At 43.9% G+C, this 56439-nt stretch overlaps 2 protein-coding genes across 4 annotated transcripts; one reads left to right on the top strand and one right to left on the bottom strand.

The window, feature by feature from the left end:
• The first annotated feature begins 819 nt into the window (after positions 1–819).
• Positions 820–17849, top strand: METAP2 (methionyl aminopeptidase 2). Its single transcript, XM_052667393.1, has 11 exons — positions 820–1051; positions 1599–1700; positions 5063–5128; positions 5434–5536; positions 10076–10237; positions 12288–12469; positions 12554–12648; positions 12735–12831; positions 13302–13405; positions 15867–15982; positions 17056–17849. The coding sequence occupies exons 1-11, from the start codon at positions 892–894 to the stop codon at positions 17306–17308; spliced, it is 1440 nt and encodes a 479-aa protein (XP_052523353.1). The 5' UTR covers positions 820–891; the 3' UTR covers positions 17309–17849.
• Positions 17850–22403: 4554 nt separating this feature from the next.
• On the bottom strand, positions 22404–38222 carry USP44 (ubiquitin specific peptidase 44). 3 transcript variants are annotated; one of them, XM_052667375.1, is made up of 6 exons: positions 38144–38222; positions 32829–34340; positions 25162–25360; positions 24575–24683; positions 23527–23732; positions 22404–23137 (listed from the first exon to the last, which is right to left on the bottom strand). In XM_052667375.1, exons 2-6 carry the CDS (start codon positions 34257–34259, stop codon positions 22941–22943), a joined length of 2142 nt encoding a protein of 713 aa, XP_052523335.1. In that variant the 5' UTR covers positions 34260–34340; positions 38144–38222; the 3' UTR covers positions 22404–22940. The 3 variants fall into 3 exon arrangements, with proteins under 3 accessions (XP_052523335.1, XP_052523334.1, XP_052523336.1); XM_052667374.1 differs by lacking the exon at positions 38144–38222 and adding an exon at positions 37380–37800; XM_052667376.1 differs by lacking the exon at positions 38144–38222 and adding an exon at positions 37380–37800 and having other exon boundaries at positions 24575–24653.
• Positions 38223–56439: the final 18217 nt, after the last annotated feature.

Below are 56439 nucleotides of genomic sequence, written 5' to 3'. Positions count from 1 at the left end.
GGTATGACAGTAAAGGTTGAACTTTCCACCAGTATTTCATTATATTTTGTTTTTGTAACATTGGCAGAAGGGCAGGGTGACAGAATAGTGTCTGACATGGAAGTGTGGATGAAGCAAAGGTATGTCACTGAATTCCTCCATGCAGAAAAGAATGGCACCCATTGACAGGTAAGTTCTTTACTCTGAGAGTGGTGAGGTGCTGGAACAGGCTGCCCAGAGAGGCTGTGGATGCCCTGTCCCTGGAGGTGTTCAAGGCCAGATTGGATGGAACTCTGGGCAGCCTGGTCTAGTATTAAATAGGGAGGTTGGTGGCCCTGCATGTGGCAGGGGGGTTGGAGATTCATGATCCTTAAGGTCCCTTCCAACCCTGGCCATTCTGTGACTCTGTGACATTGTGGATGCTTGCTGAACATTGATGGAGACCGATGAGGCACTGGATGGTGAACTTCTGCTGTGATGACAGCAACAGTGGGTCACCTCTGCCAGTACAGATTGTTAGGATTGTGGCACGCAGGCTCTTATTCACCACTGGAGAAAATGCACAGCTAACGGCGGTGACGGTGTTGAAACGGAGTGCTTTGTAGCCGATTATTTTCTGTACCCCGTAGCGTCGTTGTGCTCTTTGTACATGCCGCCGTTTAGCAGCATTGCTGCATTAATTCCAACGCAGCGCCCTCCAGCCCCCCCACAACCTCGGCCCTCCGCTCCCCGACCCCGCGCGGGGCGGGGAGAGGAGGCAGGCGGGAAGGCAGGCCTGCTCGTACGGCGCTCCTCCCCGCTCCCGGCGCGGTCCTCCAGCCTTCCCGGCGTGCCCCGCGCTCGCCATAGAGCCGAAGCCCGGCCCCGCCGCTCTGCTCGCCCCGTGCGTGGTGGCGGCGCGGCCGCGGCGACATGGCGGGCGTGGGGCAGGCGGACGGCGAGGCGGAGAAGCACCTGAACGGCGAGCTGCCGCCGGAGCCAGAGGACAGGGACGGCGCGGCGGGGCCGGGCGCGGAGGATGGCGCCAAGAAGAAGCGCAAGAAGAAGAAGAAGGGCAAAGCGGGCCCCGCGGGTAGGGGCCGTCCGCCGGCGGGCCGGGTGCTGCGGGCCGGGGGGACGCGGCGTGGGCTCGCGGCCGGAGGGACCGGGTGGAGGGAGCTGCGGCCGCTGTGCTCCCGAGACGGACGGGGGGAGGAAAGGAGGGTGCGGGTGCGCCTCGTCTCCTCGCGTGCCCTGAGGGGAAAGGCGTCAGCGTGCTGCTGGGAGAGCCGTCCGCGTGATGGTGGAGGCTGTGCGCGGGGAGCTGCGGCGGGTCTGGGCGCACGGCGCCGGGCAGGGCGGCGCGGCGGGGCGGTGTCTGCGCGGCCGCGTTATCGCTCAGCAGCAGCCCGGCCGCGTGGGGCTCGGCACCGAGGGAGAAGGGCTCGGGAGCGCCGGGCTGCGGATCTGCGCGGCCCTGCGATCTCACGCGTTGGATCTGCTTGAAAATAACCCGCGCGTCTCTGTTTTGGTGTCTGTAGGACGGCTGCAGCGCGGTATCTTAGTGAAGGTTTGGGGGATGTAGCTACTAACGTGTAGCTATACTTTTATTGTATGTCGTGCTTTAATTTGACCAACAGGACAAGAAACAGATAAAGAAGTGGAAGGTGCTCTCGATGATGTAGCAAAGCAGTTGGATAAACAAGTGCTGGAGGAGAAGGACAAAGATGACGATGATGAAGGCAAGTGTCACTTTATTCTTTCACTTGACACTTCAGTCTCAACCACAGAACCAGAGAATGGCCAGAGTTGGAAGGGACCTTAAGGATCATGAATCACCAACCTCCCTGCCACAAGCAGGGCCACCAACCTCCCCATTTCTTGCTAGACCAGGCTGCCCAGGGTTCCATCCAATCTGGCCTTGAACACCTCCAGGGATGGGGCATCCACAGCCTCTCTGGGCAGCCTGTTCCAGCACCTCACCACTCTCGTAGTAAAGAACTTGAACCCACTCCTGGACTCTGTCTTAACAAACCTACAGAGCCCAGTGGTTTATATTTGTATATTTCTTGTATGTGTGGGTTTTTATGTCTTTTGCTACAGTTGAGCTGTCAGGCAGCCATAAATGTATAAAAAAAACCCTAGGATAACAGCTTTGTTAAAGCTGCTTGTTTTCAAGGATCCTATTACTGCAGGGAAATGTTAAGGCGCACTGTAAGTCATTCTCTTTTGTATTATGTGGGCAATATGAAGCTATGTTCCAGTTTATATGTCTTATTCTTGGTTTAGAACAAAAAAACCCCAAAGAATGCGAGAGCTCATTAATTACTATCTTAGAGTCTTTACCAATGCACGCGCTGTGTGTAATGCTGATTTGTTGTTAGTGCTGACCCAGGGAGCGATGAATACGTAAGCAAGGTGAACACCTTGTGTGCTGCCAGTGCTGCACAGCTGTTCTGAGTACCCTTGGAGTGTCCTGTACTAAAATCTAGGTTGGATGCCTCTTTTTTGTAGTAACATAAGGTTAAAAAAAATACATGTATTTCATTTATTTTAACAAATGGCGTTAAATTAAAATAGACCCTTTAAAAATGCATTTGTCACGTTAGTTGTTTAGTTTCCTTCTTGTGAGTTAGCATTAAAAGTTGATTCAGCATCTTAAAATGTGCCTTATTGTTCTACTAAGGAAACTTCTTAGTAAACTGTTTTTGGGATTTGCCATTTAAAGGAAAAAATTAGGTGCAGAAATTTAATAATGTTCAGACTTCAGTTTAGTTTTAAACTGTTTATAGCATTCAGTTCTGTTACTAATTTGGCTTAGAAGTATATTCTAATGGATTATTTCTTTTAATGCTATATTTTAGGTTATGGAATTGAGAGATAATCCGACATATGCTTAGCCTTTATTGCCACCGAAGTAGGCAGTACTGAGGAGGCTAATGAACATTTTGTACCATTAAAAGAACTCCAGATGAGAATGAGCTCCATCTCAGGAGAAATAAGATTTCATCTGCAAGTAACAGTGCTGTTCTTTTATGCTTTTTATATTATCATTAGTTAGCAGTACAGTATTAGAAAGTATTCAAAAACAAAAAATGCAAAGTGATGCTGTCACTGCAGCAGTAATCTTCATATTTTCCTCATGTTAAATCCTGGTGTATTTTTGAAAAAGAACAATATATTTTCATGAAAAAAAATACGCTGTCTTACAAGACAGCTCTGTGTTGTGCCTGTACTGGTACTCACAATTTGCCATTGTAATGTGTAATTTTAGAGGTGTCCCTTAAAGTGTGGTGCTGCCTTTAGATTAAAACCAGTAATGTTCCCCTTCCCCTTTTTATCTTTATATTCTTTATAAGCCCAAAGCCCTGTGGCCTCAGAAATAAGTTTCTGCTTCTTGAAATCTGGGAGCAATTAGGAAGTGCTGTTCAGATTCCTGTGGCTGTGTTAATACATACTGAGAGATAACATTTATGCACGGTAGTGAGTTATTAATATCTATACCACAATAGCATAAGGATGGGCTTCAGTTTCTCTAATTTCTTCCGTTGCTTTCCTGGCTAGCATAAGAAAAACAAGCAGAAGAAAAACAGATATTGGTCAGATGCAGTAGTAATGTTCCTGGCAGCACAGTTAGTCTGCAGCAGTCTTCAAGGACATGAAGGCATAGGCCCCGTTAGTTTTGCTTACAAATGACAAATTCCTGTGCAGTGATGTACAAAAAAGCCACAATAAGCAAATGGCAATGATGATAACTTTTAAGAAAGGAATGCTGTATTTTTTTTTTTTTTTTAATCAGTTTAGGCCTAAGGATTGCAGGTGCAGGGGGAAATAAATCTAAAACTCACTCTTGGAATTAACTGGAGTCACATCTACTATGCGACTCAAGGTCAAAAGAACTGTGGCAAAGGTACCACATCATAAAGAATTAATATATGCTCTATTAAGTGTTGCCAGCTGCCTTTGAAATGCAGTGGGATGGAGGTTCTGGTCACCAGGACTGCATTGTGGTTAGAAAGTATTCATGCTTTCAGGTTTGGTTATTTATTTTTTAAGTTATTTTTTGGTTATTTACTTATTAAGTAAGAAAATATTTAATGATTAAAATGAGCTGGAGGTAGGCACATACCTGCAATTTGCCCCAAATGCAAGGTTACAACAATCACTGCCATGCAGGTACTTGAATGGCACTGACCATCACTTGACATCTAGTGACCAGGACAGCTGGTCTGTTTTGATGTGTTTATTTTAATCAATGAGCAAATAGGAGTTTCGATATGAATGTATTCAAATAGCAGTGCTAGGGCTAGATTGACTCCTGAAGTTCTCCTAATTTTAATTTTCAGTTCAATAAAGATAAATGTTGTATGTGCAGAAGAATAGAACTTTTCCCATGAGCTTATTTCAGAATGGTTATTTGTGAAGGTTTATTTCTCTACTGTGCTAGTAGATAAATACTGAGCGTTAGATGCAGCCATATGTGAAGTCCACAGGGTTATTGTTAGCACCCAAGTGTGAATGTGATGTGGCTTGGTTGATTCCTGGCATTGGCACGCTGTGTTGTGTGAAAGCCTCCAAGAGGTACATATCCCATAGCCAGTGCTTTCACTCAGTGCTTGTTGTGACTCTTATCTGCTGACTGACCTCCTTCTGACTTGTATGCTGTTATCTTTCCTTGTTAGTGGCTTTTTTTGGTAGCGTTTTACATCAGGTTCCTTCAGCTGAAGCATTGATGTGTTTGTAACAGTGTTGTTCCCAGCTTTTTGTTAGCTGCGTCTAACACAGTTTTCTCATGTCTTTCCTCAACTCCACACATCTTTTGAGGTGGATGAAGAGAAGAGATATTGGAAGTAGGAGTTCCCAGGAACTTTTTCCATGACTGGTGATAGGCTCAAGTCATCAGTTTTGGAAGAGTTTTCTTAGATCTGTGTTTTGTATAAGGGCTGAAAATGCTAATGATTTGGTTGCAGCTTCTAACTGTCTTTATTTAATCTGTTAAATTTTACTGTGAAAGAAATGTTTCCAGATTGTCCAGATGGTTTTGTTCATTGTTCAAAATTGGTTCTTTGTTTTACATTCGTCTGAATGCTTTGTTTCTCTGTAGATGGAGAGGGTGAAGGAGATGGAGCAGCAGGGAAAAAGAAAAAGAAGAAGAAAAAGAAGAAAGGACGTAGGTATCAAACAGAAAATGAAAGATCAGCTGTGCGTATTTTTTTTGCTAAGCCTGTATTCTTTTTGACAGTTTTGGGTCTGTAGGCTAAGTTTTCTTCTCTGTAGTATCCCTGAATGCCACCTTAAGTGTTGGCCAAATTAAGCAATATGAGGGCACCGTGATGTGATGTCCTCTGGGTAGAAGCCCAAGTTCTGAAAAGAAGATCTTAAGTAGTGTGTGTAATTTAACTTTCAAGTTTGAAATAAGATACTTAAAACTTCTGGTTTGCCATGTATAATGCTTTTAAAAATTGTACCCAACAGCTAAGGTTCAGACAGATCCACCTTCCATTCCAATATGTGATCTATTTCCCAGCAACGTATATCCAAAGGGAGAAGAATGTCAATATCCACCGACTCAAGATGGGTAAGTATTTCAAGTGTAGAATATTATGCAATTCAGCACATCCAGATAACAGTAAACTTTTGCTGTGCGACCAGATGGACAAATTCAAAAGTGAGCTGCAATGTGCTTTTTTTCTTCTTTAAACTGAATCATCTAACAGCTTGTTGAATAGAGGTCTTTAGGCTGGAACTTCAGGGTCTTCTATCTCTGTTCCTTTGGTTATGGTGTAGTCTTCTATGAACAGACTTGCCCTGAGGTGGGAATCCTTAAGACCAAGGGTCCAACAGGATGAGAAATAGACAGCTTGCAGAACTTAGTATGAATTAGGACTGGCTGAAGGTTTGAAATTTAGTGAGATGAGAGATAGTTATGTAGAATTTTATCTCTTGCATGAGAGATGGATTTTGTTTCATTCCTTTATTTCCCCTTTTCCTGCTTCTTGTTGAAGAAACAAAACATACCCTGAGGGAGGAGAAACTGTATAGAGAGTGTCATTAACTGGCTGGGAACATGGTTATGTAGCTGGGGTTTTTGTTGTTTGTTTGTTTCGAAGGCTTTTTTTTCCCCCCTCCCCTACATAATGCTTTCAGTGCCTGATTTGATCCAAGTGAAAGTCAATTCCCTGGTTAACAAGATTCTTCCCACATATTCATGTTTCCCCCAACCCCTCCCCAATTAAACGAGCTCCTTTGTATAAACCCTCCCAGATAATCTGAATAGTGCAATACTGAATAGTTTTCTTCTTAGCTGTGAGCTGTTACTGAGGCTTGTTTTGTTTTTTTTTTCTTTTTAATTACTCCTGCCTGTCTTTCCAAAAATCAAATTGCTAACTTTAGGTTTGGAGTAGTAGAGAGTTTAAGCAGAACTGAGACAGATAGTGAAAATGCTTCAAATCTTACTGTTTTGTAGCTCAGAAACAAAGACTGGACATAAAGCTGAATCTTAGATGGGGAAAAAATGCCTCTATAAAGAATATTGACATCTATTCAATGGTTTTCATAAAAATTTCCATGTGTAAAGCACTCTTGTCTTTGCTATGCGATATAAAGAAGGAAGCCCTGTATGCAAGTGTCCTTGTTGGCCTCTTTAGTTTCTGTTTTAAAGATTTTAAGGTGGTAACAGATACAGAGCAGTACACTTGCGTGCTGCAAGCTCCATGATTTCTTGTGGATTTCTATTCTTAGGTCACTAATTAGCATTTTGTCATTAATGTTGTGTATTCCTTTTACTCGTTACCTTTGTGTTGTACCTCTTACATTTTATTTTCAGAAATAGGAGGGAATAAAAGATCTTGAAATATCACTTTTTTTTTTCCCTGAAACTATTGGAGTGAGCAAAGGGGATGACTTATTACGGATGATTTTGTCCTGAGTTTGAATCTGGATGTTTGAGATATTAAAAAATAATAATAATTGTAGTTCCCAAATGGATCTGTGATCAGACTAAAGAGGAAAAGGTAGAAGTCCAACTGGCATCTTTTGCACTTTGCTTCTCATTGTTTGCATATATGTAGGTATTATTCTTAGTGACACAGGAATTACGTGCAATGTCATTAAACAGGCAATAAATTCCACTAGCTTACTATGTCAGAGATTTACATCCTTACGTAAGCTACTACCATTTCCTTATTTCCTTGTGCTTTGTTAGGTGCTAGAGTATAGCAGTTGAGTGAGTTTCCTAATTTTTCCTATGTAAAGCATTGTGGAAGGTCATTTCTTAACTTGTTTGTAGGGAGAAGGAATTAGCTTGAATTGCACAGAAGTCTGAATGAAAAGTCTGAATTACCAAGTGTAACTCTAGAAATTTTCCATGAAACTGAATCAGAACTGTGGAGAAAGAAGTTTAAACAAAGAGAGGGGAGTAGATGAGCAGCACTTTCAAAAATGTTTTCCAATGGTAATGTTTTCCAGTGCTTTGCATTGGTAGTTTAAAACCAAGGCCCATTTCTCACGGAGCTTATGCAGTATAGTGAGGAGTGCAGCGCCCTGCGTTCAGGTACTCACAGGAAGTATGGCTTCACTTCTTTGCAATTGAAGTCAATTTTTGAGGAAGCCTTCTCTTTAATGACTGCAATTTGATCACAAGGTGTGTTCCTGCTTATAAATGGCTGTCTTCTTAGCGTGCACAGCGTTAGCCTGCTCATGATGGGGCCTCACGTGGTTGTCCTGAAGGGCTGATTGAGGGACAGCCATTTCATGCTTAAGATGTCAGTGTCTCTATATACGTGTTATAAACCTCATTAGATTCTTGTGTGCCCATTTCTTGAGGGTGTACAGGTCCCTCTGGATGGCATCCATCCCTTCTGTTGTGTCAGCTTCACCACTCAGCTTGGTCTCATCAAATTTTCTAATTTAAATGTTTTAAATATATGAATCTTATGCTTCTGCAATTTAAATATTAAAATCTCATGGACCTTCTTCAGCATTTCCTAGCATAAGCAATTGTTTATATTAGTAGCTGACATGGCTATATTAGTGGCAGAACATTTCCTATTCTGAATAATAGTTTTGTTTTATAATATTGGTAAGGCATTTCTGTGCAGCTTCTGCTATTCTTGCTGAGATGGGAAAGGTTTTGTCTTTGCTTTCAAAAAGATTTGTGCTTCTACTCTGAACTCTTGATCAAAAAAATCATAGAACGGCTACTTTCTAAATTACTCATCAACCTAGAATTGCATATATTCTACAAGAAGTTGAACTAGAAATGGGTATCATTGAATTTTCAGGAAGAAGAATATTAGAAAATCAATTTTTATATGGACAGTGGGTTAAGCTTTGATATTTTTGTAGCTTGGATATTGAGCCCTGTTTAAAGGCTTGCGCTTTGTTTAAAAGCTGAGATGATTTCATGAAGGGCAGAAAAGCTATAAGCAGTGTTTCATGATGCACTGATTTTCATAAAGCTGGCAGAAGAAATTCTTGTCCCTGCTTGCTTGTTTCTGCCCCTGTGCTATTATCTGGGTTAAAATAATCTGAGGAAATTGGTTTCCAGGATTCGTGTCTTTGACCACTAACATTAATTTATAGCACAACCCTGTAAAGAGTTGCACTAGTGAGAACTGGAAACTGTGAACCCGAGTGAAAAGGTGGGAACAAATGGCTTGGAGCAGGAGGTGGTGTGATGCTGAGTTATGTGGCCGCCAGCACAGTGAGAAGCTCCTCGGAGAAGATTACGTACAGCTGTATCCATTAGAAGATGCAGTGTTTGGTGTGAGACCTTTGGTTGGTTGGTATTGGTTTATTTCTAGGTTTTCACCTCCCCCTTGCCATATGTCCTAAGGGCTTAGACCCAAGCATGACTTCTGGTAGCTGCCTTTCTTGAGCTCCCAGATGAAAGCTACGCAGCTCTGGCAGCAGAACACTTTGGGTCCGATGATATATTTTGCAATGTAAAGGCTGTTTCATCCCCTAGTTGTCTTGCACAAAGTGACTGTGCACCAAAGTAGAGTGAGAAGTTTTCCTGTCAGTTTGCTGGAGTTTGCAGCACTGCCCAGACTCCTAGCAGAGCGTGATCCTCGTTGCAGACAGGAGCACTGTGCAAGGGCCTGCGAGTCCCTTTCCCTACACTTTTCTGCAGCTTGCCTTTTCCATCTTGTTGTGCCATGACAGCTGTGCTGGCAGTAGTCCAGTTTCCAAGTGCAGTAAGCAGGCTGGTGTTTCAGACTCTTGCTTATCTTGCTGGGATTTCTCAGTTTTAAAGCAGATCCTGTGAGTTAAGAGCAGTATGTGGTGCTTGCTGTTAAATGAGAAAGAGAACAGTAATCGTGGAATTTCTCCCTTTACACTGCTTCAGATTCGTTTGAAGGTTATCTCTTGTTTTGTAGTCAAAAGAATGGTCTTTTACCAGGGTTCTGATGGGTGACAGAGTGCTGAAATTACCTTTTTTCTCTTGGAATTGTAGTTGTATGGTCTCTTGAAGAACAAAAAAGAGGAAACCCTTCAAACTAATGATATATTTAGTCTTTAGAATGATTCTTATATTTGATCTGTCAAACTATTAAAGAGCTCGAGTTCCAGGAGAGTAGTGTTCTCTTGGAGCAAACGTTAATTTGCTGTCCAGCAAATACAGAAGTGACTTCCTGGCGTGTCTCACACCAGCTCTGCTCTGCATCAAGTTGTTACCTAAGTATGATGAGGTTGGGTGGAAGTATCAAGCTCAAGGTAGAGCTGTGGGCTGATTGATGCTGATTTTATAGGTCTCCTCCATCTCTTTGAGGATGGTTTTGCACCCTTCAACAATACTTTGGGAGTTTTATAAGGTTTGAAGGTAAGGCTTTTAATAATGTAAAAGGGAGTAATTTGGCTCATGATATGAGTTCAGTTTCTGTGTATACTTTTTTTTTTTTCCTGTGAGGTTATCAGCTTTCACAGGTGCCAGAATGTGGTGCTGATGAATTCGTATAGGCTTCCTTTATTCTGAAGGTTTTATAAATGGGGATCTTTTCTGTTGCATGGGACTGTAGGCCTGACTGATCAACCAAATAGTTGCAGTTTAGACAGAAGTTGTAATTGCTGCTGTGGTTACACTTACAGTAACTTTTCATTATGTTTTGTTTTGAAGGCGGACTGCAGCTTGGAGAATAACTAGCGAAGAGAAGAAAGCACTGGACCAAGCTAGTGAGGAGATCTGGAATGATTTTCGGGAGGCTGCAGAGGCACACAGACAAGTGAGGAAATACGTTATGAGCTGGATAAAACCTGGGATGACAATGATAGAAATCTGGTGAGGACACAGATCTTCTCAAAGACCTGTGCTGTTGATGTTTCTTCTTTCTCCACCGCAGGGAGGGATTTGGTCTCAATTTTGTGTACTTAACTGACTGTGTTACGATTGTTGTGGGGGTTTACGTTTTGAAATAGGCAACCAGTATACCTTCTTACTTTCCTAAAATGTTCTCCTATATCATGTTCTTAGCCTACACAGCTTTACAGGACCTGGGATTGCACTGATTTTCAAATAGCTTTCAGATATATTTATTTGAGCATGAGCTTGATTTTAATCGTCTTTGGTCTTGCCACTCTTGTCATCTGAGGTAGGCAGCGGTGCTGAGAGAAGCATTGATAGCAGTAGCTATTCTGGAATTGTAAGCAAAATGCTATGTGGACAAGAAGTGAAGGTGCAGTCTGAGACGTGTCTCAGTGGGTTACAGAATCACAGAATCACAAGGTTGGAAACGACCTGCAAGATCATGTAGTCCAACCACCCTCCATTCCTATCAGTACCACAAGCACTAAACCATATCTCGTAGCTCCTCATCCAGGCGCCTCTTGAACACTGCCAGGGACGGCGACTCCACCACCTCCCTGGGCAGCCATTCCAGTGCCTGACCACCCTTTGAGAGAGAAAGTTTCTCCTAATATCCAACCTAAACCTCCTCTGGTACAACTTCTGGCCGTTTCCTCGGGTCCTACTATTTGCCTGGGAGAAGAGGCCAGACCCTTTTGCACCACAACCTCCCTTTAGGAAGTTGTAGAGTGCAGTGAGGTCTCCCCTGAGCCTCCTCTTCTGCAGAAGAAGAAGGGTTAACAGACATGAAAATTGTATGGGTGTACGTGGAGTCCAGAGCAGGTAGATTCAGTCTATATTTTGTCTTCCCTGACGAATGTTCTCAGCTGATAAGAAATAGCTGAATGAATTACTTAAAATAAATGTGGTCAAGGTCAAGTTCAAAGAAATAATTTGCCCAGACTGATTCTCTTTACACTTCCAACTGCTCCTTTCTCTGTTCCTCAGTTTATCTGGAGTGTTTGTCTACAGTCCCAAGTACTACACAGCTCCAGAGCAATTTAGCTACCAAAATCAGGTGCTTTCAGCCTGATATAACGGAGGACTGTGCTGACAAGAGTAAGATAGAAAGAAAGCTTATCAGTGCTGAGCCCCTAAGGTAGCTGTGAGGGTAAAGAAAAGAAATAATATGCCGTCAGGGAAAGTGAAAGACAAGCAGCTGCCTTAGTAATCATTATTCAGGCTGAGACAAATCTGTCATGTTGAGTTACATAGTTTGACTGTTTGAATTATAAGCAATGATTTTCTCAAAACATGATTTTTCTTGTGGAATACTTAGAGCTGTGGGGACTTACCTATTAAAATAAGCTCTTCTGTTTTTCCAGACTGCTCTGAGTGAATAGCATTCTTAAATGAAATCAGAATATGCTGCACTGATGTGAGTTGCAGTTTACATCATGCACTGCAACTACAGGGGTGGTATGCACTGATGGACGTGCATCTGTAGCCTTCCAGTGGCTAAAAACTTGAGAGTTGACAAAACCCAGGGATAAGTGCTGGTCTTGAAAGGTGGTGTTTTATTGTAGTTATTCCTTCAATTTAATATATATAATGTCCTTCTTTAAATTGATATATTTTTTTTAAGTAAATGAGAGAACTACACTATTTTAACAATTACCAGGGTATAACTTTAAGGAAGAAGAGCAAGGCGATTTAATTTGCCCAAACTTTAGTTATAACCTCTATTACCCTGGAAGTATGAGTTAAACATAACTTGTAGAAGAAGCATCTTTTCAGTTTAGATTAAAAACAACAGCGAAGTTTTGCCCACTAAAGAGTAGAAGAAACAACACAGACAACTGGGGATGGTTATGTTGTGCTTATTTTTCTAGTCTAGGGCCTCTTTCTAGTTAGCATATAAGTGCCTGAAGATGTACGTGGAAACTTTTTTTTTCTGAGATTTTGTTCTTGTTTAATTTATTTGAAGCTGTCATAAGAAATATTAATGAAAACTCTTATGTTCTTCTTCCTTCTCTTTGCCCTTCAGTGAAAAACTAGAAGACTGCTCGCGTAAGCTGATAAAGGAAAATGGTTTAAATGCAGGTCTTGCATTTCCTACTGGATGCTCTCTGAATAATTGTGCTGCCCACTACACTCCCAATGCCGGAGATCCAACAGTGCTGCGTTACGATGATATTTGCAAAATAGATTTTGGGACACATATTAGTGGTTAGTTTTGATTTATGACTTACAATTTTGAAAACAGGTTTCAGCGCAGAAACTTCAGAGCTAATTGACTTCTGCTGCTTTCAGGTCGTATTATTGACTGTGCTTTTACAGTCACGTTCAATCCGAAATATGACAGACTATTAGAAGCTGTAAAGGATGCCACTAATACGGGAATAAAGGTATGATCATTTTGCAAATCATTTACCAAATCTTTTACAGGAAGCTTTGCAAATATTTTCCATTTGTATTTGCGCTTGATTTTCAGTGTGCTGGAATAGATGTACGTCTCTGTGACGTGGGGGAGGCCATACAAGAAGTTATGGAGTCTTACGAAGTTGAAATTGATGGCAAAACATACCAAGGCAAGTTCTTCTCTTTATGTGAGAGCAAGGATTCTCAAAATAGGTATATTTGTATTGTACTGAAAAGAGTTCTGTAATAGAAGTGGGGCATGAGTAACAGAAATAAATATACTCTTGTCTGACTTGCTGCACTCTGTAGGAATGCTCTTTACTTGTCCTGCCAAGTAGTGCATTTTTAATAGATGAAAAGAAGGAGGAGAAGCTGTTTCAAAATTTGCAGATAATTTGGTACCTGCTGTTTGGCTCTATTAATGGCTTTTCTTGTTGTTGAATTGTTGGTCTTTGATAACATTGTATTTATAGCATACACAACTGTTTCACTTGGTTGGAATCTGTACAAAGTGAATGGATAATTCTATTTTGTCCCTGTGCAGCATGATGGATCTCTGCTGTGCTTTCTGTATAGACTAATAGAACCAATTGCCCTTGGTTAGGAGGTTGCCTGTAATGTTAATGTTTTCCTTCCAAAGTGAAACCAATTCGCAATTTGAACGGACACTCAATCGGGCCGTACAGGATACATGCTGGAAAAACTGTGCCCATTGTGAAAGGAGGAGAAGCCACGAGAATGGAGGTAAGTGGAGTTCTGAAGTCTTTTTTCTTTATTTCTCAACTGTCTCAGAAGGAATAACTGTCCTGTGTAGTCCTAATGTGTAGTGTTAATGATCCTAGTAAATAATGCCTAGAGAAAAACTTCATACTTACTGATAACTTTTGAGACTTCATCTTGGTGTCTATTAAGAAAAAAAATGAGAAGTACAGCCTTGTATGGTGCTTTTGCATATTTATTTCTCAGTGTATATTCATTGCTAAATGTTATGTTGGAGTGTTGTGCCTTAGAGCAGGGGAAGAGGACAGGAAGTGAGACTTTGGGGTGACCTTGAGGGACCACAAAGGCTCCACTGAATATGTTAGGATTTGTGGGTCCTTCATGTTTTCCTTGCTCAGTTAATTCTTGGGAGGTATTTCTGTCATGTTGTAGCTGTGGAAGACTTTTTGCACCTATGGTTAGATATGATAGAATCATAGAATGGTTTGGATTGGAAGGGACCCTTAAGAGCATCTAGTTCCAATCCCCTGCTATAGACAGGGACACATCCCTCTAGATCAGGTTGCTCAGAGCCCCATCCAGCCTGGCCTTGAATGCTTCCAGGGAGGAGGCATCCACAGTCTTTCTGGACAGCCTGTTCCAGTGTCTCACCACCCTCACAGTAAACAATTTCTTTCTTGTATCTAAGCTAAATCTACCCTCTTCCGGTTATCATGACACCTTTCTTGAAAAGCTTCCAGTGGTGTTCTTTGCAGATGCAAAATAACAGAGCATGTTTTTAATTAATGTGATAGGATAGATGGAAGGTGTTTGAATAGGATTTTGGGTCAATGGAAGAGGAAGAGAAATAGCTCTATGTGATGCAGCAAACTGTACCCATCACAAAGATAGTATTGAAATACATAACTCAGATTTATTCACCATTTTGATGTAAGTTTGCATTCTAACAAGATAAGAAGACTTAATTAATAGATTGGTAATACAGTAAGAAGCTTTCAGTTTAGTTCTAAGCCTGACTGGTGGTAAGCAGTAATCACAAGTAAGCCTGTCAGAAGGAACAAGACTTTTAAGAAATGAATAGGAAGAGATAAGGGCTGAACGGCGTTGTTTTTTGAGGTAAGTCTCACTCATCATCATCCTGAAGTTTTAGTTGTTGGTTGCCTTAATGATGTGAGTGGAAAAAATCCATAACTTTATCTTCTTGTCTCTAAGGATGTGCAGAGAGGATAGAGTATTGGGAAGGCAAGGTGGAAGTGGCTCTTGTCTGTGCTGTACCCTTCTCGTTATACTTTGTCAATGTACTGTTGACCCATCATCAGTGTATTACAGGTGTAGAACTTATTTAACGCGTTGAGAGCTTTGGGACTGTTGTAATTGAACATCCAGGCACTGGGGAGAAGGCTCTCTTAATATATTCAGCTTCTAGAGGTTACTTAGGACACAACCTTGCACCATTAAAGACAGTACATTTTGCCATGAAGAATGTGGAGCATAGCCAGGCTCTTACTGTACTGTGCTAAGTATAGCACCAAACTGCAACCTCGTGAGTTCTTTGTGACAGAGGAGTACAGCCTCTGACAAGCTTTATGCTGAAAAAGAGGATGGCAATTTTGGTGGTGGCATGTTGTATGTGGGTTGGTTTTTTGCCTTTTTTTCTCTTATTAGGGCAGCTGAATATTCAGTGGCACCTCTAGGAGTTTGTCCTTAGTTTGAGGCCTGTGTTACTGTTTTTCATGAGACTTCTTATTCTGAGTTGTGGTTTTTTTTCCAGGTAGTCTGATGAACTGAAAGACCCAGTTCCTGTTGTCAGTGTTTGATGCCCAATTCTATGTGAATGTACTTGGCAGAAGTCAGTTTCTAAAATGACATTTCAGGATGCTCTTGGCCACGATTTCAGTGATTTGTAGATAGAGATCACCTCCATTTCTTGAAGAAATTAACCTGGTGCAGTGCAGATGAGCAGGTGAAGGTTTTATACGAGCAGCTGTTAACAGAAAAGTCTTGCAGAAGTTGGGCAGCAAGTTCTTCAGTGCAGAAAGTGTTTGTGATAAGCATCTAAGTGGTCAGTCAAAACAGTACCTTTCCTAGAGGACTTCTTTGCAAATAAAAAAGGAGAATTAGTTTCACCCAGCAAACATTTCACAGTAGGATGTCCTTTCTTAGCTGTTTTAGATGCACGCTTTGAAAACATTCAACTGCAGTGACTTTGACAAACTGACTAGAAACATGCTGATGTTTATGCTTGAAAAAAACTAAAATCATAATAATTAAAAATCGTAATAAAAAAAAAGCAGCTGATGATTGAGATGTCAGTGAATTCACTGCGTGGAATCTCCATATTGAACTTTTTCTCTGATTTGATTTGTTTCCATTTGATAACTGCTATTCATAGGTTACCTTGAGATGATTACATCACAGTGGTTTGGGGTCTCTTACTTTCACATTGTAACACGTTACCTTTTTTTCCCTTGTCTGTCTTTCTTAGGAAGGTGAAGTGTATGCTATAGAAACCTTTGGTAGCACAGGAAAAGGTGTTGTTCACGATGATATGGAGTGTTCTCATTATATGAAGAACTTCGATGTGGGACATGTGCCAATAAGGTTGGGTTGTTGTTTTTACTGTACTACCCTGTCTGGATTCAGATTTTGTACCATACGGGTTCTCTGATTAATAATAATGCTGTCAAAGGTGGTGTGTTATGGAATGTGCTCTGAAACGAGCGTCTGTACTCTGACTGTACATCTGAAATAACATGGGACTGTTCCAAAGTGTCTGGAAATGGAGAAGATGCATGGTCATTGGTGACTTTGATCATTACAGTGAATTACAGACCTCGTTGTTCTCTTAGTCTGTATATATCACAGAATTGCGCAGAATCACAAAGTGGTCCAGGCTGGGAGGGACCTCAAGGATCATGAATGTCCAACCCCCCTGCCACAGCAGGGCCACCAACAATATAAAATGCATAGATTAATTCATAATAATTGTTTTAATAAACAATTGTATACAAAATAATTGTAACACACACTGTGTGTGTTATGGTTGTATGCCGTAATCCTTGTCTTAGAGTTGTTCCCAGAGTGTATCAGTTATTCAGGGTCACTCGTTTTGTTTGTGACAATATTGAGTGGTTTTTAAGTTCCAGTTTTGGTGTATTGCTCTAAGATGAAATGGGACATTTGTTGTTGGTTTTCACTGAGAAGTATTTCTGCGTTTCTAAGGTTGTAGAGTTTGTGAACGCAAGGCTGTTACGGTTAGGAACACAGTAGGTTTTTGAGATTGCTGTTCTGTCTCCATGGAACAATGCAGTGGTATGAGCAAAGAGAGTGTGAACATGCATAAAACAAGGGCTGGAAAATAATTCCTGTCATTGCGTTTCATTTGGCTTTAGTAGTTAGATGATGATGTGCTCACACTGTAACTTCCTCCACTGGAAGGAATTGGAAGGTGTTTGGAGCATTCAGGCTTGTTGGAAAGATGTCTTTCTGCAGCAGGAAGATGCACTTTCTCTAGAGAGCACAAGATCTGATGGGTGCAGAAGGGCATCGCAAGGCTCAGCGGTCTTAAAACACTTTGAAAACTGAACCTTTTTAATTACTCGTTTTTATTTCCGTAGCGAATGCTTGGTGGTGATGCCTCTATGTCTGCAGTGTGTTCTTCTTCCTTCCCTTAGGCTTCCGAGGGCGAAACACTTGCTGAACGTCATCAATGAAAACTTTGGCACCCTCGCCTTCTGCCGCAGATGGCTGGATCGCCTGGGGGAGAGCAAATACCTGATGGCACTGAAGAACCTGTGCGACCTGGGCATCGTGGATCCCTATCCTCCCCTGTGCGACATTAAAGGCTCGTACACAGCACAGTTTGAGCACACCATACTGCTGCGTCCCACGTGCAAAGAGGTTGTCAGCCGAGGCGACGACTACTAAACTGAAAGCCACCTCAGCACCTTTATACACCAGGCTTTGTTGGAACGTACTATACCAGAATTAATTTGCAACGTATTGTCTGTTTTAACAGTGGACTGATGTAATACTTTCCGTATTTGGAAAGGAAGTAATTTAATCAAAGGCAAGTCTTCTAATGTAACTAACCAAGGAAAAAGCTTTCAGGCCTTTAGAAATATTTCAAAAGTTACTTATTTTTTCTGTTCAGGGAAATACGTGCTATAAAGCTCAATTTTTAGTTTGGAATGAGTTATACATTTTGTTTTGAACATTTATGAAAAAAAAGATGCTTTTCAAATATTTATATTACCATATTCCTACTTGAATGCTTTGAATGACTACACCTGATTTCTGCACCTAAGTCCTCTATGATATTGCCTTTTAAACTTCCTGGAATCCATTTTGTAAAAAATAAAGACAAATTTTCAGATCTAAAAAATATATATACTTTTTAGAAGTCTGGTTACAGTTCTGGGCAGGAGTCTGCTGGGAAACCGCTCTATTAAATATTTTACAACCTTGACTTGCCATTTCTTGTCTTGAAACTGGACCTGCCTTAGTATGAAACCCTGCATTTTATTGTTGTGGTGGCAAAGCTCTGGTAGCAGTGGGGGCTGAAGGGGTAGCCTTGCTGATAAGAGATCCCACTGCAGCAGTGGATCAAGGACCCAGTGCTGACTAAAGCTGAGCTTGATGAGAGATGTTGGTTGTACATCCAGGATAACAATTAAAAGGCTGAAGTGCTGTGTAGCAGTTGTGAGAGTGAGAAAATGTGGGAGAAGCCCTCACGGACGCCAGGGTCGGCGAAGGAGGAGAGGTTCTCCAGCTGCCAGAGCAGGGAATCTGTAGCTGAGGACCATGGTGATGCAGACTGCTCACATGTAGCACATAGAGGACAGCAGAGGAACAACGAATCTGTGCCTGCAGCCTGAGGAGGAGGAGCCCAAGCTGGAACAGGTGGATGTGACCTGAAGGAAGCTGCAGCCTATGGAGCTCTGCAGCAGCAGGCTGTCTGGTAGCAACTATGGCCTCTGGGGAACCCATGCTGCAGCAGTGCTTGAGAACTATGGCCTGTGGGAGGCCAGTGTAGGAGCAGCTGTGAAGGACAGCGTGTCATGGGAGGCACCCTGCACTGGATCAGAAGAGCATCGGGAAGGAGTGGCAGAGGTAAGGAGCTGACAGAAGCTCTAATCTCTGTGCCCCTGTGCTACTCGAGGGAGGAGGCAAGAGAATGGAGATTGAAGTTGAGCCTGGGGGGGGAAGTGTTTCTATTTGATTCTAGTTCTTCTAGTTTTCATCTCCCTGAAACTGAGTTTGCCTGTGACTGTAACTCAAGAATGAGCTCCCAGTCCTTATCTCAGGCTGCAAGTTTTCTCTTGGTATTTTCTTTCTGTGTCTTGCTGAAGGAGGGGAGTGAGTGTTACTTGATGGGCATCTGATGGGTGCCCAGGGCCACAGTAAGTAGTGGCGTCAGTGCTGAGATACAGGGTGATCTGTCATCACCATTTTCCAGGACAGAATATGACAACAGAAGTAGAGATACATGATATGATTTAGTTTTGAGTGTTCAGTTTTGACTTTTCTCTGTATTGGAATATGTCAGATGATTTCTGTGGACTCTTGCTGTTACCTGCAGTATGCAGCTTCAGACTAAAGTCAAGCTGTGAGTATTATTTTCTACCTCCTTGTATTCTTTGCCTTTTTGCTCGGTATGAAATTGCTTTTGAGTGATTCCCAGTCCCCTTACAGTATGTGTTAGATTGGACAAGTTGTGGGGATAATGAAAATGTATTGTTTTGTTGTTTTTTCTAACTGCTGGAAGATTTCTCATACTAAGCTGGAATATTTGGTATCTCCTTGATGTGCTGAACAGCTGGGGAATCTCAAGGGTAAAGTTGTATTAAACCCTATAGGTCAGGCCTAGGTCGCAGTGCATCTTCCAGCACTGTATATTCACCTAATGACTGGCATATCCATTTTTTCCATTCTTACTGCTAACAAAAATGACAGCTGCTTTAACAGCTCAGTGTCGTTTAACAGAACGGTGTCTTAAGTTGAGTCTGTTCAGGAAGCAGGGGGAGCTGCTCCTTTGTAGTGACAGCCTTTATTTATTTACAGAGCTCATATTTAAAAGTACCATTTACCAAAAGGCAAAGGAAGAAAAGCTGCGCTTCTTTAAGCCCTCAGTATGTGAACAGATGCTTAGAGAAGGGAACGGAGTCATGTGCTGCCTGCATAGGAGACTTAAATGCCTGGGTTTATTTTTTTTCTTGGTGTATTGTTAAAACTCAGCATAATCTGTGGAAATGGATGAAACTGAATCCTGACACGTGCATCTCTGTTGTTGCCATTTGGGAGTACTGGCATTCCAGCAGTGAACTGGAAGTGCTGTGAGCAGTTTGTGGGCTCCTGACTTTCAAACGAACAGTCATTTCAAATGAACAGGGTCGCAGGATATGGGAGCTGATACTGTTTATTTGTGCTAACAGGACCCAGTTATTGATGTCCTTTCTGACTCTGTAACTGGCTCCTGGTAGGGTACAGTGTTTGCAGCTCACCATTTTTGAGCTTGGATACTGCTTAAAAGGGGGAATCCAAACACACTTCAGTTCTCAGCCACTTGCCCACTAATACCAGGCTTCCTCTGGTCTCCAGCTGTGCTCAGTGATTTGTCTTTTATGTAATGTAGCAGGAAGATTCAGGCTGGCAGAATCACTTTGAACTGTGATCAGTTCTTGTCACTTCTTGGTGTTCGTACCTGCAGGTCGTTTGCTATTCCCATGGGGAAGCTGAGGACTGTGTAACTAATCCAAAAACTGTCCTGGATAGTTTGTTTCCATTCACTTCCAGTTTGTCTGGATGCTTCCTGTCTGCTGAGCAAGCTGTATGTACGTGAGTAGGAGGTGAAAGTAAACTCCTTTCTCCTTGTGCCACATACCAGATGTGTTCCTCTACTGCTTTCACGATGCTCAGGCTGCCTTTTCCTATTGCTGGCTGCAATTACAAAGCTGGACATACTGTCTGATAACCGAACCACACTAGATGGTCTCTTGATGAAACCACTGTATATCAGAGACTTGCACTGCAGTAACTGTAGTAGTTTTCTGATCATAAAATAACCAAGCTGCTTTTTCTTATGTTTGGCTGCCTGAACATCACTCCTGATGCAGTGTGTGCACACTGCCAGTTTATAGCAGTTTCCACCAGTTGTACATGGTTAAAGCCCATCCCCTCTCCCCAGGGGCTGGAAGCTTGTGACTGCAGTTTACAGAAGTCAAGTGAACTTGGTCTTGCCCAACAGCAAAAAGCTCTGTTGCATCAGAGCCTAGATGGAAAACTGAGCAGCTAACAGGACAGTGACTGGTTGCAGTATGGAGCCAGTGCCAGAGCTGCCCAGGTACTTCCTCTCACCCCCCCAGCCCCTTTCTGTAGGATGGGATGGGAACAGTGCAGTGCTGCTGGAGCTGAACACAGCCGGCCATAGAGTGGCCATCAGGTACTTGCTATAACGTGGCATCCTTTGGAAACTTAAATAATGATGGCAGTAAAAGATTCACCTTGAAAGTATGAACAAAACCAGCATTCTGTCAGTGACAGATGGCCAAAGCAGTCCTGTACATAATGCCTTAACCACAGTTAGACAAAGCTGTGTTTGTTTTGTTTTTTAAATAATGTAGGAAAGAACTACTATCAATCAGTACACATATAGTTTTCTGTCCATATCAAGGCATTTTATTGAGGTATAAACTTTGCAGAAGATGAGGTAACAATTTGCATAGGAATTATGCAAAAATAACTTCACAACTAACATTTACTTGGCATTAACTGCTGCAGCTGGAGAAAGACTTGACAATTCTGGCCTGATGATTCTCCTCCGTGCACAGTTCTGTTAATGCTAGTGGTAGGACCATGCAGAAGGTACAGCAGTTGTAGCTGAGGAAACCAGTCAGATGCAAAATGCTTTCAGACACATTTTACAGCTTCTTTTCAAAGGCTTGTGTTAGTGATTATTGAAATGGAAAATGCTACAATTTAAATAAAGTAAGCTTGTCCCATGTCAGATGGGAGATGCTGACATCCTCACAGCAATGACTGTGTGTGTGGTTTTTTTGGTGGTTGTTGATAAGAAAGCTTCTTATGTTACTGGAATAAAAAGGCCTCAGTTTTCAAAATCAGTACTTGGGATTTGGCTGTTGAATTTTAAATCATCAGCTGCATTAAGGCTGAAACATGGAAGTCTTAGTAAACATACATACATTCTTGTGCTTTAAATACTTATATGAAAATAAGTATGTGCTTTATTTCCTTAATTTCAGACTTTAAGAAACTCTTTATCGATGTACCTTGAGAAGCGGGCCCAAATCATGTTCAGCAAGTGTTGCACTTGGGCAGGGGCAATCCCAATGAGTACGCACGGGGACAAGAACTCCTTGAAAGGAGCCCTGAGGAGAAGGACTTGGGGGTAGATGGCCTGTGTGTCCATTTGACTTAACGTGAGCCAGCAATGTGCTCTCGCAGCCCAGAAGGCCAGTGGTATCCTGGGCTGCCTCAAAAGAGGAGTGGCCAGCAGGGAGAGGGAGGGGACTTTCCCCCTCTACTCTGCCCTCATGAAACCTCATCTGGAGTACTGCATCCAGGCCTGGGGCCCCCAGCACAAGGAGCATAGGGAACTGTTGGAACACCTCCGCTACGAAGAAAGGCTGAGGGAGCTGTGCTTGTTCAGCCCAGAGAACAGAAGGCTCTGTGGAGACCTCATTGTGGCCTTTGAGAGGTGAAAGGCTGCTTACAAGCAGGAGAGGAGTTATTTAGGGTGGTAGTTAGGGGGGAAATTTCCACTGAAGAGGGTGATGGGGCACTGGAACAAATCACCTAGAGGCACTGTGGACATCCCATCCCTGGAGACATTCAAGGCCAGATTGGATTGAGATCCTGAGCAGCCTGAGCTGGTAGGTGGCAGCCTTGCCCCTGGCAGAGGGTTAGAACTAGAGAAGCGTTATGTCCTTTCCCCCGCCCCCCCAAGCCATTCTGTGATTCTATAACATTTAGCATAGCTCTCTTGAAGGTGTGGGGAGAAGAGTTCAAGCAAATTTCACTTTAGTCAGGAATACAAAAAGTTTCTTATTAAAAGTTCGGTTACTATTCAACGTGTAGAACATTTCTTGCTGGTGAATGTTAATATTCTAAGACCTAGTAGCAATTCCTGCAGAAAGTAAGAGTCATGATATCATTAGAACTATACTATAAAATGTACACAGGCATATATAGAAAATTAACCACAGAAACATCAGTTTTCCATTGAAAGTCATTATTCTAAACCAAAAAGATTATCAAAATACAAAAACAGCTTAAAAAACAGCCTGAGGTAAGAGTTAAATGCAAATGGCAATCTTTTTCTTAAAAAAATAACTGTATTGAAATTCTAAGTACTTAGAAAGTTACTTACTGTCGATAAAAACTTTCACTAACAGTCGTAAAGAGCACTTTACCTAATACAAAAGTATATAAACATTGTACAACAAAGTCAGAAAGTACAACACTGTACTTGCATTTCATTTAAAAATATATAGTTACAACAATTCAAACTTCACCATACACACAGTTAATTGCCTTTGGATTAGCTGCTACTGCTGTCCACAGAACAGTCAGCTAACTCTGTGTGCTGCTGACTTTCAGATGTGCTAGGACATATTTTACCAAGTCCATTTGCCTGAGAAAGTCGTTGGCTGTAAAACAAAATGTAGGCTTGAGCCTTGCATACTTCTTCCATAGTGCACATGTTGAGTTTTGAATCATTGCAGTGTACCCAAAATCCTGAAATGGAGAAATACAGCAAACAAAGAAAACAAAAATACCCATCAGGACACTGGTCACTGGTTTGAAGTAGACTCAGTCTACTTAATCTCATCTAACAAGAGTTGCTTTGAAATAGTATGCTATTTCAATTGAGCTACTGTATCTGTCTCTCCAGTTTAAAAGCCCAGCTAAACTTCCTCAAATTTACAAGAGAGTTTAGAGACAGAATAAGCTTAACTTGTCAATAGAGAAATTGCACTGTTTTGGCCTACGAACTGCAATTCTCATTGCAGGCAGCTCAGCTAGAAGTGACACCCTTTTGCATTTGAGGAAAGATAGCAAGTCAAGCAGTTTAGAATTATGAACACCCTTTTCTCCCACACTTGTATTTCACAGCTGGTTCCTACCTCCTTCTGAATTGTAGCAGTAGGCAGTGTAGTGCCCTGAGCCAAATCCTTTCCCGTGATGCATTACTACAGCAGACAAGTCGTAGATAAAGCAGTCGGGTAGGAGAGACTTGAGGGATTCTCTGCAGCAGTAAGGCTCCATGTTCAGTATTTGATCAAAATTAACATGCACGCCGATCTTTTCGCGATGATTGCGTCCTGACCACCTAGAAAGTTAAGTCACATGAAAACTTACGCTTTTTAGAACAAACAGCTCTGAATGCTGTGTTCTGAAAACAAACAGCTAGCTTTGTTGTTGTCTTTGCACACAAAATGAATGTGAATTTGCTATTTTCCCCCAGAAATCATCCCCCATAGAATCAAGGAATGGCTTGAGTCAAAAAGACCTTAAAGCTCATCTAGTTCCAATGGCCCCCCTGCCACAGGCAGGGATCCCAAACACCTAGTTCAAGGCCTTTTGGAGTGTGTCTATAGTACCCACTATCTTCATCTTCTGAAAGATCCATCTTAAGATCTCACTGTAATTGTATTTCCACATACTAAATGCCCTTTTCAGTTTCCTTCCTATTCTGGACCAGTTCTGCGCCAATGCCTGGGCTATGAGTTCTCAGCGATGCAGCCTTCCCTTCCTTACTCTCAAGCAAATGAATCAGTGTATTTGGTTATATGAAGGTTATGTGAGACTTCTAATTGAATACAATCTCAGCTTGTACACTAGTGAATGAATGTTCACTTTACTTGAGGATAACACAATCAATGTTTACCAACAGAGTTCACAGCAGGATTAGTAGAAAAGAAGGACTGAAAAGAAGGATAAAATAATTTTGATATTAAAGTAGCAAGTAGTTGGAAAACAAAGAGACAGTTCTCTACTTATATCTTACTGATGTTTAAATTGAGAAAGGAAAATAAGTTTCTGTTACTATTCCTACATTTCTCACCATACCATTAACTGAGATTAAACTGATGTTGAGGAACATTGATCTCAAACAACGGAAGAGGACAACGTGAGTCAATCTGCAATGCTGTTTGTTGTGGTTGTACTTACCTAAACCTCTTCAGGTGTAATCGGAGAACCTGAGGTAGTCGACACACCATAAGCTGCTTCTGAGCTTCTGTGAGTATAACTGGTTTAGAAGAAAACTTCCTGCGTTTTGCTGAGGCCAAACACACAGTTACATAACACAGATCTCGCTAATAGCCTTGTATTCATCCACCGTATTTGTGTGAATTTCAATAGCTACAGAATGCATCTCCTTAAAAAGGATACATAAGAGATCCATTCTGCAAGGCTTACTTCATGATTTGAGTGTAAAATACTTGCAGTCACTTAGGTCATGCACTTCATTTTAAAAAGCTGGTAGGTTCTTCAGCTGGGAATAGCAGCATCCCCATGAGCGTGTGATCAGACTTCATTTAAGAAAAGGATCACACTTTAAAACATTCTTTGAACTGTTCCCCTTCTAAGAAATAATAGCTGCCACAGTGACAAAACAGCAGGACATAAGGAGAAGAACCTTGCTTTTAATGCAACATATTTTTAAGACTCATAGTATTTTACTACGCTTTTGCTGTCAGTCTGTTTCATATTTTACACAGAGAACATATGTATGAGTACATACTGCCTTTACTCACTGTTGCACTGATCACACGCATATATCTTTCCTTCCAAAGCTTCAGTTTCTGTAAACTTGGCCAGCATTTCTGTCAGCGGACAGGGATACTGCGATGCCATCTCCTTGCCATTGCAGTGATACCTCTCGGGGAACTCCAGTGACAGGTCCCAGAAAGGTTCTATGGTGTTTGATTTATTGTCACAGGCAAGGCACGTAACCTGTAGAACAGTATTTCACAAATTGGTTACGCTCAAAAGTTTATGTTGCTGAAAGCATTCCATAACAACATAGCCCCAAATATACACGCATTATTTTCCTAAGGATAACCAATGGAACCAAAACAGAAGGTGCAGTCATTTAAGAAGAGTAATGCCACAGCTCATCTCTTTTCTCTGAAGCAGCATGTCCAATACTGCTACCACAAATGGCTAAGTGCTTCTATGTTTTGCTGAGAAACAAAGTAAGCGTCAAAATGATTTGTGTGGCACTTTTCAGGAGAAAGCAGACAGTGGAACTGCTGGAGTCTTCTCTCTGAAAATAAATACTCCAGGTCGCTCCTTCAAAGAAAACTCAACAAGGAAAAATAATGCATTTCTTCTTTCAGTAAGTGGATGCATCAACACACTGGGGAAGGGGCAAGCACTAAGACAAGGTAAATAAAATGTCAAGAAGAAAAGCAAATCAAACTCAAAAGTCCAGATAAGACAGCTGGAGGCAATTAGCCCAGGATAACATTCAATATTTAGGGAAGTAAGTTAAAAGCAGTAGCTCTTCTAAGCTTGAACAGCAAAATATTAGATCTTTGTTTGTAATGCAGTCTTCTAAAGGCCAGGTCAAGCTACTAACAGAAGAGTGCCACAGCATTTCATTCTTCCTCCTAGTGATCTCCATCCTCTTAAGATCCATGTGGGTGAATCATTCTTCTGAGTAGCTGAACTTACACAGTAGTGAAACTCCATTTAGACCATAATTAGAATAGTTCATAAAGGCTATAAAGAAACAATAAGTTTATGTGAGACTAAAGATGCTCCCCATCATTCCATGCAACAGTATAAGTAGGATACAATCCTAAATTTGAGTTTTTTACTGGGAAGAACGTATTTATTTCTCAGCTTACAAGTTGCTGTTGACCACTAGACCAAGCAGCTCAAACCTCAGTGCTCTAGCAAATACGCCTTCTGAAAAACTCCACACAAAGCTGGCTTTTAACTGAGCTCAGACAGCTGTGACAAAACTTCCATAACCATCCAACATGCTCCCACGTGCCCCCCAGTAACTAAACTTTACCATGGAAAAGATTACTGGAACTCAAAATTTTCAAGTTAGACTTACTTCTGAGGTAACTCCTACCGACCAGCAGAGAATAACAGCTGGGTGTGATGAGAAAAAAAATATATTTGTTTTGTAGTAAGTGGAATATGCAAGTTTTCAACCACAGGGCTAAATAATTGCCATGTAAGATCTCTGTAAGCGTACTTCCTTTTTAAGGGAACAGCGCAAGTTGCTTGGAACAACTAATGCAAAGACACAGTAATAAAGGAATGGAGGTCCACAATGGATCCAAGCATCGCTGTCAAACAGGCAAGCCTTGGTGTTGCTGTCTGACATACATTCAGAGTAGCTCCCTTCAGTGAGATAATAAGCCATGCGAGAGTGAAAATGTACTGTTCCATTTGGGAGCCCTTTAATTTTCCTGTGAAAGTTTGCTGTTACTTAATTATTTACCCTGCTTTGTTGCTTTGGGACGATTTACATAAAGGGAGATCTGTCCACTTATGGCACCTTCCTTCTGTGTGCTCTTTTGAGTAGTTATTTAATGCATTTAGCAGCCACAAAAGCTTATACCCAATTCATGCATTAGCTGCCTAACGCACGCGGATGTTTGAGTACAGGCACACGTGTTTAGCAGCAGTCAGGACAGCAGTTCATTGCTTTACATTCTAAGAAGAAAACGCCTCTGCCTTGTTCTTAGAAAACAAAACTTCTGATTTACACAGCAGAAAAGAGACTCTTTTGTTTTAATTTACGCTGACAGGAGCCTCGTTTTTAAGCGTGAACATCTGGCAACGTTTCAAAGCCACAAACTATTAGTAATTCTGAGCTGGAATCTAGACTTGGAGACGAAATGATCCGCTTGGCCACAGTTCAAGCTAACTCCAGCATAAACACAGGATGACTAATAGATTTCTGCTGTACAAATGGGTGATTTTGGTGGGCCAAAAGTTTATTGAATGGATGAGTTACTTAAGCGAGAATTTGCTGAACTTGAATGCGCACTGAAGATTAATGGGCTTAGGATGAAGTACACACACACGAACACAGAAGAGGTAATTTTAACAAGTCCTGAGGTTTTAAATCCAGCTTGCCATGTTAATAACCTAGCTCATTTTAAGATCCTCTTTCTCAACTAGTTAATAAATGCTATCCCAAAGGAAAACAAACGCGTAATTGGCTCAGCTTCCAACTTCTGTCCCTCAGAGAAAAAAAGAGCAGACCCATGTAGTGATGCACAGCTGCACCAAAGGCGAGTGGAGGAAACCTGTTAAAAGAATTATCAGGGCTATTGGCAAATTCACAGCAGCCAAGTACCCTGGCTATCTGAATAAATATGCACCCAACCCTACCGCCATTGTGCAATAGCTGCTCCTGTGTGCGCCCACAGAGTGCTAAATGAGATGTAAATAGGGGCAGGAACAAATATCAAACCTATTTCCCTGTGCTAGGCTCCAGTTCCCCAGTTGGGTCAGTGAGAAGCAGGAGGATCTCTCCCTCAGCTAGAACCCATCTGTGCTGGGGCTCACCACACTGCTCCCATCTTTCCTAAGAGGGATCGCTCATGCTCCTCTGGTACCCACAGAGCTCAGCCCTGATTTCTGTCTCTTCAACCCTTTCTTTTTGGTATGACCGTGCACGACAGAAACAAGGGAGTGAATTTGGCTGAGCAATGTGATTAGTGATATGTGTATTTTACAGCTGTGCTTTTGAAAATCGAAGTTTAATTTCACCTCTCCCTCTTATGTTCTGCAGTTGCTATTTTAGGCAGTCTTAAAGTTGTCATTATAACAAATCTGCAGAAGTTTACATTAGAGCTAAAAAAGTGAACTACTGTTTTTAAGCTAGCTGAAATCCCTACTTTGTGCTCTGCCTGGCCATGCTCTCATGCCTTGAAATACGAGTGCTATATACAATTGTTTGGTTAAAGCTCAGCATTCAATCGTGGGCCAAAGGCCAGACTGAAAGGAGCTGGGTCAGATTGCTTGACTCGAGCTAAGAACGGAGGCCGCTCAGACAAGCATCACTGAGCCCGCAATAATTTGATGGACAGCCACTGCCCCAGATGGCATTCAGCCTAAATGCAACCAAAGAAAATAGTTAACATATTGCTGCAGAAGAAGGCAGCTCCAGCATCAGCTCTGTTTTGCCTGTTCCCTACACTTGCATGGAAGAAAGATGACTGCTCCCATCCTTGTTCTAAGAACAGTAAGTTGGCCAGCCGTTTTTATGCTTTCACTACTACGAAAGTTTTCACTCTATAAGCAGCTATCTATTTAAAAATAGCAGTTGAATTTTTCCACAGTGAAGTAATCAAAGGAAATTTAATTTCTAGGATGCTGCTACAATTTGGCATTCCAGCATAACAGCCTGTACTGTATTTCTTCAGTTACAAACACAACTGGAATTTGTAGTGATGAGTGTTCACCATCACCAAAACGATCCCTATCTATCTAACACAACAATGCAAGCAAACACAGCAAACCACGGTCTGTGATTCAATGGCCTCTTACAGATCAAGTGAAAATGCTCCCACCTGGGTGCAACTGGACAACCATTTTGTGGTTCAGGCGATGCAGAAAAGCACAGCAGCTCTACATATAAGTATAAAAACCGGCACACTCTAGGTATCAGAACTCAGAAACCAGCATACAGGTTGCGGGTTGATGTAAGTTTAAACACTCCTGTCATCTACCTGGAATTCTCACAGCTTTTAGTAGTTTATACCCATACTTCATACCCAGCACAGCACAGCTGCCACCGCCGCATTCCCCCCCCCCCAAGCCACACATTTACACTCAGAGCACAGCACCCAAAGCTGAACGGCTTCAAACAACTCAAAGATTGCTCATTTCCCCTATTCTCAGCCAATCTGTCCCGAAGCACACCAGTTAAGCATGTAAATGGAGTAAGAAGTGCATAAAGAGGTGCCGCCTTTTAAAAGCTCAAACTTCATTTACATCTGTTAGAACCGAATCACTCCCCGGGTCTCCTGCATATTCATTTCTCTGAGCACTCACTGGGGGAGGCACGCTGCCCACATTCTGTCTCAGGCATTTCCTAGCGCTAGATGCGAGCTTGCCGCTCGACACACACCAGTTTCTGCTAACATCATTTCTGTAGACGTGTGGGGACACAGTTTTCCAAACGCGGTGCTGAAAATACACACTTGCTTGGAAAGCAAAAATCTGCTATTACAAATCACGGATTTCTAAAAATATACCTGCCCACAACTCCCTGCTTAAGGTTAAGGGGGGGGGGAAACCAACAAGCAAGCCCTGAAATAAAGATAGTTTAGAAATTGTTGCATACCGTGCTAATTAGCTGGGACCATTCAAAAAGCTAAACCAAAAGAACCTCAGGGACAGCGGCTAACCTACTTGAAGTGTCCTCGAAGGGCCTGTGGGTCAGTTCACATCAGCATACCGTTGGCACAAAACTTCCCAGTGCATTTTCCTTTGCTTTTCCCATTGAAGGATCAAGGATAGGAGAGAATGGGTCTCCCTGCTTCCACAAGAGTATAAGCACGGGATTGAAAATAACTAAGTTTTTAATGGGGATGTTGGCATCTCTTTGCTGTCCCAATGAGGTTGAGAAGGATGGGGCCACTGCTTCAGCAGATCTGTGTCTGAAAGCATTTGTATACAAGGTTTATTTGTTTGCCCAAGAAATATTACAGCACAACACTCTTCAGGAAATCACTGGAGAGAGACTAGCACGTAAAAAAGAAAGGAGAGGATTTTCCAGCTGTGTTTTAAATACTCACAGTTTCCAAGGGAAAGTTTCACAATCAATACTGTAAAAATCTCTAGCCCTCAGAGGATCTCAGAGTTAAAAAAGCTGATAAAAAAGCCAAGAGGCAATTTAACTGTCTAAAGTCACGCTATTTTTGGAGTTACTTGTTACTTAGTTTTGTATTCCAAAAGCAAGTAGGAGGTTTCAAGCAGTAGCTGGGAAAGACTTACTGTGAATCAGCTGACTGAGAACAGAACGAAACAAACTCATCTAAAAGGTGTTATTGTTTTGACAGCGCCTAAAGCTTTTCCTGGTTATCAAAAAGAAACCTGAGTAAGATTATTATACACTCTGTTCCCTTCTTATATTCTGAATAGTTACAGAGGTGAATCAGGCAGCTGTTTCTGAAGGCAAATTCCAGACAATGGTTTCCCTTCAACTTAAAACAGAATGGCTACGAGAGGGACAACGTTTTATTGCACACGTGAAAGTAATGCAAAACCAGAGTAAACATACAGCTTATCTGCATTGTAAGCGATCCTCTGTGTACTGTATCAAAAACAGTTCCTGAGGTTTAAAGGTCAAGTAGACTGGCTTTGCTGCACTTGAGTGTCTCATAGAATCAAATACCTTTGACTAATACTTTCAGTACTAATGGATAATAACTTTTTCGTGATGCTGAAATGGAAGGCAGCTGCTGCACAGATTCTCATCTCCCCTTACTCACTGAACTAAGATGTGGTTTACAAAATACTCTTGATTAAAGAGCCACCTAATTTTTTGAACAAACATAGCATGCTATGGCTCCAGCTACTTTCTAGAGGAAAGCTGTACAAGTGCTACAGCTTATAAACAGAAAACACTGAGCACTTAAGGAAAAAGACTACATTCCTTACGGAACTGCTGCATGTTCAAAATGCCAGTGAAAAGTAAATTGAAGAAAGGAGTGAAAGAACACAAGGGGCTTATTGGGAGGTCAGGTGCTGGGCACTATCTGTGAAAACTGCCTCAGGAGCCAGGGAGAAATTACTGCAGCACACTTTTTCTTGTTCTGCTCATTCTAGGCACTTTGAAGTTCATCAGTGCTGAATTTTGCACACAGATATTGGCCATCTGGAGAAAAAGAAAAGTGTGTTGTGGTCATTGCATAGCTTGAATCTCTTTAGTTCCCTTTCAGGCTCACTCGATGACACTTGAGTGAATTCTCATTAGTCCCCTCCTTAGTTACAGGAACGTGGGAGGGTTTCTAGTCACAAGCCTTTTTGGATAAAGCTAAAAAACATGTGAAAGAAGCAATACTACTGAAAGTGTCTTCAGAACCTCAGCAAGTCTTCCAGAAAATGATTCCTATTAGAACGCAAAGCACACCTTGACAGCCTGCCTAAGCAATTACTTTGTTTTTCTATCAAATTCGCTGTTGGAGAGGAATGTGATTTTCAAACAGATTCAACAATATGATACATTAGACACTTATATCAGTCCAACCCTTATACGAGAGATAACCACCTCAAGGAAAAAGTAAGCATGCCAGTAGAAGTGCTCTTACACTGGGCTAAGCAGAAAGTAATGGATAATCTATTTTTATTAGCAGGTGTACCAGTTTCTAACAGTTAAACCCTAAAACGAACTAAAAGTCAATATATTCTGCAATACAACTCTAATTTTAAGAGTCCTGCTGGCTTATAAAGTTTACTGGTCAAAGCAGAAAACAATCCTACCTCAGCTAAAAAGCATTTAGCTTTACATACACAAATACTGAACAAGCACTCTAGTTGTCAAAGTAGAGGCAATACCCACAATTTTGTTAACTGTCCCAAACCTCTATTCGTTCACACAACGTATCCAACAAATGTTTCTGCACTACCTCAGCGGTGTCTGCATTTGTACCACAGACCACTTCCAAAAGACCTAGACTATCTCATCTCAGCCTCTGTTCCTCTTGTAGTGCAGTTAGTTTTATGATGCTCTCAACAGAAATCAGCATTTATTTGTTAATTCACAAATATTTGCATACACAAACAGCTGGGGTATGCATAATAGTAAGTGGGCACATTGATGTACTTAACAGGAAGCCAAAAAGAAAACACGAACAATTAGGGGGAAAAAAAAGGCAGTTTGACAGAAAAAAGGAAAACCACAATTGCCTTCACCCCACAAATTTGGTTCCTGTGTCTAAAGAGCTTTCTGTATCTTTCTGTTGTAATGGAAAGGAAGGATTAGTATCCTGGTGCACAACTATAGCCGACTAGGTACTTTAATCACAGAATGGCCTGGGTTGAAAAGGACCACAATGATCACCTAGTTTCAACACCCCTGCTACGTGCAGGGTGTCAGCAACCACCAGACCAGGCTGCCCAGAGCCACATCCAGCCTGGGTTTTAACTTGTAAATTCTTTATTACTGCATCAGTTGATGTTCAGAAGCAAAGCCACATGCTTATCAGTAACTTCAAGAATGTGTTTTACAATACTAAATTTATAACTTTTATGTTCATCAGGTGACTCTTCTATTTTTGGGAGTAGCCAAATGACCTTACTTCTAAAACTGTCTGTACTATATCCTCCCCATCCCTCCTCAATAGTTAAACATGTATTAACCTTTGAAAGGTGCCAATCGTTGGCCAGTATAAATCTGTAACTACAAATCATTGCACATCTTAAAAAGATAACAAAATCATACCTGACTTAATAGCTGTCCGTGAAAAATGTTGTTCACCACATTCAAAACCTGTTTTATAAGTTTTCTTTGAGCAGCAGGGATGAGAGCTGGGTATCTGGTCCCCGTAGTCTCCAGTTCCTGCTGCACTTTATCCAAAAGTTCACAAAGAAATTCCTGAGCATCTTGTTGGGCATATCCTCTGAAGGCTGGAATTAGTCTCCAGACAGAATGAAGCATGGCAAAAGGAGACACCAGCGCCCACTTGCCAGACCACATCACTTGAAACAGAGTATGCAGCTCGTGACAAAGAGAAATATGCTTTGAACTGGGCTCCCTGGGCTGAATGAGTTCCATATTTCTACTTTTTGATGCTCCTCCACTTAATCCAGAGGATAAATTAGATCGTCTCACAGAAGATGATCCCCTTCCTTTCTCTTGGTTCTCATTCACTTGTAATGTTGAAGCAGTTATTGACGAGCGCCTGGATGAAGACCTGGTTTTACCACTGGCTGCTGTTGCCAGCAGTTCCTGAGTTTGGTTGAGATCAAGCTTTAAGAAGCATTCTCGAAAAATAAGTAAGTGACTTAATACCTGCAGGATAGAATTCATATAGCACGTGTTTCCCAGGTTCCTCAGTCCTGTTACCCCGGGAGTCACGGTGGGCCTTCGTTTAATTGGAGAGTCACCTATTTTTTTCAGTCTTACTTCATCTGAGGTATACGTTTCTTTCAACTCTGACACAGATTCCATGTTCTGTGATGTCTTTTGCATGACAGATGTTTGTGAGGACATTCTCATCTGGTTTTGTAAACGGCAGCTCTTTCTCGGGGGCATCTTTTCCATCTCTTCCTTCAACTGGCGCTTTCGTTCTTGTCTCCTCTTCCTAGCTTTGTTCCTCCTTTCCTCCTCTTCTTCCAAACGCTTTTCTTCTTCCAAAATCTTTTTTCCGCTAGGTGTCAGCTGGAACCACGACCTGAATATTTTGCCCATGAACGCACGCCTTCTGTGCCACAATGCTGTGAACATGCGGTCCTGATTGCGAAGCAAGGCCTGGGCACCGTCGTGTGAAAGGTAAGAATCATCACTGGCACCCATAGAACGCAAAGTCCTCCCACTACGAGTAGTACACTCATACTTTTGACTCTTGATTGCACTTAATGTACTTCGCAACAGTTTTATATCACCAGTTGCATTATCATTAAGAACATAATCATCACAGAGATAACAGAAAACATACAGCTCATTTACTTCCAATGCCACCGGGTGACCGTTCTCCTGAAAGTGCTTTAGTGCATGTTCTTCAATGTATCTCCCACACGCCACGTGTGAGCAGCTGAGGCATGCCCACACAGACTCGGTAGTATTGCAGTCCATGCAATGCCATTTCTGTGGATTCAGAATGGAGTGATCTTGGGCCAGTCGCAGGCGTCCTATGTGCTTACACTTATCCATTGTTAGAACTGAAACTGCAGAGATACGCTAGCAAAATACATCGTCCAAACTATCTTCTGCCCGTGACATTTCCATCTGCAACTAAAAAGAGAAAAAGAAAACAACACAGAAGGTTCATAAATACCCAGCTGATTCACTTTGATAGATATTAATGTATCAAACTCCCATTTGAGGTCAAGATCATGATCTTCTTCCAACTCAGTCCCACCAAATGCATCATGGCACTCAGTTACACAGAGTCAAAATGAACATTACCATCTGCAGGCTGACCCCCAGACTAGTCTCATTGCTGCTGTTCAGATTCCCAGCACCTTCTGGCTCAAGAATGAACCATACTGGCCCAGGTTTTGTTTGTTTTTTTTTCCCCACTCTGTCTCCAAAGAAGCAGCAATTTAATTGAAGCACACTGCCCGAGAGTTTGGATAGAACCATTTGAAATGTTCCTATAATTCTATCTCTAAGCACACAGGTGCAGGAGTGCAAGGTTCACTTAAATGTATTATGTTTACACAGTACACCTAGTGTAGACGAACGAGACTTTATACAACTCAAACCTTTAATTAAACCACACCTTTAATTAAATCACTGCAGCTCAGGCAAACCTTATATCAATGCATCCTTCAACAATGTATTGTCAAATAAGTATATTTTAACAAGTGATCCTAACACCAATGGGGGAAAAAAAAAAAAAGAAAAAAAAAAAAGGAAGAAGATCTGGAAAAGACGACTTCTTTCTTCACTAGACAGAGATGCCATTAGATATCTAGCTCAACTCGCTAAAAACTTTGTTTAAAAAGGCATTTTTCTAATTATTGTCTTTAAAAAGTCACTTAAAAACGTGACTAATGTTGGCTTACATCCTTTTATAAGTTTATGTGGTATCATTTATTTGTTCAAACCTGCTGTATTTACTTTCTCCTGTAAGGTGCATTTACCTAAAACAAATAGGCAGGCTCTGACTAACAGGAATTAAAGAGACAGTGATTCATTCTTTCTTCGCCTTCATAAAGTCTAAAGAGAGATGGCAAAACCAACCCAGTTGAGAGAGATCGCCTAGAGACAAATGATGTGTCGGGAAGCAATTATGTCTGACCTGGAGCATTTGTGCCCACGATGTCACTGACTGGAAAGCCAAAATTAAAGCACACGCAGCACCAATCTGAGCAAGCACAGTACCCACCAGCTGAAAGTTACTTCACTTGGGCAGGACAAGTGCTTATGAAATACACAGGTTATGCCAACCAAGAACTAAGCTTTGCCATTACAAACGTGTGCATAATGTGGACCTTGCCTGGGCTGTACATCAAGGTCCAGGACTCTGTGTTCTACAGATGAGTAAGCCAGCTGATTTAGATTGCTCTGGATAGAATCCAAAGGACCTGACATGCAGAAGAAATGATTAATTGAGTTAGAAAAGGTGTCTGCCGTGCAGCCTTGCACTTGATCAGGGGAATCCTAACATCTGATGACGTGACATTGAGGAAGGGAAGCAAGTATAGAAACAGCAACTGAATAGGAAAGCAGCTTCATTTTTCACCTGGTAATTACACTAAAACTGTAGTTAAAAGATTTAACAACAGCAACATGACTTCGATCAGCTAATCATCCTGTGGCTAATGCCCATTAAGCTGTTTCAACACAGCTACCAAAAGCTGCAACAAATGCACACATAACTGGCATCCAGAGCTGCAGGAGTTGAGTTCCTCTTGCTGTCAAGCAGGAAAGGCTGAGCCAGCTGTAGCGAAACCAGGAAAAGTGCACAGTTTTACAGGTCTGTCATCCTCATTCAATTTATCTGAGAGCTGCCTCCCACCCATACGAGCTGCACCAAAGGATTTTGGGTGCCGTGACCTCTGGGTACCCACGTGGTGAATCCTAGACTGAGCTCCAGCCCCGGCGCTCCAGAGGTCAGGATCCCCCCAGTACCACAGCCAGCAGATCACAAAAATAAGGGCTTTGCTGAATGCTTTCAGCTTGCTGGCGTCCACAGCATTCATTCCTTCTAAAAGGCAGTCTATTCACAGGCTGCTAATGAGATTCTTTTGCAAGTAATTGTCCATACTACATTTGTTTTTAATACTGTTTTTGTAAATAAGACCACTAATTTTACTCCGTGTCTTCCCTCAGTCTGACAACTTTTCCCCAACAGAGATGAGCTTCTCTAATAACGATGTACATAATACAAAGAACTCACATACATCTCAGAGTTGTACGCGTGGGTCAAACCTTCTTAGGAACATTGGAGAAATTCCTAAGTACCACATGAGCAGCAATTAATTATGGTAGACAGAATTATAAGAGATGAGATTCAGCTCTGTGCTTTAGAGCTAAGCAAAACAGACTCTCCTGCACAACATGTAAGTCCTTTCCAGCAGGCAAGAAAACCAAACTGCTTTCCTCTAGGGCTGCTGGACACAGCAACACCATCAGTCACCGTGTACTGTCTTACCTCTTAAGTCATGCTATAAACGCTGTGCCTTATCTTTTCTCCTTATGATATTATATGTCCAAACAACTATTTTTCATTTGAAATGTAGCATCAAGAGTGACAGTACAGTGCTTACATGGGTGAACGTAAGCACAGCATGAGTTTAGGACATGAGTGCTAAAGTACTAATACTACATCAAATGGGAAAGTTTATAACCTTCACATTAAAACCGAACAGATTAGAGCTGGCAAGACAAATCAGGGAAATAAGACTGAAGTTGCAAATAATGTGTAAAACTCATTAGGAACAAAACAAACAAAACTGGATGCTGATTGATACACCAGGTAGAAATCTGCAGCTGAAGTAAAAACAAGTAAGCTTTGCACTGCCAAAAATCCCTAAAGAAAGTTATTCAGCGCTCCTCGTGCTTTCTTCTCTCCCCGGGCTCAGTTCTCTGCACACACACAAAGAAACCGGGAATTAATTGCCCAGCGGTGCAGAGATCAGCCCCCCGTGCAGCAGGGACTGAGCGCTCCTGAAAGCGGCGAGCTGCCGGCCAACGGGCACGGCGTCTCCTCGCGTCCAGCTTCCACCAGCAACAAACACACACGGACTGCGATGTTTATTCTCAATAAGCTCTATCTGGACCTGACTCTTAGGCTCATCTCTTTCCCTTCCTCAGGTCTCCTACCTGCTGCACAGCTGAAAAACAGCGATTGCAAGTTTGGGTAACGCGCGTTGCTTGAAGCTAGATACACGGTTTCCTTGAGACAGATTGCTGCCGGTTTTTGTTTTTGTTTGGTTGCTGTTGTTTTTAAAGCCGACCGAAGCGAACCCGCAGCCCTCAGGCTAACACTGAGACCTAAAGATCTGCAAAGAAACACTGCGAGCGATTTCCGAGCGGCAAGCGCGCAGCGCTGACACGAAACCCCCCAGCCTCCTTCCTTCGGAGCCGCACAGCCCCACGGCTCGCTTTTCATCGCTCGTGTTTTTCTCCCAGCCAAGGAACGCTCGTCCGGTAACGCTGCCCGTGAGGAGGCACAGGCAGCGAACGCTGCTAGGAGGCTACGTTTAAAGTTTCTCCCCGCCAAGAACGGCGCGTTTCCCGCAGCTGAGAACAGGCCGACGGGTACCTCGGACCCGGGCACCACTTCGTACCCCGCGGCTGCACGCGGGACGCTTCAGGTTTAACGAACGTCTCCGAGCCCCGCCGGCCCGGACCGGCCGCCTCCCGCTGCCAGCCCCGACGGAGCCCAGCCGGTCCCGCGGCTCGCACCGCCGCTCTCCGCCTCCCTCCCCGAGCCCCTCACTCCTCAGGCTGAGCGAGGACCCCAGGACCCCGCTCCCAACCGACCCTCCGCCCGCCTACGCCCCGCTCGCTACGCCTCCCCAGCTCTTCGCCCCTCACCGGCCGCGGAGAAGCGACCCGTGCCGCCCCGCGTCGCCCACACGCACCCGTCACCCGCCGCTGCCGCCATCTTGCCCGCCCCGAGCCGCAGCCTCCTCGCCCCGGCCCCTCGGCGACGTCAGCGCCGCGCGGAGGCCACCCCCCCCTCCGCCACGCGGGGATCCCCGCCCCGGGCCCCGCCGCCCCGAAAGCTTCAGCCCTCTCCCTCCGCCCCCTCACGGCTCCGGTGCCGGCGGCGGGGCTGAACTTCGCGACGGGAGCGGTCGCAGAGGCCGCCTGCACAGACAGAACGACACGGTTCGCTGTGTTGCTCCATCGCTCTGCTTTTTTTCCTCGCGCGTGCTCAAGCAGCTTTATTGGTCAGCGTGCCTCCACGCAGCGTGCTGCCTCCGGGAGCTCTGCTCTCCCCTCTGCTCGCGAGCGCCCGCGCTCAGAGTGCCTTCCCCAAGTGTGTCGGACCTCACGCTTCTGTTTCTGTCCTCGTGTCGTCACAGCCTGCTCTCCCCGCTCCCCAAGCGTCCGACGGGCCCTCGGTCCCGAGCTGGGAACGGCACTCGTTGTGCGGGGGTGTGTGGCCCCGGCACAGGGCCGTGGGGGGCTCAGCATGGCCACCAACTTCTTCCGGCCCCTTTCATCGGCCATTCACACCATAATTACGATCCTCAAAAATGCATTTTCATTCATGCCGGTCTCTATTTGTCAGCCCATCAGGTCCTCAGCGCAGTGCTGCCCCTTTCTCCTACAGCAGACAGCACCTATCTTCCCAAACCCCGGTGTAGTGTGATAACAGAGATTTGCTATGTCTCTGTTATCTCCACGGTATCCGATTTTACACAAAAGAGATAAAGTTCCTCTTTTCCTCTCTCTTTTTGTTAACCAGATAGCATTTCAGCTGGTTTTCACTCAGCACAGTTCATAGCTTTCCTGATACAGGGCCATCTTCAGCCTCTCCCTGCATGTTGGCTAATGTGCCGCAAAGTATTGATTTGGCTCCAGCCAACAGGTAAAGCAGCGGATTGCTGTGCTGCTCCTGATTACATTTGCTGACCTTTCTTTCTTCTTTCTTTCTTTTTTTCTCAGGCTTATGCACAGCCATGCACCTATCTCTCTAAGTAATGGCCACGTTAAATCATTCAGGGCTGGGAAGAGAATTCTTGGGCCTGAGGGACATACACAAAGCCCAGCTCCTTCTCACCACCCAGACATTATAGCGGGAATGTGTGTGATTTATTGAGACAGCCAGGAATTGATTTCCCCGAAGTAATTTAATTTGAAATTCATTGGGTATTTATGAAAATGGATGGCAGATATATAATGCATTGTCAAGAAGCAAGCAAGTGTAGTAAATCCTTAAGAGTAATGTGATCTCTTATCTTCCTATCACATACAAAAACATTCTCTGGAGGGGAGAGCGCCGCCTCTGACTCAGTGTTGAAACCTTTCTAATGCAGCAAAGACTATTTTTAAATACTCCCTCATATACATACTATATACAATATGTATGTATTGTGTGCACTTACCAAAACATATTTATTCAGTCCATTGGACAGACAAGACACCATAAGCTGTTATTCTGAATGAGGCATTTGAACTTCTGTACATTTCTGAAATCTTAAATGAAATTAAAAGTGAGCTTAAAATAAATACAGAGCGACATCTGATCTCTTTGAAGCAAACACCAATACTGTTTTGCACAACTCAGAGAGGCTCTGACTGGCACTGCTTGCTCTGGGACTGCTCTGAGTTTGAGTAGTTCCTGCTTTATACTCCTCCTGGGGAGCAGTCAGCTGCTCTGAGCTGTGAGGCAATGGGTAAGGAACACTGGTCATCAGAAAACTTGTTCTTTTGCTTTTGTGCTGGTACAGACGTGTCCTGTGCAGACATCAGCAGATGGTATGGATTTAATTGCACATCTGAGGCACAGAAAATAGATGGGATGAGGGAGGGATAATAAATCACAATATTTCGTAGACCAATACAAACAGCTTGATGGCTTCCAGTTCAGCCCTAGATGATAAATAGAAACCTATCCTTCTGAAACACTTTAGAATGGTACATTCAGAGGGGAATCTTGGAAAGCTCATCTACAAGCTCATACAGGTATGCATTAATATTTACATTGCTTAGGAATACTTTAGGCAACATCTGCAATGGGCATTAGTTGTGTTGTGTGTAAAAGGACTGTTTACATGGGTGGATAGTGATAGGACAAGGGGGGATGGTCTTCAATTGAGACAGGGGAGGTTTAGGTTAGATACGAGGAGGAAGTTTTTCACACAGAGGGTGGTGACACACTGGAACAGGTTGCCCAAGGAGGCTGTGGATGCCCCATCCCTGGAGGCATTCAAGGCCAGGCTGGATGTGGCTCTGGGCAGCCTGGCCTGGTGGTTGGCGACCCTGCACAGAGCAGGGGGGTTTGAAACTAGATGGTCATTGTGGTCCTTTTCAACCCAGGCCATTCTATGGTTCTATGACTGTTCCTCAATATGACTGAAATGCTTTGATTTGTGAATAAACAGATTTTGGGAATGGCGTGGAATTCTGTATTTGTGAGACCCTGAAGATAACACCTGATTTTCTTCAGTACCTGTGGAATTTGGACTGTGATTTGGTTTTGAAATGAACAAAGTGGTTATTTAATTCCCATTAGAGTCAGCGAGGGCTTAAACCAGCTATATCTGCTGCACTTTTAGTGTGTGAAGCCTTCAGACAGGGCTGGCTGGATTGGTACAGGGCTGAGGGCTTGTGATGCCCTCCTGGTGTGGCAGCTGGGGATGGGGCAGGGAGCCCAATGGCCTCTCAGGTGGCACCAGCTGCCAAGACAACACACTGAGCACTGGACGTTCCCTTAGGCCAGCTCCAAGCACTTCACACATTTCCAGGCAAATGAAGACAGACTCATCCTTGTGCCTAAAGTGAATTAATATTAAGGAATTCGTTTGTCTGAGCCCGAGTCTATAAAAAATGTTAAATGAACCAAATTGCCTGATAAAATTGTTTTGTTGTTTAGTTATAAAATCTCATTTTTAAATAGTTTGAAATAAAAGTGAAAAATCAGCCAATAATTGTTCAAGCAGGTGCTATAGTTGTTCACTCAAATGTCTGAGACTCTTAGAAGCTCTTTCCTTATCAGGCACTCGGTTGTCCTTGTGTAGGCGCTCAGCTTCTGAGTCTCAGCTGCACTGTAAATCCTGTTGCTTGGAGATGCTTGCAGAGGTCTTCTTCCTGTTGCTCTTTCATATGAAGCAGTTAAACACATGCAGGAATTCTTGAGAGACATAATTTAGCAGGACAAAACTGGCGTCAATCAAATCTTGCAACTGCACTTTCTAACTGCACTTTTCCACCTGTACAGTGGAAAATACCTTTTGTTTTCAAGCTCAGGACTAGTCTCCCACGACTCTGAACCCAGATCATCCTTCCTTGTCGATATTTTCTTGATCTGCTCTCCTGGGATCTGCCCCTTCACATGGGAGCGTGAGACACGATGGACATTTTGTTATATTTCCATGGGGCCTGCCTTTAGTCTAGATGTTAGAAAATTTCTGCATGATGTTGGAGCTAGCAAAGAAAAGGAATGTCCGAGGGTGGGTTTGTACTCCTGTTCAGTGAAGAGAAGGACAGAGAAATGCCCTCTCTGCACCTCCGTGTTCTGCACCAGGCTGCCTGGAGGCCTGGCTCACGGTCTGTGTTTCCACCAAGCCCTTGCTGGGAGCCTGGGGAGCCACCGTCCTGTCCCTGCCGTGCACAAAGCGCTCCCAGTGCGTGACCCCGCTCCTTGGCCAGGCGCTGAGACCTTTTCTTCTGCTCTCAGGGCTTGTTCTGCATGACAGTGCTTGTGTCTTAACACGGCTTTTGTGCAGCAAGCTCAGCCCCGGGATTTGCTGCGGATCTCCCACCGTGCTCCATGGATGTGGGACCCCACTTTGCTGGAACCGCTGGGAAAAGCAGAGTGCCGGAGTGACAAAGGGCAGCTGTGTGGCACAGCGCCCGCACCCCCGTACTTGTGTCGGGTGAGGGCTCGGCCGCCTTCCCGCAGCACCTTGCAGCGAGGTGTCTGTCCTTCCCAACGCAAAGCGCCGCATGGAACCACATCCACGGGTGGGGCTGGGGTTAACGAAATGACTTCGGGTCACAGAGTTTGCTTCAGCTTCAGCCGAGCTGAATATCCAGCTTCATACCAGCGCTAAGTGCACGCACCCTGTGGGGGCTGTGTGTGCCTGCAGACCCGAATCTGCACATAGTCACATTGACAAATCATCCATTTCAGACCGGGCTTGATCTGCCACAAACACAACCTGTAATTCCATTAACGAGGTATCCCACTTGGTTTACTACTCCTATTTTTTTTCTCTGCACATTCGATAACACTTTATTCCCCTTTCTTCTGTTTGGTGCCTGTCTTCTTTACGTGAATTTTGGCCGTGCACTTTTAATAGTCTGTTGAATTTCCGTAAGCTTGTAAAATACTCGGCTTGCTTCTTAGCGAGCATCTCACGCTTTGCTCGGTACCGCCGTTGAGAATCAGGTCCTCAAAGTTCATCTGTACATGGAAACAACAAATCGGGATTTGGAGAAATTCTTGCTGCCGCGACACAATGACGGTGTCTCCGCCTTCAGATGTAAATGTCTGCGCAAAAGCTGCTTTTAAATTAAACTGTGGCGCAGTTCGGTGAAGTTTAGCCAAAGAATGTATTTGAATGGAAACGCTTAAACGATACGTTAGGATTTGGTTACAGACTTTGCATTTGTTTTCTGAACCAAATGTAAAACAATTGTGCGGCGGCCCACTGGAGACAAGATTGTCTGTGTTAACGATCAGTGCTCAAGCGTTTTAGATTTCAATCTTAAATTAGCAATTTAAAGACAACAAAGAATGATTTTCATGCTTGTCAGTTCTGATTAATGTAACATTAACCCCAAGAGAACGCTACATCGCTCCACCACTTTAATTCAAGTTGCAAGGGAGCAGCCCTGGGAAACGAGGAGAGGATTTGGGTTGTTTTTTTGTTTTGTTTTGTTTTGTTTTTAACTCGAATCGTAAATGTACCGTTGCCTATTGCTGCTGTCTCTTTCTTACTGCGGGCTCGTGGCTGTTATTTTCTGTCGTTTTCCAAGCTTTGTGACAACGAGAGGTTTCCTAAATTGCAACGTAACGACGTAACGCCATTTCAGCGCCTCCTCGGGATAGCAGCGCTGATTTTGCCATTCCTGTGTTGGTGCCGCGGAGCCACTGCTCATGCCATCGATCTGATCTCTGGAGAGCAAAACTGCTCAGAAATTTATATGCTTCTCCCCTGCTGAGTAAATAACAGAGAGATGAAACAAAACCAAAACGTGAAAGCAGCACATAAAATAATGGCAGTATTGCTGTAAAAATGGTTGCTTTTTGATTTGACTATAAAAGTAAATTTTGCTGTAATTTTCCCTACTGTAGAACAGGGGGTTGCGTGTTTCTGTTCAGTATCCCCAGTGTGGGGCTGTGAGAGAAGCGTGTAAGGGGATGGCTGTCAGAAGGGGAGAACAGTAGAGCGTTGCCATGTGGTGTGGCTCAGTGTGTGATGGGGGCCTGCAGCTCCCCTGCCCCTCACAGAGCAGCATCAGGCACAGTCCACAGCGAGGCCTGGTGTCAGCATGGATGCTGTCCCCCAGAAGGAACATAATATATACAGAATCATAGAATGGCCTGAGTTGAAAAGGACCACAATGATCATCTGGTTTCAAAGCCCTGCTGAATGCTGCTAGACTACCAGGCCAGGCCTTCCAGAGCCACATCCAGCCTGGCCTTGAATGCCTCCAAGGATGGGGACCCACAGCCTCCTTGGGCAACCTGTTCCAGTGTGTCATCACCCTCTGTGTGAAAAACTTCCTCCTAATATCTAACCTAAACCTCTCCTGTCTCAATTGAAGACCATTCCCCCTTGTCCTATCACTATCCATCCTCATAAACAGCCATTTCCCCTCCTGTTTGTACTCTCCCTTCAAGGACTGCAAGGCCACAATGAGGTCTCCCTGGAGCCTTCTCTTCTCCAAGCTAAATAAGCCCACTTCCCTCAACCTTTCCTCACAGGAGAGGTACTCCAGCCCTCTGATCATCATAGAGGCCCTCGTCTGGACCCACTCCAAAAGCTCCATGTCTTTCTTATACTGGGGGCCCCAGGCCTGGATGCAGTGCTGCAGATGGGGCCTCACAAGAGCTGAGTAGAGGGGGACAGTCACCTCCCTCTCCCTGCTGCCCACCCCTTTTTTAATGCAGCCCAGAACACAGTTGGCCTTCTGGGCTGCAAGCGCACACTGCTGGCTCATGGCCAGCTTCTCGTCCACCAGGAACCCCAAGTCCTTCTCTGTAGGGCTGCTCTCAAGGAGATCTTCCCCCCGTTTGTATAAATACCTGGGATTGCCCCGACCCAAGTGCAGCACCCTGCTCTTGGCCTTACTGAACCTCTGGGATGTGGTGCTGTGATTGCAATGTGTTCACTCAGCCCTCGTGCTCCTTGTTCTCTTCGTGCATGTCTAAATGAGGACTCTGAGGCTGTGTGAGATGGAAAAAGCAAAACAAAACACAGCAAACCTTGGAAAATTTTAGCTCTCCAAATCACAGCTATTAGATGAACACTTCTGTATACAAACTTATCAGGACTTCCAAATAGTCCAAATATATTCTCTGATGGTTGCAATAGCCCTCACCCAACAACTCCTCCAAGGAAAAAAGCGAAGACCTTAAACCTTCAGGAGAGACACAGAAAAAACTGCTTTCTTCTATCCCAGCTGTTTATATCTATTTGTGTGTTTCCAGGGGTTTAGGCCACATTTTGTTTTGCTTCCCTCCTGTTGCTGCCTAAACACTGACATAAGAACTACCAGCTGCCTCACATGAGACCGTCATGCTGGGATAAAGGCACAGAAAGACCTCCTGCACAGTGTGCGCTTTCTGTGCTTGCTGAATTTCCACTGAATGCAGGGGGAATTGGAGGATTTGCAAGAAACATAGAGCTGCTCTTGAAGCATGGTTTATGCTTCACATATATATTTTTCCATTGTATGTGTGTATTTGGAAGCATTCACGTATTTACAGAAGATAGGTACATGCTCAGACACAGATATATATGCGTACACATGGTGCCTCATCAATGCAACGTGACTTTCCACTTATATGAGAGGAGTGCTGAAGAGGCCCAGATGCTGGCAAGTACACAAGTGGGCAGCTGAGCACCCACCCCAGCCATGTGCCAGCAGTGGGTGGCTGACAGCAGATCCTGGATGAGGGTTGCCCAAGGCAGGGTGCAGCTTTGCCTTTGTGCATGCCTCCCAGCCCAGAGGTGCACTGTGTCCCTCCTTTGAGATCCTACTAACTCTGTGATGCTGATGTATCAGCCAACTTCTGGACTGCACATGAGGAAGCAGTCACACAGTCCCTTTCTCACAAGCTGTGATGGGATGATGGCAGCATCCTGCTCCCTCAAACGTGCTGCAAATCCATAGTGAGAGGAAGTTCCTACAGTGAAGAGGCTGCCTTTTAAATGGATGACATAGGAACAAGGGATAGGAGAGGAAGTACGTGGTATTGATTTATGGTAGCTGTCATGCTCCTTGGGCTGCTTCACCTGCATGAGGCCAAGCAGCAGCAAGCTCTTCTGGGTGACAGCTGGCTTTCCAGAACTTGAGGTACCTCTCAGAAAGCCCTCATGCAGGGAAAAGAAAAATATTAGGAACATCTGGATCCATGCTGGAACACTACTTAGGTTTTCTCCTCACGGGGAGTTCCCCCTCAGGCAGTTATGGAAGTAAGGCTGGAAGGCCTGTGTCACACATTGGAGGAGCTGGCCCCACTGCGGTCCAGTCCCTGAGTCACTGCCTGCTGGGCTGAGGCAGAGCTGTGCACCCTATGTGCCAGCAAGAGGGGAAGAAGGACAGTAATACTGCAAGACAGAGTACTGCTTCCAGGTCTGAGGCCTCCAATATAAGAAAGACAGGGAGCTGTTAGAGAGGGTGCAGAGGCGGGCCACAAAGACGATTGCAAGGCTGGAGCACCTCCCCTATGAAGGCTGAGGGAGCTGGGCTTGTTCAGCCTGGAGAAAAGAAGGCTACGGGGTGACCTCACTGCAGCCTGTCGGTACCCAAAGGGAGCTTACAAACAGGAGGCGAGTCAACTCTTCAGAACGGTAGATAATGGCAGGACAAGGGGAAATGGTTTTGTGGAAGGAGGAAAGATTTGGATATCAGGGGGAAGTTCTTTACTGTGAGAATGGTGAGGCGCTGGAACAGGCTGCCCAGAGCGGTTATGGAAGCTCTGTCCCTGGAGGTGTTCAAGGTGAGGTTGGATGGGGCCCTGGGCAGCCTGGTCTAGTATTAGACAATGGGGTTGGTGGCTCTGCATGCATCAGGGGTGTTGGAGCTTGATGATCCTTGAGGTCCCTTCCAACCCAAGGCATTCTGTGATTCTATTATGATGTTCTGGATTTGCCCAGGCGTGGAAGAAAATTTTGGCTTTCTGGCCTAACCCAGGCTTTTGACCATTTCTGATTACACAGTAATGACATTTAGCTCAGTTTGCTCTGCAATCACTCAGTGCTGCTGCTGCAAGGGCTCATGAAAGCTGTAGTTTCAAAACAGATGTGATAGTGGTTTATGTGGGATGGTGTAATTGCCGTGGCTCTGCTGCCAAGCTATGCAGGAAGCAGGGCTCGTGACAGGCTTTGTGCTGTTTGTAGGCAGCACACAGCGAGATTCAGAAGGTCACTTTAAGAAGTACTAATTGGAAGCATAGTTCTGGAAATGCTTAAACCTAATACGGTTACAACTGCCTCCTTGCTGTACTACAACTTCAGCAATTCAAGGGAACACACTTCTTGTTTGTTTATTAAAATCCTCAACAACAATTTAGGTAGAGGGAGGTTTACTGCTTATCTCCTTTCTTTCATCATTCTCTTGTTTTCATACTCCACAAAAAGGGTGCGAAAGTAATGCAATAAAATTAGGAATTGTGAAACCACTGACGGTGGTAAAGTGGTATGTGGAGCAGAATTGAGGAGAAATGGTAACAAAGGTCTTCAACAGGCAGAGAAGTTTGTTGATAGCAGGTGATAATCACTAGACTTTGCTAGCTTTTGGAGGAATACAGAACAAAATATGCATAATTTTCATCACAGATCATGTAGGTTACATATAGGGAAAAACATGGACTTACTCCCATTGTTTTATTTATTTTTTTAATAAATGAGATGAATTTGTGTCAGAGCAGATTTAATAGTGGCTTAGCTCTGCCTAAAAATCCGGATTTCTTGGGGTCACATTTTGTCCTGCTGTTCTCCAACTCATTGCTGGAGCCCTGGGAATTAAGAACTGGGATTCTGCTCACACTTCCACTAGTAGCTTGTCTGATACCAAAGAGACCCTAGGGCCTTTGACTGTTCTATCTTCTCTGTGACCTGGCTCATGAAAGCCAGTGTTGTGAACCTGATGGTGAGATACGGGACAAGAACAAGGCATCTTTGCTCTTATTTTACATTGCAGAGCCTTAATCTCAGAATCATAGAATCATAGAATGGTTTGGTTTGCAAGGGACCCGTAAGATCATCCAGTTCCAACCTCCCTGCTATAGGCAGGGACACCTCCCACTAGACCAGGTTGTTCAAAGCCCTATCCAGACTGATCTTGAATGCCTCCAGGGTGGGAACATCCACAGCTTCTCTAGACAACCTGTTCCTGTGTCTCATGATCCTCATATTAAAGAATTTCTTCCTAATGTCTGATCTAAATCTACTCTCTTCCAGTTTAAAGCCATTTCCCCTCGTCCTGTTGCCACATGCCCTCATAAAAAGTCCCCCCCAAGCTTTCTGTAGGCCCCTTTCAAATACTGGAAGGCTGCTATAAAGTCCCTCTGGAGCCTTCTTTTCACCAGGCTGAAGACTCCCAGCTCTGTCAGCCTGTCCCTGGAGGGGAAGTGCTTCCGCCCTCCGATCATCTTTGTTGCCCTTCTCTGGACTTGATCCAACAGCTCAATGTCCTCCTAGTATCGCGGTCCCCAGAACTGGACACATTACTCCCATTTGGGTCTCATGAGAGCAGAGTAGAGGGGCAGAATCACCTCCCTTGACCTGCTGGTCATGCTTCTCTCAATGCAACCTAGGAAATGGTTGGCATTCTGGGCTGCAAGCACGTGTTGCCAGCTCATGCTGAGTCTTTCATCAACTGACATCCCGAAGTCCTTCTCCTCAGGGCTGCTCTTAAGCCATTCTCTGCCTAACCTGTATCTGTGCTTGGGATTTTCCCAACCCATGTGTAGGACCTAGCACTTGGCCTTGTTGAACTCCATGAGATTGGCATAGGCCCATCTTGAGCCTGTTCAGGTCCATCTGGATGACATCTCTTCCCTCTAGCATGTCAGCTGCACCACTCAGCTTGGTGTCATCTGCAAACTTGCTGAAGGTGCATTCAATCCCACTGTCCATGTTGCCTACAAAGATGTTATATAGCACCAGTCTCAGAAATGATTCCTGAGGAATGCCATTCATCACAGGTCTCCACTTGGACACTGAGCCATTGACTGCAACCCTTTGAGTGTGACCATCCAGCCAGTAATGCAACCGTCCAGGCAATCCTTATGAAAAGGGCAGTGTTTCAAACATCACAAAATCCTGTTTTCTTAGGATTTAAGCAAAGAAGAGAGACAACTCCTACACTACATGTGCTTTTGTATCACCTATTCCTTCCATACCATTGCTGCCTGCTCATCAGTGTGCACAGGAGGTCTTCACAGAAGTCAGCTTTAACCTGGGTCACCAGCAGAACTGCCAGAAAGTGAGCATTAAGTTACTGAATCACTGCCTGTTCTTCAGTCTCACAGGCAGGATACACACTGCTAACACAGAGCAGGATTCTGTCATTGTGACCACCAGGCCTGGTGCCTCCCAGTCATGGGTAGTGTAACTGTAGGATGAAAGGCTAGGTTTTCTGAGACTCTCAAGCTGAAGGAAAAATAACGAAAAAAAACCAGCACAGGCAGCAAAGTAGGAAGACAGATGGAGAAAATAACACTGTTCTTGCAACACAGCTAGGCCCATAGAGAAAACATACATAATTCCTTGGGCACGTCAGCAGTAAATTCGCAAAAGCAGCAGTAGGAAGGAACTTGTTTGTGGTGCTCACCATGGCGATGCCACAGGCATTTCCTGCTCTAATTACAGATGCTGTGGTATCCTGGCACGAGCTGGGGCATCACACAGGCTTTGCTGCCCTGCTCCCACACGGTGAGCTGCAGTGTATGGCCCTTAAATGGTGTGGTAACGGGTGATAAGTGCTGGGGCTTTCCAGCGGGGACCACTGTAGGGGTTTTGTGGTGGGAGGTTGGCAACCACAGTGAAGAGCTTTAAAATGAAGTCATTTAAAGTGAAAGGTGAAACAGCAGGAGCCTGTGGGCATTTGCAAAGACATCCAGGCTGTTGTATGGGAAACAAAAGAGTCACTGTGGCTGCAAATGCATCCGCTTTTTTAGACGGTATCCTCAGTTAACAGCACTATTTTTACATTTTAAAATACTTGTGATTATTCCTTTTTTTTTTTTTTTCCATGCAATTTTCTTAAACACCAACCAGCATTCTTCACGAATTCCTGACCCCGACTTTTTTTGCTGGTACAAACTGACCCCTACGGGCCCAAAGCTGCAGCTCAGCTCCTTCTCCCTGGTGCACGGCATTGGGCAAGGTGTGTACAGGCTCCTTCCATGCAGGTCAGAGATTTTAACTTTTCTTCGTGGGGAAGCAGTGCTATCTTTCTGCTGTACTCTTAATTTGAAGCTCTTAAAGAACCTGAGAAATGTTAATGCCTCACGCTTCTTGGGTGTTGGCATGGAGGAAATGGTTGGGCATCCCTAGGCATGGCTGGGTGAGGCCAGGCGTGGATCCGACTCCTCAGTCTTGCTGCATGCAGCAGTTGCACTGCACTGAGTTGGCCTGCCCTGAATTTAGGAAAAACAGAATCACGTAATCATTGAGGTTGGAAAAGACCTCTAAGATTATCTAGTCCAGCCATCAACCCATCCCCACCATGCCCACTAGCCGTGTCCCTCAGTGCCAGATTCACACAGTTCTGGAACACCTCCAGGGATGGTGACCCCACCACTTTCCTGGGCAACCTGTGCCACTGCAGCACCACACTTACAGAGGAGAAATTTTTCCTCATATCCAACCTGACTAATGTGTGGAGCTCTGCTGCTTGCCCAATGTTCTATTTATGCTTGGGATAGGTTTGGAATGGCTCATATTTTGAATGATTTAAAAATGTTGGTTTGACTATCTTTACCAGAATGCCTTTTTCTGGAAGGGGTAAGCAGGTGTGAGGTTCTGCCTGGCATCACCCAGTGCTGCTAGTTGCTCTGCCCAGGGGAAAGGAGAGATTCACCACATGCCACTGGGGTAGGGAGAAGTAACTGGGAAAAGCCATTGCTCTGATCTTGCACCTCTGCCAGTGTGACTGCAGGAGCCCCAGGGCAGTGTCAGAGCTCTAAGAGGCTCCCAGAGGAGCATCCTGTTCAAATCACTGATATTTTGTGGGGTTGGGGCCTGGTCTGTGTGGCCTGGAACTGACAGCTTGTAAAAGTAAAGGCTGAAATGTTTTATTCCCCACACAAGTGGAGCATAGCGCATAAAAACCCCTGTGCTCATTCAATCCATCATCCAAGATGAATAAAAGCAGTAAGGGCAGTGATTACCATCTCACCACGTGCACAGGAAAGCAGTGAGGAATAGGAATGGCTGACCCGGTGGTCTCACAGGCCGCACGATAGCCGTGCCCATGTTCAGGGCTGGGAAAGCAGTGAGGGCGTAGATAAATGCCAGGGGAGGCCATTCCCACAGCAGGGGCACCTCCTTCTGACAAAGCACTGCCATTTTATTTATTTTGCTTCCTGAACAGTTTAATACCTGGAATTTTGTCCTCCTGGCAGCTCAGTGGTTTCTTGTTTATATTCATTTAATTTCAAAGGAAGACGTTCTGCTGACATTTATAAAATACGCACTGTTTCTCGTGCTGAATCCTTAGAAAAGTTTTAAAGTTGCTTCTTGGGTGTAATAAGCACTGTCCTTCCTCACTTCATGCAGGACTGAAATCTATAAACCAGATGCTACTCCCGGTTTAGAAATCAGAAGCCTAGGGAATTGCTTTTCCAGATTGAGTGCCTAAATAAAGAACCGTGTCAAAGCTCTATAACTCAAGCAAGGTAACATACACTGAGTGCTGGGAGCCAAATGGCACCAAAAAATGTCGAGGAGTCAAGTACAAATTCACCCGCTCCACCTATCTCACCATCTATATATCATCTCTGAGAGGAAATAATTCATTCCAGAGGGCTGTACTGACACTGCTGTTGCAGGAGTTGCTGAACTACTTTGGATAGGCTGTTGCTGTTTGGGAGGACGTAAATATATCTGTGGATTAAATAATCTCTGGCTGTGATGCCCTGGAAATGAAAGACAAGGTTTCTCTAGGTCAATGGTTGCTGCCCTTCAGGATGCTCGCTCTGCTGGGTGCTTGAGGTTTTTTTTGTATATGCTGCACACAGAGTCCTTGGCCTCTTGCTTGGTCACCTACAGAAGAGCCAGGGCACTGTCCTAAAAGAAACAAGTGGTGATGTGATCTGGCCTTACTTTGGGCAGAGGCTTTCTGGCTTCTTTATGAAGTAAGCCCAGTATCAGAGAAAGAACTGTGTTTTTCTGGGGAAGTTCTGAGCCAGATCTTATTGCCAAAATGTCACTTGGGCCATCAGTTACTTACAGTCACGTGTATGGACGATTTTCTTCTTTTTGATGTGTTTATATACACAGGGGCATTTAGCCATGGCTGCTTACCTGTGAGAAACAGCTGGCTGCGTCACATGGTGCTCCTACTGTTCTCTAGTGAGAGGGCTCAAAAAGCTGGGAGAGGCTGCAAGGCCTTATTCCTGAAAGGAATACTTCAATGCCAAGAAGAGAAAGACATGAGATGACAGGAGTGCCATCACCGCAAAGCTCCATGTGTTCTGGCACACAGCAGTGCAGACTGTGAAGGCTTAGGTGATGGCAAAAGCATGGTGTTCAGTCTTTTCCCTACCACTTATGGTTCCAAATGCATTTGAAGTAAGGAACTGCTCTTTATTTTTGAAGTATTTGCACAGCGAATGGACATCAGGCATCTGCAGATCAATTCCTTCCCCTAGTGCTAAAATGGTGAAAAACTTTGAACGCTGCCCTTCTCCCTCACATTCCCACACCTGCCCCAGTGCTTGGACATGGCAGGAGCATCAGGGAGAGGACTTGCATGGAGCACAGGCAGACGAGGCAAACCCAGCTTCTGCCATTTCTTTGTTCAGCATTTTTCAAGACAAGAGTTTTCAGTAATGTTAAGGCAAGAATTTTTGGTAACAGAGCTTGCAAAACTTTGGACCTAAGAAAACCTACGATTTAACACTCTGCCATAAGAGGGCAGTCTGAGATAACCACACAAATAAGTGCTCTTGCTCAGGAAATTTTTTTTCTTATTAAAAAGAAAAATGACAGAAACAAATGATTTGCCTCAAAATAAAACCTCACATTTAATTTGAGAAGGATTTTGTTTTCAGTTCATTTACATGAAATGAGTGCATCAGAGGAGCATTTACAGTAAGTACACTAGGTTTCTGCTTTCCCAGAAAAGAAGAGCCATAGCCCAAGTCCTTAACTCAGGAGTCAGAGGGGTTGACATTCAGCTTCGAACAGCTGTGTTCACATACTGGGAACACGGGGCTGGTATTTTCAGAGGAAAATCTCTGTGGTCTACTGTGGCATCTTCAGAGGACCGTTTGTGAGGCTCTCTCAGGCCTTGCTCCCTGAGCAGGAGGCTGGGTACAGAGAAAAGTGGGCTGGCAACCACCAGCCTGCTAATTCCTGCTGAGTTTTTCCCAGTGCATGTAATCTCCAATGTCGGAAATGAAAAATCCAGCCTGGTGCAGGGCTTTGAAAGGCTGCCTGCTGCTAGGCTGGTTGCTGGGCTCTGGAAGAGAAAATCTCATCCTCTCTAAATCCAAACTTGTCTTCCTGTGGTGCTGGGCAAGGCACTTGGCTCCCCTAAACATAAGCCCCTGATAAATGGATGCAGGATACTTCCCACAGCGTTGTTCACTGGCTACCTCTTGCAGTCTGATACTCAATGTGCTGCAGCCCCCGGCTGTTGTGCTTGCCCCATTCCCTGGCACAAAAGGAAGGCCCAAGGGCAGGGAGGATGAACACTGCGGAGGCCGATGCCTCTCAGGGTGCTGCTGAGGGACTGGTGGGACAGTGAAGACAGCCCCAAAGCTGGCTGTGAGCTGCAGCTCCAAAGCTGGAAGAACTGCTGTGACAGTCTTCCTTTTTGTTTTGCTTGGGCATCACTGTGGCTCAACCAGAGCCTGAAACTTTCAGAGGCGAAAACATCCTTTCTCTATGCTCTTATCAAACACAGGGTACATTTCATGCTTTTGCTAGTTCAAGTGAATACATCTGCTTCATGACACAGCTTAAGGACAGCTGTTCATTCAATAAACACTGAAGAGAGAGCAAATGCTGTTTGTGTCCCAGTCTCACCCTAGAGGGTGAAAATAATAAATCTCAGCCCCTCCTGCAGGAAGATCTACAAAGGGAGTCTTTTTTTCTGTGTCTTCTTCAGTGTTAATTTTCAAGAACAGAAAGAAACAAATGAAGAAACAAAAAATGAACAAACAGATGTACTCCCTCCTTCAGTGCACTTTTACATATAATGCATATATAACATAAATTGTTAAAAATAAATCACCAGACACTCAGAAACAACAGTCTGTAGAGGAAGAAATAAAAAATATCACCCCCTCTTCTGCCACCCAAACTCTGACAAACATCCCACATGGATTTTAAGATTTTTGGGAGGGAAGGAGATAGAAGGCATGGAGTATCTGACCCCATGCTATCAGCATTGGTTTGTTGTCCATTATGGTGAAAAAAGCTCATTTATTTTGAGCTCAAAGACACAGTGTGTAATAATAAAATTGTTTTGGGAAAATCTGAGGCCAGTCAAATATGTACTAAGTCTTGTTGTAATTACTGCTCATGTTGAAGAAATGTTATTTCTGTCAGCAGCTAGAAAGAGAGTTGATTTTGCTTTTGCTGAGGAAGAAGGAATCGTTAATGACAGCAGCTCTTCATCATCTCTGCCATTTTACCCTTAAAATTTAGATTCAAAGTCCAATGGGAAGCTACAGTTTGCTATAAATGCACACAGAGGCTTCCTAAGAGCAAGCAGCATTCCTCAGCTGTATATGGGCAGATTCCTTAAATCAGTGCAGTCATGCTCACAGAAGTAAAAAATGGATCTGTCAACTCTGACGAGCAGCTATTTCACTGGTACGCTCCCATGGGAAAGGGAAAAGCAATTTTCCCAACTGAAGGAATTGTTCCTTAATGTGAGATCATTGAAACGCAAGTAACAAACCAAAACAGATGAAATATGCGCAGAGTAAATAGATCAAAGACATTGAGATAATTAATTACCAGCGGTCCAGTTCTCAGAGAAAGCACGTCCATTCACAAAGAAGCCACTGTACCCGACACTTCTTAATACTGATGGCCACATCACAGATTTGTTGAAGTCTGTTAATGAGGAAAGGCAGAATTATGATTCCAGATATCTGCTTGTTCAAAAATTCATGTTTGTCATGATAGCGCTTTTGCCTATGAATAAACTTCATTGCATTCATATTTTATTTTAAGAAAAAGTGCCAAGTCCGCTTTTGTATTTACTACTGTGAAAGTTTCCATCTCTATCTGCTGATGGTTTGCGTGTTTGTACAGTCATTTCAAAAGAAGACCCAGCTGCATGGGATCTCAAAACCATATTTTCTTAATTCTTAGTGCGTGGATACTGATATTTTTAATCCCATTACCTCAGCAGGAAAATTTCTACTGTAAGGACAGTGAGTATACAAAAGATGAAACACTGCACTTGTGCTGGGTCTTTGCCTGCCCACTGAGATGGTCTCAGCCCCGAGGAATTAATGGAATGATATAAGAGAGTAGATTGAAATTACACTGTGCTCCTCTGACAGGGAGTTGAGCTCCTTGAAGGCATGCAAAGGCTTGTGGCCGGAGGGCTATTTTGTGTGTGCTACCAGCCAGGTGTCAATGGGAACTTCTGATTCCTTTGAATCTGCAAAAGGAGAGGTTTGTGAGGCAGATGGATGGATATGCTGGGAACAGGCACTAAGCTGAGAAACACCTGGAGAAGTTAGGAGGGAAAAGATGCTGATGGTAACACCAGACACTCACCTTGTGTCAGAGCCACAGCGAGTGAGATTTAGACATTATGTGTATAAACATCTCTCACATTAAGTATCTAAACATCTCTCACATTAAGTGTCTAAAGTGTCTCTGAATGGCATTTTGTCCTTTGGGTGCTCTGACTGCACCACACAGCTTGGTGTTGTCTGCAAATTTGCTGAAGGTGCACTCAATCCCACTGTTGACATAATTGATGAAGATGTTAACGAGCACATGAAAATCTTAATCCAATCCAACCAATCAGCCCATCCCCACCATGCCCACTGACCATGTCCCTCAGTGCCACATCCACACAGTTCTGGAACACCTCCAGGGATGATGACTCCACCACCTCCCTTGGCAGCCTGTGCCACTGCAGCATCACACTTTCTGAGAAGGAATTTTTCCTAATATCCAACCTGAATCTACTCTTGCACAACTTGAGGCCATTACCTTTCATCTTTTTACTGTCACCTGGGAGAACAGGCTGACCCCCACCTCACTACAACCTTCTTTCAGGTCTTTGCAGAGAGTGATAAGGACTTCCCTGAGCATCCTCTTCCTCAGACTGAAGAACCCCAGTTCCCTCAGCACTCCCCGCCAGACTTGTGCTCCAGACCCCTCACAGCTCCACTGTCTCTGGACGTGCTGCAGGGTCTTCTTCTCCCTTCCTGTACTGAGGAGCTCAAAACTGAACACTGAATTTAATGTGCATCCTCACCAGTACAGAGGGATGATCACCTGCCTAAACTGAGCTTCAGCCTTTGCTGTGACATCCAGAACTATCAGTCTTGAAGGTGCAATCTCTGTAGGTATATAATGCCCAACTCCCACAAGCCAGCCCAAAGACTGGACTTTTTGGAAAGTTGCAGGGAAGGTAGGGGAGTGCATGTTGGCAACAAGAACAGACCATGATTTATTAATGGCTGGAAACTGGTCACGAAACGTACAGTGATGACCATGTTCTCCTTTGAGAGCACATTAATGTACTCAAGCTTGCTGAATGCAGACTTTTTTTTGTATTTCAGCCACTGCTCCTGGTAACATTCAAAGGAGGCCATGTGCTT

Source organism: Tympanuchus pallidicinctus, unplaced genomic scaffold (genome assembly GCF_026119805.1).
Source record: "Tympanuchus pallidicinctus isolate F22 unplaced genomic scaffold, pur_lepc_1.0 scaffold8, whole genome shotgun sequence".
In the NCBI taxonomy this organism is placed as follows: Eukaryota; Metazoa; Chordata; class Aves; order Galliformes; family Phasianidae; genus Tympanuchus; species Tympanuchus pallidicinctus.
This window is presented reverse-complemented; position numbering and strand designations above follow the sequence as displayed.

Bases quoted from the DNA above. Each gene is read 5' to 3' on its own strand.
- METAP2 (XM_052667393.1), top strand. From the start codon at position 892: ATGGCGGGCGTGGGGCAGGCGGACGGCGAGGCGGAGAAGCACCTGAAC. The intron at 1,052-1,598 runs GTAGGGGCCGTC...TTTGACCAACAG, and splicing joins GGGCAAAGCGGGCCCCGCGG to GACAAGAAACAGATAAAGAA. The intron at 12,649-12,734 runs GTATGATCATTT...CTTGATTTTCAG, and splicing joins CCACTAATACGGGAATAAAG to TGTGCTGGAATAGATGTACG.
- USP44 (XM_052667375.1), bottom strand. From the start codon at position 34,259: ATGGATAAGTGTAAGCACATAGGACGCCTGCGACTGGCCCAAGATCAC. The intron at 23,733-24,574 runs GTAAGTACAACC...TTAACTTTCTAG, and splicing joins TTACACCTGAAGAGGTTTAG to GTGGTCAGGACGCAATCATC. The intron at 23,138-23,526 runs GTAGGAACCAGC...TCTCCATTTCAG, and splicing joins CTGCTACAATTCAGAAGGAG to GATTTTGGGTACACTGCAAT.